Source organism: Corvus cornix, chromosome 1, assembly GCF_000738735.6.
Source record: "Corvus cornix cornix isolate S_Up_H32 chromosome 1, ASM73873v5, whole genome shotgun sequence".
Lineage (NCBI taxonomy): Eukaryota > Metazoa > Chordata > Aves > Passeriformes > Corvidae > Corvus > Corvus cornix.
In genome coordinates, this window is record NC_046332.1 from 109,902,881 (window position 1) to 109,962,218 (window position 59,338).

The 59,338-nt window shown below is 37.8% G+C and overlaps 1 protein-coding gene across 1 annotated transcript; it reads right to left on the reverse strand.

Moving 5' to 3' along the window:
* Positions 1-3,481: 3,481 nt before the first annotated feature.
* RPGR (retinitis pigmentosa GTPase regulator) lies at positions 3,482-53,951 on the reverse strand. Its single transcript, XM_039552154.1, is given in 17 exon segments — positions 3,482-4,761; positions 5,725-5,813; positions 7,088-7,127; positions 7,346-7,624; positions 22,131-22,196; positions 23,922-24,028; positions 25,337-25,502; positions 26,385-26,564; positions 27,716-27,840; positions 28,353-28,508; positions 35,329-35,487; positions 40,461-40,610; positions 42,067-42,225; positions 43,782-43,844; positions 46,386-46,478; positions 53,459-53,600; positions 53,603-53,951. Coding segments are annotated over 17 exon segments (2,250 nt in total). The 5' UTR covers positions 53,657-53,951; the 3' UTR covers positions 3,482-4,539.
* Between the last annotated feature and the right edge of the window lie 5,387 nt (positions 53,952-59,338).

Below are 59,338 nucleotides of genomic sequence, written 5' to 3' on the forward strand. Positions count from 1 at the left end.
TTCCCAGTTAGACACTGACTGATGCATCAGTATGTGGTAAAACAGCAGATACAGGGTTTTGTGTTTAATAGATGTACTGAAGACCAAAATCTCTGGGTTTTTTTTTTTTTTTTTTAGTGCTGTTAACATCCCTTAAAATTCTAACTGTTAAAATCTCTTCAGGTTTTGATGACTGTGATTGGAAACAAATGTGTTTAAACTGTTCTGACATTAAATGAGAATGGTCTCGAAAATAAAAGACTTCTTTGTGTACAAATGAAAGAACTACAGTTTAACCAGATTTAGATTTTGCAAGGCTTTTGCTGAGTCATTACAATCTGGTCCTGAAAAAGAAAGTGGTAATTACATAGCATGAATAAATTGTAATTCCAAAACAGTCTTAAAAGGCAAATAGGTGTGAACTTTGAGAGCTCATCAGTATAAGATACTGAGCAAAGTAGACTTACTACCAAAGCATTAATATCTCCAATTCTCACCACTGATGGTGGTCTCATTACACTTAATCGAAACACTATTTAGGTCCTTAAAGGAATTTAGACATAACAGGGTGTGAAAATGTTGTAAACTCCTCTAAGTAATGAGGAGTATAAATAATATAGCTCCTAAAAGCGCTGTGAGGGAATTTAGAGATAGTATATTTATATTTATATTCATATTTATATTTTAAAGAGATAAAGTAGCTGGTGTACATGAGTATGTTTTAAATAAACCTGTACTCAGTCTATCAATAGTCATGCTAGATTAGCTTCTGTATTCTTGATTATCAGGACTTACAGTGTTTTACCATCATGATATGAATTCAGTTTACTTTGACTATTCTAATGTCAACAGCATGACTTAAAGTATTCCTCAGGGACAAGGACTGGATGTATTTTGCATATTGGACAAGTAATTCCCGGAAGAAAAAGGAAAAAGTTGCATAAAATTATAATTATGATTACGATTATTAACTTTGGGCATATAAAACAGTGTCTAAACAGCGTGTTCTCTCCTTTTCTGTTTCAATCACCACAAACTTGTGTAGGACCAGCAGCTGCATAAAGGAATCCTGTACTTCTGGAAACCAGTAAACTTGCATATGTAAATATATGGATTAAATGGAAATTTCAGGAGGTCAGGCACACGTTGGATCATCCATAGGCATACACACATACACACATATATCTATATAAAAGTATGTATCTTTGTATATAAATACACACACGTGTATCAGTGTACATGCCTGTGTATCTGTGTATGCACTAATAGCACTTCAATTTAGGTGGAACATGTATATCTAGACTTACATTTATGTAACAGAATTTGACCACTGTCCATCTATGTAGACACTGAGAAATAAATGAGTAATTGTATTTTTTTATCTTTACATTTTTAGAAATACACATCGTCTAAAATTTTCAAAATACACTATATAAATATGCTGAGGTATCAGAGCACTTTAATGCCAAAAGCAATATGCCAGAAAACATAAGGTTTTCTGAAAACTTTGAAACAGAAAATTTAATACAGAATGAGTATCTTTAACTTCTTTCAGGGGCCACGAGAAGGAGAATTTCTGGCTGCAGAGGCTGGTTACACCTTCGAAGAGCACAAACTCCACCTAGTGATAGGTTCAGCAGTGAAACTAGAAAACCAACAATTCTAAAGCACAGTCTCAGTTGTATGGCAGGACTATAAAAATGAGAAATAAAGTGTTAAGTTGATACACTTAATCTTAGGGAAAGTAAGAAAAAAAACAGAGAAAGATGTACTAAAAATGCTTCTAGAACTTTTTGCTACTTATGTTTATGAAAACATTTCAGTAATAAAACATCTTCACATTTTTATCATAAGAATTGTGAACTTGTTAAAAAAACCCCATAAATTAATACACATGCACATGTAAATTGTTTTATTTGTTTAATCTCTTTTATTAAAAATGAAGACATGTAAAAAAGACATTAGAATGGATTAATATGTTTCTGCTACTTGTTGAGCAAAGTGTGTGGACAAGATAAATGTACCAGTCCCTGAAACTGCTCAGACATACAGCAGTTTACAGTCCATTACATAAATTTCTATAGCATTAGATTGGAGGTTAATTCCCATTTTAAAGGAACATTTCTCATGAAATTAGTTCACCTTAAAAAAAAGAAATTACAGGAACAATTTCTGTGACTGATCTCCCCTTAAAAAATAGTTAAAGCTTATTTAAATTAATGAGGGCACCATTTACTTTATTTCTCCTTTTCCAATTTACTCTTCTCAACAGTATCCAAGTAGAACAGAAACCACATGTGCATTCAGAAAAATAAGAAAATATGTAAATATAATGGAGAAAAAAACCTCCGCATGTCAGGTTCACTGCAGAACTCTAGAGTAGCCCAAAGAAAAATAAAAGAAATGAAAGGATCCTAATCAACTCTGGCAAAGGATAACCCAAGCATCCAGGTTTTCAGTGATGATTATGGTAGCACAGAGGAGGCCCTGTGAAACAATCTGGGCACCTGCCATACTACAAGGACAAAGCATTCAGGTGAACCAACTCCTAGGACGAAATCAACTCTGGACACTTCTGACCAATTATATAAAATTTAAGCAACTCTGAAACTAGGAAGAAGTGAAGGAAGGACTGGAAAATAACCAGCCCAGTTGTGCCAACCTTTACCAGGTCACCGGGTGGTCAGGGATCCCTTTGGGGTCATTGACCACCAGGGAACAGCAAAGAGACCTCCAGGACAGAAGAACACATGCAAAGGGGAGGGAAAATATAGTAATGATTTCCGGGAAATTATTTATCATGTGTATGTTTATTCTGGGAAAATCAATGACTCTGTGTGTAAAATACAGTATAAAAACAGGAGCTTTTTCTGCACTCAGCCTGCATGATATTTTGGAGGGGATATCCCCTCATGCATCTGGCTGAATAAAGAATTCCTACTTCTTAATGCTACAGTGGTGTTAAGCAGTTTTTATTTGTACCGATTCTTGGCTCCTCCTGCTAAGCTCTGTCTTGGGGTGACTTGATGTTGTATTCCCTATCATTGCACTATGCCCAGAAATTAGTATATATACCTTTCTGTGCTTTTAAACTGAGCCTGAGTGGAGAGAAAAAAAACAAACCTCAAGGACACAGACAGAGATAACACACTCACGTTCTTGGTGGTTTCTTTGGCTTCTGCATTCTGCTACTGGGGGAGAGGAGCAGAGAAGCACCCTGCATGCTTGTTCAGCCAGCTTTCAGGGTTTTTTCTCCTCTGGAGAGCTGGCCTTTGTTTTTTTCTGGAATTTCGGATTTTTCCCTTTCTCTGCTGGATTGTTTTCAACATCACAACACACATCGGGACTGTTCTCCATCGAGGGCCCTGGCCCCTGCAGGAGGGGGCCCACCCCGTCCCAGCTCGAAGGAGAAGGACCATAGGGAGGACTCTAACATTTTCCCAGGTTTTTTTCACCACAGTGAGAGATTGTATTATTTAGCATTATTATCCTTTTCCTGTGTGTTCTTTAAATAAATAGTTTTTATCTCTTTCACTTTCCTTCGAGGAAAAAGGTTTTTTTCCCGAACCTGGTGGGGGAGCAGTGGTTTGTAACCTGCCCTCTCTCAGAGGATATATTTCTAAATTTAGCCAAACCAGCACCGTCTCCATCTGAAGAAAAGCCAGTCTGCCTGAGAGAACATGAATATTTACCCATAATGATCAGTTTGTCGTACCAACATGTGCCACAGTAACTCTGGTTGCATTATTTTCCTGTAAGAAAAGCTTCCCTGGAGACTCATCAAGGCGTGGATGTTCAGAGAATACAGGATTAGAATCCAAGTGAAACAAAAGCGAGGGTTTCCAGTTTTCACTGGGCCTGATTCAGTGAGGAGAGAGGCCCATCGGTTTATGCCAATTTCAGCAGGAGCAAAGGTTTTCAGCACCTCTCAGAAATAAAATCTTTCTCCTTGTCCCAGTCTGGCAGGATACTTCTGTACTTACACTGCTCTTAGGCACTGTTTCCACTGGGACTGCTCCCACACATGAAATTAGGCACATACTCAAGTAACTTCTTCCATAAGGGCCTACATGTTAAATTGAAAATTTTACTGCTATTTTTTCTATGTCAAAACAGAAAGAAACATATATATTTCTAAGTAACTGAGTACCCTCAATATTCTTAACTAGGTTGTTAAACCAAATAGTATCTTACATCAAATATTATAATTTTGCAAGAGTATCATGCTGAAAGTGTTACTCTGTAGACTGAAACAGAATAAAATTATTTAGCAAAAATCCATAAAATGCCCGTGTTCAACTTTTCACATATAAACCCCCCATATTTTGCTTTAGAACACCAACAGGTAACGCCACAGAACTCCAGAAAGGTGCTGTTAAGCATATAATTTTGAGCTATTAAAATTACCAATAAATACCAAGAAAATCATCTGGCTATTTAAAATGACAGCAATCGAATCAATCAAAAAAAGCAGCCATCAACATCTTGAGTCATAATGTTTTCAAGTAAAAATTCACAATGTGCTTTAAGACTGTCACATTCTTACATCTTATAACAGTGTTAGAGCAATATACATGTATTAACTTTCATCCTTCTGTCCTGGTTAGTCACAGTTTCACTGGAATTCTCCAGTGTATGATTCTGATTTTCATCCTTACTGTCTTCAGCAGATAAATCTTCCTTTTCTTTTTCTTCACTCTGCAATGGCTTTTCAGAGCTGTCTTCCTTTCTGCTACATACATTCTTCTGGCCTGTCAGTGGCTTTCGCTTAAACAGGGAAAACTGAAGTGAAAAAACCAGGTAAATCATATGACTGAAACAGTTAGCAGTGAAATTCAAGAAAAAAAACCCACAAACCCCTTTGTATGTACCAAGGTCAATGAGGTTGGCAAATTTCTCCTTGGTGAAATAAATATTTTTTTTCTAAACAAAATGACTAAAAATATTAATGAGAAACATTTGCAATATTTGAAATGTGGAAAAATAGCACATCAGAATCAGAAATGTTGAAGTGACTGCATTTTGTCAAATTAGACACTGTACAATTTGTGCAAAATGCTACAAGTGGTGCATTTAATTTGGGTTTCTTTCAGATTAGAGCCTGAGGCAAGGTCCAAAAATAAAGCCCCAGAGCAGTAAGTGCTTACTGATAAACGTGTGTACTGCCATTAATGACAGGGCTTGTGCTCAGTGAGACTACACACGTGCTCAAAGTTAACTGGATCTTAGGTCTTTGTTCAACAGGAAACTCAGCAGCCTCTGCAGGAGCCTCTGGATCCTAAACCTGTAAGAAATTCCATATCAGGTACTCCTCAACATGCTCATACACCTATATAGAGAGATATATATGATCACAAAATCAGTGCATGTTGGAAGGAGTTGCAACATCAACCAGCTCAGCTGCTTCTTTCAGAGACAATTAAGGGGGGGGGGGGAATATTTTTAGATAATTTCCCATAGGAATCAAGTCCTAAGTTTTCACCTCACCAGTACGTGAGGTGATAAACAATCTCTCTTTCATGGACATGCCATCCTGAGGTGATAATGGGCATTATCTCATTTCTTTTATTTGGACAATTTTAAGCTATTCTTTCAAAAATAAAATCAAGTCTTAAACAGAAGGAGCAGGTTTCTCAGCAGTTTAATTATCTATGCAGATCGTGTAAGTTGAGGTATTTGCTTTGGTAACTGCCCACTGCCTTCTTGGTCACTGGAAAAGCTGGAAAGAAACATCAGGACACAAACCTTTTTTTTCCCCACAATTCCTCCAGTTTTTTGGTCATCAGTGTTCTCTGAAGAATTGCTCACAGTGTGATTGTCAGTGCTTTCCTTCTCTACAATAATATAAACGTTTATATTAACTTTCTTCTGATTCGTACAGATCGGAAAAATATCACAGAAAAACAGAAAACAATTGTTCTTCAAATTATTTTTGAAGTAGAAGTCACCAAATAAAACTGAAAAAGCAATCAGAATATTCAGTGTAACTTGATGCCCAGCCCGACAAGACTATTTTTATTTTTTAATCTCTCCATATAATGCCCTGATATTACTCTCCACATGCTCGATTTTCAAGAACAGAACACTTACAGCAGTGACAGTATATAAAATATTTTCACTTGACACTCACAGTTTCCTCTTGATGACAGAAGACAATGTCTTGCACACTTATTTGAAAGTATATTCTAATTCAGGAAAGCTGACTTTTAGGGCAGGAGTTACGGTTCAACGTGAACTTTATTCCATAGAAACAATTCTGGGAAAGGAAAAACTTTCCATCTCAGTTGATGTTCCTGTGTTTAAATTTTCCTATACTCCCTGTATGAATCATATAAATTTAGAACTTAGTATCAAAACTTCCAGATCACTGGATAATGGAAAAATATTTAAGCATCCTTCTGTACAAGCTATTTCCATTATAATATTGAAAATAAGTGGCATAGCTTCTTCATTATAAAGGCAGTGGTCTGTTTTATACCACACTTGTTATTTTCTGTCAAGAAAACAATTCTAGATTACTTCAAAATTTCTAAAATAAAAGAAGTCCTACACGCATAGGGCACCCATTTTCATCTTCCCCAGCTTTTCTACAGGAATATACAGTTCTCATAAACTGCCATCAAAACTACAAGGAGCATCTAGGTTTACACCTTCAGCATCCTGAACAGCATTCACATTATCACATTTCACCTAAAATAATCTCTTTGTGAATGGAATGAGGAAGTGTCAGCTGAAAAAAATGAGGAAGAATTCTGAGAAGCTTCTTGATTGAAGTGAGGCACAGGGTACCTAAAGAAGTTGGCTGAGAGATAATAAAATTTCCATGACTTTGGCACTGCACAACCAGAACTGCTCTTAGTAAGATGCAGTCTTGCTAAGAGAAAGTTCTTCTCATGGACTTCCTCCAATACATGACTGGGAAAAGTATTTATTTCTTTCAAATCATTAACAATTAATAATGGGGATTTGCCTCTCAAATTTCATCTACTCTAAAGAACTGCTTTGCCATCTACCAACAAGAACTGTGTTGTCCACTATTTGTATACTATTGTTTAAAAAAGTTTTATTTGTCTTCAGGATGTCCAGTTCTTAGGAACTGTATTCTTACCCTGCTGAACGATGGTCTCTTCCTGAGTAGTCTCCTCTGTCTATAGACCAAAAAAAAAAACCAAAAACCCTCTTTCAAAATTGTTTAAAAAACCAGATGTTTAACTATTAACACCTACATGTGTTTCTCCCTCTAACAAAACCACCCCAAACAACAACTTTGCATTTACAGGATAGCTACACATGTATCCAACTGAAGTTAGTTATAGAACCAAATCCTTTCAGAGAGCAGTAACTTAATAGAAGTAAATGCTTTTACCTCTCCAGTTTCCACAGTGCTACTACTGCTTTTCTCTCCCTCAGGTGTTTTACTATGCTTTTCTTTTTCTTTTTTTTCCTTTTTGTCCTCTTCTTTCTCTGTTCCTTCTCCTGCTTCATCTCCTTCTCTTTCTTCTTTTCCTTCTACTTCTTTTACTTCTTCTTCTACTTCTTCTTCTTCTTCTACTTCTTCTTCTACTTCTTCTTCTACTTCTTCTTCTTCTGTTTCTTCTTCTTCGTCATCATCATCTATTTCTTCATCTCCAGACAAGTTTTGTTCCTTGGACAAAATTGCCAAAACATGATTTTGAAACTCAAACTGTACAATGATCATGATCCTCATCCTACACCAGTTCATCACACATCAGAATTCGACTAAGATCAAGAAAACTCAAAAGAAAAGGTTCTAAGGAGTACATAGAATAAGGACAAACACAGGAGACCTCAATCGAGGTTTGCTAATTTTAATATATTTTTAAAAAACTGACCTCCAGGGAACATTAGGAGTGCAGCTGACTTATGCTTTGCCAACATGTGACTCCTTAAAGGAAAAACAATGAAAACAAACTTTTTTTTGGAAAGAAAATATTTCTTTTGCATGTTTGAAATGAGCATAATTGATGCAAGCAGTAGTAATTCCAACACTGAAAAAAAAATTCAAATCTATTTCCCAAGAAAATTAATGAAGAAATGCCTGATGCAGTGTTTTGATTCATGTGATTCAATACAGACATTATAATTTGAATTTAAGTTATTTTCAGCCTAAGATAAAACTTCAATATAGTAAAATAAAATGGCCAAGGGCATTATAAAATAAATATTTAAAGGCACAAATGTTATTTTTGTAAAATGTGTAGAAAAATGAACCAATTATATCCTTCTTACTCGCTTCAATCAGACTGTCATTATTATGCCATTATGTACTTATAACAGCATAAAATACAACAGTTAAATAAGGAACAGTGTCCTTCCCATTGCAGAAATATATAAGGGCCTAAAGCAAGGACTTCCAAGGTCAAATCAAGTGAAGTGTCATCACTGCCCAGAGGGAGAACATTTCTGTTCCACTGCAGCCAATGTCACGATGGTAACTGGTGGGAAGTATCTGCACACTCTTTTGGAAGTGTGGGAGAAGAATGAGTCTTACACTGAACTCCTTCCTACACCTGTGTCCAAACGTTGTCTTCTGTCTTTTTTTAATGTTTTCCTTACTCCCTCTTACTTCTTTGGAGTTTTGCCTGTTGGCTCCACAACTGTGCTCATGGTCATTAGAAGGTAGCTTGCTGGTCAGAAGGAGACCACCAATGAATGTTCCTAGAGTTTGGAACAGAGGGATCTTTGGTGGAACTCCTTTGCCAAGCATGACTCACATATCCCAGGAACATCCTGGGACATCCTTACAGGGGACTTATGGAGACCTGCATCATTCTGGACCCCAGCTCACAGCCTACAGCACGTAAAATCACACTAGATGAATTTATTTCAGCAACTGAGCCATGCTCCTCATCCAAAATAATAAAGCAGGAGGAGAGAGACACTCTTTTTACTCCAAGGAAGACACCAACTGTTGTTTAATGAACAGCTTCCCCGACTGACCCTGTTTCCATTTACTGCATTTGCAGCTTTTCACAGGTGTCTCTGGCTGTCACCTCATCTGTTCAACTCCTAAAATAGCACATTTTGCATCATAACTCTGACAGCACAGTTCTATTTCTGTTATTTCTGCTTGCCCACTTACAGGCATGTTTTGGAGATTTTACCAATGGTAGGGAATGATCTGAGAATGTCGTACTACAGATATGCTTTTGCTTTAAAAGATGACTCATCTGACCCTTAAAAATTATGCCTGAAGAATTTAACAATCTAAGAATTTAGGCTACTAATTAAAGCACATATATGTGTATATATATGCACTGTATATATATATATATATATATAATCTCTTCATTACTCTCTTTCATCATGCTTTAGGGGGTTTATTTTCTTATTTCACTCTAAATTCTTTTTCACAGAAAGATAATGCTGAAAGAATACCTTCAATACCTCTAAAGTTGAGGCACAGAGAAGCTGACTGGACCACGGTCACACACAGAAAGTCTAAAGTATTAGGAAGCATACAAGTGAAATATTTCAAACTGGTTTCATTTAGGCTTGAGGTACCAGTTTCTTCAAGGACAAAAAAGTGGTTGTTACTATGAAACAGCCTTAAACATTTTGTTCCTCTAGTATAATAAATCAGTGTAGCAGAACAGCATTCCAAAAAATATGACCCTCTAAATTTAACACAACACTAAAGATTTCTGTAGAGCTGTCTTCTTTGCTTAAATTTTTCATGCATTTATTCTGGCTTTCCTGTAAATCCAGATCTTCATAACTAGACATTCTTTAGCATAAATTTGATGTTTCCAAGCTTTAGGGGACAAATGACCTTACTTGCACTGGTTTTGAAAAAAATATTGCCTTAGTGGGTATAACTCAGTGGGTATAACTGTCTTTTGCTAAAATGGCTGCAACTGGCTTTTCTTTGGGCAGATTAATACAGAATAAAGACATTTCTTTTCAGAACACTCTATAAAAATGCGGTCTTATGTCTACTGGGGAGAGGGGGGAAAAATTTCATTCTGTTCTGTATTGTTGTCTCATCTGGTGTCATGCTCTGGCTAAAATCTCACTAAAGACTGAGACATATCTCATGGTAGACCTTGCTCAAACTAGGTTTCTCTATATTTCTGTAACTGTTTCATTGTGGACCCCTCCTGCTTAGTTTATGGAAACAGCTCTGGCAGATGGGCTGCTCATAATTAGCGTTTAGGAAAGGCTTATGGTATCTTTCCACATCTCCTCAAGAAGTCAAAATAATGTTAGTCACCACCATTTTATGTTTCTAGGGAAGAAAATCTCAAAGCCACTGATGAGACAAATTCAGTTGCAGATCTTTTAAAAATCTGGTGAAAACTCAGTGATGAAGAGAAAGCGGTAATCGCTATGTGTACCACTCGCAGTGGAGAGTTCTGGGAAGATCTGGTTTACAGAGATGTTTCTGTTTCCAGTTGCCTTGGAAACTGTTAAAAATCCACAGAGAAGATTATTAAAGAGAGTTGAGAATGAGGTAGGTAGCTACATGTCTGTTCCTGGGTGGTGTTCTGCCAAGCAGCCGTAAACCAGCAATTGCGTAGCAGAGATTTAAATCATTTAAGGAACAGATTTCTCCCATTACCTGCCCAGCTCATTAGCTGCACACTCTCAAAAGCATTGCCATGGCCCTCTTACATGTCTACAGGACAAATGAATGATATAAATACCAAGCAGGAGTTTCCCTATGAAGTAGAAGACTCTGAGTAGATGGCTATTAGGCGTAAGGAGGTTGGGCAATGGGCATTATGCTTCATATGGGACTGAAGAGTGCTCCCTTTGTAGAGCACTAGTAAAGACAAATAAAAAACACATTCTGCAGACTATCTTCCTGCTTTGATACAGGACTGAAGAGGAATAGGTGGAGGAATCATATCTTATGCTAGTTGTCATTCTACTCCCCAAAGACCTAGTGCACATCAATGCCACTCCTGAACTGTCCGTGCTGGGAAAATGCACTGAGTTAACATTTTACTAAAACAGCATTGAAAGTAACAATACCAACCATGATCTTACATACAGATGAGAGGAAAAAAAAAGCAAAACCAAACATCTCAGTTTACTCTTTGTGGGTTGGAGGTACATGGATGGGTAGGCATGTAACATTTTGTTGGTACTGATCATAATGTCAAGGTATCTGATGTGAAGTGACTGGAAATATTGCCTGACAAACTCTTAGCAAAGCTAAGGTTCATACCTTGTAGTTTCTTACCAAGCAGTTACAGAGACGGCTTAACACTTTAAAATCCACACAATGTTAGCCACTTGTCATCAGGTAGTTGAGCTGGCTTTCATTTTGTAGCTATTAATATAGAGAAGTTATTAGCTCATCTACTCTAAGCCTTAGAGAAATATCCTTCACCTTAACAATTATTAAAGAAAGCTGTCCAGTTTAAAGATTGACAAAATTTGAAGACATGAGTACTCAAATGAGAGATTTAGCAGCTTATCCTTCCACTTACAAGCAATAAGGCAGCCAAACTAGGCTTTCCTTATTTATTGTCATGGACACAAACAGAAAAGCTCAGCCGAATACACTTAAAAGAATTTCCTGTAAAAAGCTGAGCCTGCAACCATAACTTGTCTAAAAGGTGACATCTAGGCTACTAGGTTATATTGGTTTCCTAATTACACAATTTTATGTTAAGAGCACTTAACATGGATTACCTGATTCTTACTACAATCCCTTAACACTGCTTTTGTGTGAGTATCCTCACTAAGAAAATGCTGCACTCTTAATTTCAGGCACACTGTGCACACTGTGAAACCACTTGAAACCAGTCTTATGTCAAAAACTGAACTTTAAAGATAGTTATGCCTTCTTGTAAATATAATGGAAGAAAACTTACCTAAGTAGCAGTTGCCATGTAGTGATACACTGATTACCCTGGATGTGTGATGACTAGCACAACAGTGCCCTCCAACAGGAGGGATAAAATAGTGAATACACAGCCGAAAATGACATTGGGTAGAGACTGACTGAACAGAGTCATGTTCCACTGTTGTTTTATTAAGTGTTTTTTCTGCCCATACTTTGCCATGGAAGGTATTTTATTTACTAAAAGCCAAACACAATGACCTACGAGTCTCCACAGACCTGTGCACTTTTGTCACAGGCTGGCAGTGCACATACTTTGCCTCAAGAGGATTAATCAGATTAAATTTATTATCCAAGGCTTTAGGTGTCATCCTGAGACTGCACACTGACATTTATTACACAGAGTAGCCAGTTATTTTTGAGGGCACTCTCTTAAAGATTATTTCAGTTGGCATTGGTGTAATTATTCTGTGGTTTGCCAGCATGCTGTGGTAGGTGTACCTGGAGAAAGATATATCTCTGTATTCTTCTTTGAATAAAAACAACTACTTATCAATATATAAAATTCTGATGTAAAATTACGTTCTGAAGAGGTATCTTTTGTTTATTCCCCAAGACAAATCAACATCTGCAATAGCTCAGATGTACTACAGCTGTCATATACAAAACTGTTACCTTCTCATAGAAGTTTTCTTTCTTTGGGGAACAAATAGAAAAGATAAATTTCCGAGCAAAAAGGGGGAAAAAAAATCTACAGAACTAGAAAGAATTTTTAAGGTGTTTTGTGAAAACCATAAAACAAGTTAGAGATTGTTTACATCAAGTGTAATCTCTTATGAAGTATTTTACCCAGTAATATAAATACCCTCTAGTGTTTAGTTACTCAGAAACAGCACATCAAAAAAACTCCTGGGTACTTAAGCAAAACAGGAGAAATATAATGAGCAGCTCCAAATCAGAATATGTTGGTGTCATCTGCAAAACTTACTGTGTCTCTGGAAGATATTATGCTGCATAAAATGAATTCTTAATGCTAACAGGCACAGAGAAAAAAAAAATGACTTGGGAATATTGGCCCACACTTGGATACAGATTGTGCATATTTTCCAAATCCTTATAGAAAAAATTTTAGTGTCTGGAGTTTATCATGCACCTCCTACGTATTTGCAAATGAATGAGGACAGTCACTACTTTCTGCTTTTATTGTGCACATATCTTAGAGTACTGCATATCTCTCCCAAATCCTGTACTATTCATTAAAATCCTGCCTTAATCATGCTGGTTTTTATTCAGTGTTTTGATAAAAATACTGGTAAAGGCAAAATTTCACCAAAGCACCAGAGCAGGCAGGAAAGTTCTTTAAGATTTTCTGACTCTGTACATTCCTCAAAGGGATGCTCCACAAGTCACTGCTAAAACCTCCAGAGCCTGCAAGACTGGGTCTCAGGGGAGAGATCCCATTTCAAAATAATCTGATGTAAAAGTGGTAATTTTTACAGAACCATCACTAATCTTTAAGCCCATTCTCATTTCATAGATTTTTCAAGGCACATCCAACTTAGAAATGCAAGTGCCACCAGCTTCCCCATGGAATTGTTCTCCATGTCATGCCAGCACCTGGGGAAGTTCTTCCTCAGCCACTGCAAGGCTGGCTTTAAAGCACAGCTTGACTTCTTTCTGTACCCTTGATACAGGACACATCCAGGTTTGCTTTGTTCTTTTTCTCCTCACGGATGGTAATGAAGTGCCTAGTATAAGAGGTTAAAATTTGCAGCAGTTCTGCGGCTCTGTGTTTCTAATTATGAAAGTAGTTTTGTGCCTTGGATAGATGCTGGATAGAATGAAAGAGAAGTATTTTATACTTCCTGTAAGAAAGCCAGGCTCTGCCAGGGTGGCTCACAATCCCAAGCTCCTTTTAGGTTGGTATTTATTGTTCACTTTCCAGTCGAACAGCACAGCTCTTGTACGCAGGGTACACTGGTACGCAGGGAATTTGAAATATGACACTTCAATAATACTGTGATCTATGTCCTTACAGAAAAGGTGCAGATAAAGACTTTGTTTAATATAAAATTCTTTCTAGAGCCGCCATTGTTTCTCTCTCTCACACTCTCCATATGACAGCATGAATACTTTACATTTCACACAACTACAAACAAGACTCTGTGTGAAAGGTGTGGCAGTCATGGCAAATGATAAGGCTCTAGATCCATACCATTGAACCTGGGACACACCAGAAGACGGCCCTGCAACCCATCACCGACAGAAAGAGTCATTTCTGATTTTTAAATGCTGGAAAAATAAGAAAACCAGAATGGTACATATCTTCACACTAGACATTTCAGGGCCCTGATGAGAATTATTTTCATAACTAAGCATGGGGTTTTGAGATAACAGCATTAATATTTGTTTAAATTATTATAGCATGAGGTAGCCAAGTGAAAAAGCATTGGGCACTATCATAAATCCTTAAAAAAAGACAACGATTAAGTGTACTTGCTTCTTCTTTTGGCAATAGTGAAATAAAACCTCTGTTGCTCTCTGCAATGCAATTTTCTGATGCCAAAGCTGCCTCTCCAAAATCCTTTCAATATGCAAAAATTTAACCTCTCCTGTCTCCATTAAAACATTAATAAGTGTATAAGAATATTACAGCTCAGTGAGTGACTTCAGATCCCAAGCATACTCAGAACTTTACTGAGCACAATACTGTGGGTTTGCCATTTGTGCAAGCAAAGAATTTGCTCAGTTGTTCATAGAATGCCATGGTACAAAACACTCTCCCTTCCACAATTAGAAATTAGTTGAAAAATTACCCTTTCACAATTACTTTGCCCTTTTTGACCTTTTTACAGATCCTTAATGTTCTATGAGAGATAAGATCTAGAAAGTAGTGTCATCTTGGGAGAAAGTAAGCTAAAATTTATTATAAAAGATACCTAAAGGTAAGAAAAACTAGGAGGGAAAAAACCCCAAGAGCAATGAAAACAAAAACTGGATGTCCTTTTCTGCATGATTCTGAAAGACCCTGTTCGAAAGAATATCCATATACTGATCCAGATAAGAAACTGGAACAAAAATAATGAGTGAAATTTTATGTCATTCGGAGAAGGACATTTTTGTTATTCAGCATCAATTATGCAAAGAGATCTACTATCTGAACAAATGGTTTGATATGTTCAGCTACAATGGAGAAACTTATCTGCTGAAATTTTGCAGGCATAAGAGAAGAGCTGTGCTACAGAATATTCCAGAGTCATCCAGAACACCCTCACCTCTAACCAGAGCTGTGAGGCAGCAGCAGACCTGCACCCCACCCCTCTGAAAGTGCCAGAGCTTCTTGTATTGGATGCCTGCTGTAAAAGGCAGCAGGTGCATCTCTGTAATTCTGTGAACATGTCTGTGAGACTGGGCAGGGGGATTAAAACTTCTGAGATGAATTGCAGGGGTTGCCTAGACATTCACAGGTGTTTATTAACACTTTATGGATGTCCAGTGTTGCTGTCATCTGCTTTATTGCTGCTCTTGAATTAAACATGTAGGTGGTTAACTGTAAACATGTAAACATGATTGCTGGTTAACTGTAATTAATATATCAGTAAACCAATTATTCTTGACTTAAACTACAGAACTGAACAGTTTTTCCATGTGACAATCATTAGGGAATAAATCATGAAGAGGGAATAAATGCTCTTTTTTCTAGTACAAGAATACAAAGACGTCAAATGATGGTACTGAAAGACAGATGCAAATAAAAAGAGGAGTTACTTCTCCAAACAATGTGTAAAGAAATCTAAGAATTATTTCCCAAAGAATAATACACAAGTTAAAAATTGATTGAAAGAAATTCATGTGAAGAAAATGGATGTTAAATGTAACACATATATCTGCTGAGCTGCAACTTATTGAATATGCTGAATATATTCATTATACTGAATGGTTACAGGGGAGAAGTAACACTAAATGTTTGTGCTACTCTAATATTCTAATATTTTTCTCCCAGGCACTCACCAGTAGCCGTTGGTAGAAAAAAGATGGATAGATCTTTGGTCTGGGCTATTGTCTGTTGTTTTCTCTCTCTATTGCAGGATTTTTTTCTCTGTTAGAAACTAGTTCAGGAGTATTTCTGCCATGTTGCTTCAGTGCTGCATATAAATCTTTTTGTATGCCATAATAAATACCAAGGACATACTGAATTTCCAAAAAACCACAAGTAGCAAACTTTATAAACCAGAATGAGTCAAACTAAATAAAATTCCACTCGTTACACTAATGGAGTTCCAAAGTCCCCTCAAAGCCCAGAAACTTTGGCACAGAGCACAATTTATGTAACGAGTCTGTGGAAAACCCTCAGAAGTGCTGTAGTAAAGCTCTGCTTTTCCCCTACCACAGGAATGATCCACAAAGCTACATAAAATAAGTTCTCAAATCAATGAATTTTCATCCAGACAAAACAAAGAAGAGGAGATGCCCATAAATTGGCTTTCTTCACTCTCTTGGAAAGCTTTATGCTATCAGCATATGTTAAGAGAGAAACAACAAATGGTCCCCATTTGCCTAAGAATTTACGTTAAATGCTGCAGCTAATGTTGCAGCAGTAAAGTAAATGAAGTGCCATTCCTACATGGCATTGGAAATCACTTGCTTTAAAATGCTCTCACTTTTTTCTCTCTCTCTCTAGGAAATACTTTTTACTAGGAATAACAGGGTTCTTTCTTTTTTCACAGCACAGTTTTCTTCCAACAACGAATTCTAGAACCACAAAAAAGTAGATGTCATATCCAAGAAATCCAGTTTTAGGCCTATAAAAATAGTTTTCAATATTACTCTAGGTTTAATCACAGTAACATCCTAATCTTTCCCAATAAAGATAAAACATCATAGTTTCACTTAATTTCAGAAGGAAGTGTTTTCAGAGGAGTTCAGTGATGACACAGCACACTGGCAAAATAAACCGATGGCTCTGTTGTTAGAGCGAGCTGATTTTTTGGGAAGGGCATTTAACGGATAAAATATTCTCTAACAGAGTATGAGGATACTTACCCTGTTGCAGAGACACATGCTGATGTCAAGACAATGTGTTCCAGAGAATTCCAAAGTTTGAAACAAATTTCACAGGGACAAAATACAGTCACTGGGCTAACTTTTTGCTGTAGTTGGTCATGGCATGTGACTGAAGTGATCTTACCTTCAAATGTAATGTATATGGAAGGGGTGAGTGAGGCAGAAGGGATGGACCTGGACTAGAATTTACTGGAAAACTACTGATCTACTACAGGCTTTTTAGAAAATAAATTCTGGAGACATCGTGTCAAAGATCGTTTAATGCCAGTATCTTACAAAACAATATTAAAATGTTTCATAATCTCAACATAAGTATTGATTCCATTCACATTTTTACTGAATGACATTTACTCATTTTGATTCCTTTCTTCTTCTGTCGTCATTTTCAAGTAGGGTTTAAGTAACTATTTTTTTACAGAATGTCAATGCTGAGATCAGTTTACAAAAATTTCTCAGACCACTCATTGGCATAATATTCAAGTAACAATGCTGCATGATGAGCCCCTCTCTCTTCATTTGCCAGTTCAGTCCCTAATGGCTGAAAGAGTGATGCATTGTCTGACAGAAATAATTTGCAAAATTTGTTTGTGTATTTTAAGGAAACTTCAAAAGTATTAACTTTGTTTTTTCAAAAAAAAAAATTAAGACTTTCTTGCCACTTTCTTTGGTATTCCATCTGGCTTGTTGGTTTACCTATTTTGGACTTACAGATAGGATTTTTTAGAAGGAAAACCATAAATCTCTTCCAATGAGGAGAAGCTTTAGATCTGATCCTGAAAACATATATGTGTTTTACACAGCAACAACATTTATTCCCCTCCTTGAGTACCTCAGAGTTAGGGGATTAATGTGATGTAGTCTTTCATAGGAAGAAACAGAATATTTTGTGTATGGCACAGTATAAACAAATAAAAAATGTTTACAGGTGTATATTTCAAATTCTTAATTCTATCTAATCACCAAGTGTGATATTAAAAAATGATCCCTGAACTCTAATGTAATCTAGGCCAGATTCTGAGATCTGTGTGTGTCTTTTTGCACAGAATTGTGTGCTAACACCAAAATTAGAAGTCAGCCATAAGGCCCTTGAAAAATCCCAGGCCATCACTTACCCAGGCCTGCATCTCCACTTACCTTCCATCCACTGAGCCACGTAAATTTGGCAACTTGTTCTTTCTTTAATTTAAGTACTTGAACGTTTCACCAATGTATGAAGAGAATAAAAGTAGGGGGAATAAATTATGGAGTGATACCAAAATTTAAAAATAGGTACATCTGCTGATTTACTGAAACTCCTTTCATGTAAGGCACATGAACAAGTAAATTGTCCTGTAACTAAATTGGTGTACTGCTGATTCAAAGACAAAGATTACACTGTTACAATGTAGAACTCATTTTCAGCATGACATTGCACTTTAATTAAGAGGCAAACACAGTCTACCTCCTCAGCAATTAATATTTTTATATATCATATGTGATAAACATGATTGTGAAAATGATTGTGTCAAGAAAGTATGATTTCTCTCATAGAAGTTCTTCAGTCTTTGTCAAGAAATTGGCACTTATGCATAATAATATGCTTTGATTCCATGAAAAGTTTCTTTTAAGTAATCAAAATCAGTCTTCCATAGTTCCAAAGTTTCCTGAATAGGCTTAAAATGCATCTCCAGTAGTCTATGCTACTTTAGTGTTAAATAATGAGGTAGCACATTGTTCCAAAATTGTTCTGAATTATGTAAACCATTTGCTACATGACCTTTGGACTTCATGTTTTGTCTAGAGATGTTTGGTAAAGCAGCACTTTCTGTCTTTTCTGGCTTCCTGGGTTTGCTTTTCTTTTCTGGAAGTTTACTGCTATAATTTTTTCTTTTATCTTTTGGTTTTTCCTCTTCCTCTCCTTCTTCCTCCTCTTCCTCTCCTTCTTCCTCCTCATCCTCATCTTCTTCTCCCTCATCCTCTTCCTCCTCTCCTACATCCCCTTCCTCCTCTTCTCCTTCTTCCCCCTCTCCCTCTTCACCTTCTCTCCCCTCTTCCTCTTCCCCTTCTTCTTCTTCCTCCTCACCCTCTTCCCCTTCTTCTTCTCCCCTCTCTTCCTCTTCTTCTTCCCCCTCTCCTTCTTCTTCTTCCTCATCACCCTCTTCCCCTTTTTCTTCTTCCTTCTCTTCCTCTTCTTCTTCCTGCTCACTCTCTTGCCCTTTTTCTTCTTCCCCCTCTTCCCCTTCTCCTTCTTCTTCTCCTTCTTCCTGCCCTCCCTCTTCTCCCTCCTCTACCTCTTCTTCCTCTCCTGCTTCATCTCCCTCTTCTTCCATTCCCTCTGCTTCCACTCCTTCTCCCTCTTCATCTTCCTCTTCTTCTTCCACTCCCTCTTCTCCCTCATCTTCTCCAACACTCTCTTCTTCCTCTCCTACTCCCTCATCTTCTTCCACTCCTCCCTCTTCTTTATCTTCCCCTTCCTCTTCATTTTCCCCCTCCTCTTCTTCCCCCTCCTCTTCTTCCTTTTCATCTTCTTCCCCCTCCTGCCCTTCTGCTTCTGCCTCTGTTCCTTCCTCTTTCTCATCTTCTCTTTTCTCTTCTGCTCCATCCTCACCCACTTCCTTAGTTTTCATATTTGCATCTTCCTCATCATGTTCTTCAGATACCTCTTCTTCCCTCCCTGCCAATGATTCTTCCAACTCCTCCTCTTCACCCTCTTTGTCTTTTTCATTCTCCCTTTCTTTGTTTTCTTCATCTTCCTCTTCATCTTCTCCTTCCTCTTCTGACTCTACCTCTTTTTCTTCCTCCCCCTCTCTCTCTTCCCCTCCTTCCTCACTCTCATCTCTTCCCTCACTTTTAACCTGTTCTTCCTTTTCTTTCTCAGTGCCTTCCTCTTTCTCATATTTCTCCTCCATATCCTCCTTTTCTCCCTCACTCACCATTTCTTCTTCCTCCATCAACCTGCCTTGCTCATCTCCTTGATCTTTGCCATCTTGCTGACTGACCTCCTCAATCTCCTCTGCCCCCTCATTCTCACTGTCTCTCTCAGCCTGTGATTCCTCTCTTTCATTTTCTTCCTCGTTATCTTTTTCCTCTTCATCTTTTTCTACTGAAACTTCATCTCTATCTTTTTTAACCTCACTCTCTTCTTCCTCCCCTAGTTTACCCTCACTATCAATTGTTTCATCTAGTTTTTCGCTTTCACCCTTTTCACTGCCTTCACTCTCCTGCTCCTGATCAGATTCCTCCTCATTCTTAATTTCCAGCACCCTGTCTTCACCTTTTTCACTGCCTTCACTCTCCTCCTCCTGATCAGATTCCTCCTCCTTCTTAATTTCTAATGGCCTGTCTTCATCATTAGAACTTGTTTCTGCCTCATTCAGGCTTTTAAAATCAGTCTGTTCTACACATTCTTTCTCATTGTTTGTAGCTTGCATCTCCTCAAGCTCACTGTCTTCTTTTTCTAAGTCCAAATGTTTCACTTTTTCTACTGTTCTCTGGACAACTCTGTGTTCATAGTAGACCTCTTCCTTAAGTATATATTTTTGGAGATCATTAGTACTTTCCTCAGTTGAAGACGATGATGAAGTTACAGATGTTTGTTTCAAAAACTGATGCTTTTTTTTAAGCTCCCTCTGTTCTGCACTACTTTCTTCTCCTCTGATGTATATTCTTTCACACCTGTCAGATTTTTCAACACCATCCTTTATTTTGTTTTGACTTTCAGTTGTTTCTTGACTCCCTTGGTTTTTAGCAGGACTGTGTTCTTGTACAATTAATGAAACAGTCTGGGGCGTATCCCTGGGAGCAGAAGGAAGTACTTCTATTTTAAGGGATTGCTTAGATTTAACAGCTTTTGGCTTTTTATTGGAAGAATTTATTTTTTCAGTCAGAATTTGATTTTCAGTGGGAAGATTATAAGTTGCATCATCTCTGAAAAACTCAGGATTTTCCGCATATTCTTTTTCCCTTTTCACTAATACGCTTTTGTCCCCAGTAATTTCTTGAGCACCACTTTTCAAAGTACTATCACCTTGTGCATGCTCAGATTTACCTTTCTTTATACTTTTTTTGGCCACAGGCTTCCCTACAAAGGCACTAGTCTTTTCTAAATCTTGTCCAGGTGACTCTGAAAGTGAGGACTGCTTTAGTAAAGAGCCAGACTCCAATTTTGAGCCCTTCTTTGTGAAATCAGAATCCTTATTTTTCAGCCCACCCTTACCATCTCTTTTCAGTTTCACATTTTTATTGTTCTTCTATTCCGCATGAGAAGCAGAAAATTAAAAAGAAAGAAAAAAAGCATTAAAGACAAATGGCAGCAAAAGAAAAAGATTACAAAAGCATTTGAACAAGAAAAGAAACAATTTGTGAGAGGGGATTAAAAGACAGCATCAAAGGTAGAATATTTCACATGAAATGAATTTACATACTTTAAACGTATTGTAAACATTTCACATGAAATGAAGTGCACGTATTAGAAGAATGTAACATCCTGTTAATGATCAGTGTAGTGCTACACCTTTCTCACTATCCAAGCACATCAAGGAAATGCAGTAAGAATTGTCCAGCCAGTACCACATCCCATAAAACAGAGCAGGGGCGATGCACGAGGCTGTGCAAGCAGAAGGAAATTAGTGCAGTTCTCTTACACCTTCCTCCTTTGGAAATCTTCTGATGCACTCACTGTTATGCCCTTTCTAAGAAGTTTCAAAATCTATTGTCTTTCTGTTTTAAATTTTATACTTATATAACAAATTCTGCAGAATAACTTAAAATCTAAAACAAAATTATGAAGAAATATAACAAAATGCTGAAAAGCTGGGATCACTTTAGGAGTGAAATAGGAAGGTATTACAAAGTACTTTAATTTCATAATTAAAACTATTATTATTGCTACTTTAAATATACTTCATTGTGAATATCTGTAAATAAAATCTTTATTTACACTGTGCCCCAAAATATTTTCCTATCAACAAACCAGTAGAAATGTGTGTTATTGCCTGAAGTAACAGTATGTATATGATAGTTTGCTCCTTAAACTACGGGAATATTATACTCTCATCTGAAGCTACACTGGATATGTGGAGTTCTAGGTGCCTGCCCAAATCCTCTCTGCCTTCGTGCAGCTTCTTAGAATTTTAGGTCATGGATATTCAGAAAATTAGCAAGAGGAGGTCTATAACATTTTCCTGGCTTTTTGAGAACTCAAAGCACAATAATGAAGTACTAGGACAATACAAGAATTGCAGATTCTTTAAATATCAGTATAAGTACAGAGATATGTAATTAGTTACAGTACCTTCTGTTTTTGGAGTGGGGATAATTTTAAGGACCGGTCACCAGGACTCAACTTCATTGCATGTGTCTGCAAAAAATAAGATCTCTATTAAAAAAATAAATATATTTACTATGGAATGCACCATCAAAGCCCAGTTCTACTAAACAGAGCTATTTTATGAACATTTTAATATTACTGCACAGTCAGGTTGAGACCAGCCTGTGTGATCATTCAGCTCACCTGCTTCACTTGCACTCCTTCATTCACTGCTTCTAAAGAGAGTGGTGAACAGATGTCAACACCCAAACTGTCTCTAGAGACTGAATGCTACATTTGCACTTTCTTAGAGTCCACAGGCACTTTTGAGATCCACATTCCACTCACTGTGAAATTACAAATACAACCTTACTCCGTTATCATCACAGCCTTCAATTCAACATTTGAATTGTTTGGTACCACATCCTTGAAAGAACAACTTCAAAGAAACGTTACACAGGAGACATTTTCCTTGGAATCTAATACCTTTATGTCTTCCACATAAAGCAAAAACCAAAAGGCAACATAGAATACTACTAGGTGGGAATATATAATAAAATTTTGCTCATCCCTTCCCATATATTCCAAATGACAAGATAATATTCTCTGCTGTTGATTGTTAACTGCTCATGGTCTAACCCCCATATTCTTTTTCAACACAGTGAGCATGGACAGCTCTGGTTTCAGACTCCTAATAATTTGCATCATCAATATGACATTAAATTTTTTTCCTCCTCTTGTCACATGTGTCAATAAGATGTATGTTGCCACAGTCTAGAAAAATTGAAAAAACTATGTTGTAACAGATTGCTTTCATTCAGATCCAAGAAGAGCAATCATTTATTTTGTATTTTGACAAGTTTGCCTGATGGGCTTTTTTTCAAATTTATGTTTAAAAATTTTTTAAATGTTTTAAAGTTGATTCACAATAGGTATAAAACCAAAACAGAGAAGGAAGTCTAGCACATAAAGTGAGCAATATGTAAATAACGCTTCAGTAAATTAATGAAGGACATGCTGAACGTTGGATCTGATAACATTTTTTTCTTGTAAATCAAAAATAGAGTCTTATAATGTTAAATAAATGGCATGCACAAACAGATTGTTCAGTTACTAAATACTTTTAAATGCAAACAAAAAGTAATTCCTGTAAAATGTGCAATCCTTCCAGGCTAACTGTGGCTGCATTAAGGCCAGGACATGTCCTGTCTGCCGAGAGAACAAAATGTTTTAGAAAGTTGTACAAGTGATAAGGTGAACATGTGTTTTAAATAAAAGAAATATGTAGGAACAAGCTGGGGGATCACCAAATAATCGAATTGTCTGCATTTTGGCTTTCCCTTTGATATGATCCACCTGTACTAAAAAACCTCTTCTCAAAACAGGAAAAGATGCTCTTCTGCTTAATTTCCTGCAATTCTCTGTTGGAAGTCATCAAGAAAAGCAAGGTCAGAGATAGAGATCCCCTTGTGGCCTCCAGCATCCTTTTCTTTTTCTTTCTGATTTCCAGAGCTAAGGCATGGGGTGGCACTGCACTACTTGGACTGCTTCAATCTCATACCACAATATTACTTGGAAAATTAAAACATATTTTAGCACTGGAAAATGATGATATAAAATGCATGCTCATTTAACACTGTGTCAGTACTTGTTGTCACATATGATGTTCTGGGCTAGTCGGGAATTCTGTATTAGAACCTGAAACACAATTTAGCTTCTTTGTCTAGCCCTGCATAAAAATTACTGAATTACAGATTCATTATTGGAATATATTACCATATTCAGGATGTCAGTTGTATCTCCAAGGTTTCTGTCAATATTTTCATTATCTGAATCTTGTTCTGCAGAGACTTTACCAGGTTTATCTTTTTGATGATTATTTTCTACAAAGTAAAAGAGGGGGAAATAAAAAAATGTCATAGGAACAAGCACTGTATAGCAAACACAACAGTCCACTCTTATAAAATAGAGATTATTTCTGTTTTACTGACATAGAAGTGAAGTCCTCAGATTCTTCATCCCCTCGGCCTAAAACACAGCAGAAACACTTCCATCTCCTTTCATCAGTATTAACAACAGAGGTAGCTCAGCAATCTGGTCTCAGTGCACTGTAGATCTCTGACCATTTTTGCAGGCTTTCACAGCCTAAATATTACATGGGACAAAGATTCTTTTGGATAATCTCTTTAAAAATAGTGCAACAATTAGACCAAATCAGCTGCAGTCATGTTATCTCCATTGCACATTATGTAATGGATGGAGAGATAGTGAGTTTAATGCAGCATCGTAAAAATGTCCCTACATCATTAAGCTCATAAGGTCTATGACCATTTAACACAGCACAAAAACTGAGCTTTTAGGCCTAAGAAGACTCTAAAGGAAATTCAAATTTCACTGCATTGCTTTCCTGGAACCAGAAATGCTAATGGACCTGCTGGCAGATTTAAGAATAATCGTCTTCATTCTATGAATTACTTATTTTCAAATTAGATTTGTCTGTCCGGTAAATCTGAGCTAACTCTTACACAGAAGCACTGCATCCTGCACTCTGCAGCATTGTTCTTCCCAGGAAATCACACATGCCCAGGAACCCAGAGAAGTCCAGAACTGCTCTAGAGAATCTGTGCAAAGGTCCAGTGCTGTGTTACCATTATCCAGACTTCTCCATTAGCTTGATTATTATAAATCCTTATCATCTTACATAAAGAGCAAGGAGCACTTTTGCATTTCCAAGTGAAGAAGAAAGGTCCTCTAAGAATTAGTAGACCTCTTTTCTTATCTTTTCTTATCCAAGTTCCTTGTAGGCCTACCTATGTCTTTAAGACTGTTCCTAACTCTTTTTTTCTGTAATTCCTTTTTGTTCCTTGAAAATGAAGTAAGCAGTTAATGTTCTTACAACATTTTTGTGAATCTTATTTCTAAAAGCTTAAGGAGCCACTGGTACAGTTTATAAGTTGTATTTCTTTCACTCAAGCCTCCTCTAAATCTTTAAACTTGTTTTGCAAACATGAACAGTGTGAGGCAATTTTTGTCTGCATTTCTCAGCTTTCATGTCTGTGTGCTGCCAGGCCCACCTGAGGTGAGACTGAACCTGAACCTTCTTTCATGTTCAAACTGAACATTTGTTTATGAATGATGAGAGTCAAACCATTCTTATCAGAAAACAGCAGCAAGATGCGGGGACACTTCACCTTTTTCATGGTCTCCATCCCTCAAAGATTCAGATTTAGGATGACTTGTTGCAAAAAACCAGAATGGGCTGGTGTTGCTTGTCACAGGCAATGAAGATTTTAAGAAGCTTTCCCCCATTGGAGGCAGAGTTTGTGCCATTCGAACAAACTGCTCTGGTGACCTTTCCTTTAGAAGATTAAAAAACAATAGGTTGAGAAAAAGGGTAGAAGAACAAAACACAAGCAATATCTCATACTCAGCAGTGGAACTTGCATTTAGCTGATGATAGTGTTGCAACTTAATAAGCAGGAACAAATATCCTTAATATTTTAATTATTTGTAGTCCTAAAAAGTGGGCAGGTACATAGTGGGATTTTTAAAATCATTTCTATGCAATGATTTCAAGCAAGCCTAAAATATAAACGAAGGAGAAAAAGACCTTTTTTTTTTTAATTTATTTAAAATTAAAAACTAGTCCCTCAAATAACATCAACGTATTTAATCCACAACGTCAATACATTTTTACAGAATAAATTCAGGTTTTGGTAGAGTTAGTTCTCAGACAGGTAAGTGAAATTTTCCAACTCATTGTGATGTTTAAGGAAATCACATAGAATGTGTAGCGGAGATAAAAGAGCAAAAAGTAATATTTTAAGTAACTACATCTAATATTCTTCTTTGATATTTTAGATGCTATGAAATTGTTTAATATATTCAAGGACTCGGAAGAGCAAAAGAGCCAGGTTCTTACTATTCTTTTAAAAGTATTTCTAAGATAGTTTACAAAATGAAAATGAACAGGTTCTACATTTTAGAACAAAAAAAATTACAAACTCAATTTGAATCTCTCTCACAGAAATAGGCAAGCAAAATCTGACCGATAGCTGTTGTTTTTCTCCTGCGTCAGTTTTTGGGATCAGGGTAAATACATATTTTTTACATCATACATTAAAATTATACAGTTCAAGAAGATATATTTAATTGCTTGGTATATGCTGTGATTTTTGCTTTAAAAGTGATTTTGTTTCCTGAAAGAAGTATGGCAAATCTAACCAGCTCTGAACTCACCCTCTCTCGACGTCTTATTCGTGCTGCTGATAATTGCAAAGTGTTTGCTAGTACAAAGTCCCCGCTTGTTTTAGGGATAGTAGCAGTCAAATGAGGCTCATATAAATCTTCCAAGATTACTTCAGATCCTTTAGGTCTTGGAGCAGCAAAAACCAGCATGTGACAACCACCACAAGCAACCTACAGCTCAAAAAAAGGTCTGATTACTTCATTTGCATATATCAAGGATGCACTTTTCTTACAATCATCTCTATGGGCTTAGATTATAAGAAAAAATGTAATAAAAGTAAGACATACCAAATGGCTGCAAATTTACTTCCTAATTACACCAGCAAGATAAAAGTACTTAACTATGTTTAATAATGACTAATGATCTATGTTCACTTCTTCTTTGTTAAATACAATATATTTGTATTGAACAGAACAAAAGACAGGTCTATCAAATTTTTTATACGGGAGATAGCAAAGATATTTCCACTGACTTTCAAGAGATTTTAGCTAATTATTTTGATACAAGTCAAATGAGAGCAATTCTGATAGTTTCAGGGACTCAAACCTAAATGTTTTATCACAAAATCCACAAAATGTAAAGCAAATCTTACACACTCCAATAGACACAATATTATTACATAAAGATCAGAGGTTTCATGTTTTAGAAGGTTTAAAACACTCACTGCTTCCAATGAAACTACTTTCACTTCTAATTCCAGTAAACAAACAGAAGTGATCAACAGATTTTGTCCCAAATTTTATTCAATCCTGAGTCACATAGGATTTTTGATGCTGACAATTCTGTGACATTTATTTCTTCTACACCTCAAGAAGCAGATGAAAAAACTTCCCTACACAATTCTCAAAAGAAAAGACTACTCCTGCTTTCTTGTGAGGTTTAAGTTAAAAACCCCCAACACCTCAAATTTTCTTAAGGTTTAGAAATATCCCCGTGTACAAAAATTGTCAAAATTGAAAAGATGACTCTCTGTTGTTTGCAGAAAAGATATAAATTTCCCCATACTTCCAACCATCTAAGAGCAGTAAGTAATTCAGTTTGTAAACTACCACATCTCTAAAGACCAAAACACCATAGCACAAGAGTACTGAATAAAACCCTAAAAAGCAATCTGTATGTGTAGCCCAAGTCAAACACATTCTAAACTAAATGAACACTGATAAGCCAATGTAATTCCCTCTTTCCTTCAGTTTGTGTTGTCCACTAATTAAATGTTATAGAAAGAAAGAATTCTATAATGAGATTTCAGCTCTCATTAATAATCTATTTCATTAAGAGATAAAATATCTTGGTGTCTGAGAAGAATGAACCAAAGTTTTACCGAAAGGACCGTGAACTTCAAGAAATTGTAACACAAAGTGGGATCAAACAGATTTGTAAAACTCTCTTCTCCAAAGCCTAACTTGCCATGTCGTCCATCTCCAAAAGTAAACATGAGGCCATTCTCTGCATGTGGGAATAAAAAGGATGTTAAAACAAAGATTCAATAAAAAACCAGGACAGAACCATTACAAAGTAACAGGCCATGAAAGTAATGAATATTTCTCTTCCAAAAGCAAAACCTGAACAATTATTTTTAGATCTTCAACAGGTGAATATAATTAAAATATATGTATGTTTTCAGACAAAGTACTGTCTGACATGTTGGTCTAGACAATTCATAAAAAAACACCTCAACAAAATAATAATATTTAAACTGTACAGAAAAACAAAGGCTTCTAAACAAGAATATTTGTTAGCAAGGCATGATTATGAGGTTATAATTCCCCAGGAGATAGAGAGTTATGCATGGCATGGCTGTGAATCAGAAATTCCTATCAAATCCAGCTTTTTCACTGGATCATTTCACCTTTAGAACCAGTAATGGATATGTCTGCTACTGCTCATTGTACAAGGAAAGCTTTTGCAGTATAACAGAGAGTTGCCAGAAGTGCTTCCAGAATTTTGCACTCCCATACCTGCTATCACAGCAGTGTGATTTTCCCCACATGCAATGTTACATATTTTATGCCTCTTCAGGTGTTTCACAGACTTCGGTACTGAACTTTCAAACACAAAAGTTCCATGTCCCAGCTGCCCATATTGTCCAAGTCCAAAAGTATAAACATCTGTCTCTGAAATCATACAGGCAAAATTAACAACAAATATGTTGATATGTATAGATTTGTTTATTTATTTATATAATAACCTATGTTCTATTAGCCAAATGGAAGGCCACTGACATAAACAACATAAAAAACAATGTTTAATCAATTAAAAAATGTACCAACTAATCAATTACATTTATCAATTAATAACATACAACAAAATAAAAAAACCAGGAATTGAAGCACTGAAGTATATATAGAAAAGAATTTTAAATGGTTCAACATGCTATATATTTTCTAACATAAATACAAAATAGTCCACTGATCATATGTACACTAAGCAAAGTTTAAAAAATGTATGGGAATTTACATACTACAATCAATTCAAGACCACAGTGTTTATACATATATATGCATTTTCACAATAGCCTCATCTTAATTTCTCATTACTTCCATGTTCACTGTATGACTGTAAAGTTAATAGACAAGACCTCTTTAAACCACTACTAATTTGTATGTAAGAGACTGGAACAGTAACAGAATAGGTTTCAGTATTCTGTTCAGCTACTAAATCAGCCCTGCAATAGATACAGGCAACACTATAATTCTGTTATCTTGTGACAGAATAATCATCTTTCCACATTTATATTTTATCTGTTTAATGGACTGTCTGTGCCAGGAAAAATAAGAGCTTCTCCAAAGCATTAAAGATTCTTGGTGTGTCCATCCCTGGCAGTCCATCACAGCAGGGGAAGATTGTGAAGCTTGGAAATCTTGATGAGGTTATGCTTGAACAGAGAAGTTTTTTGGGAAAAAAGAAGTTTTCCTAGAATTTTACTTCCTGCCCCTTTTTTTTTTGCATGTAGGCAACAAAGGAAAAGTGAGAGTAATTCTACTTAAAGTACTTGAAAAATTATTATTAAAAAATTGGAAAGATCATGAAAAACAAAAAATATTCCATTTTAAGTAAAAAGAACTTTCCTATTTCAAAGGAAGTGTGATGAAATAGTAACACTACATACGGAAATGTTCTTTCTAGGAAGGTCTTTGCCCTTTCTGTTCCTTTTAAATTGTTCCATACTAAGATGTCATGAATTCACAGCATAAAAGAAAAAAAAAAAAAAAGCCCAATGGTCTCACATTTTTTTAAATTGTGGATGAAAAATATTGAGTAAATCTGGTTTTTTTACTAAATGTAATAGTAAAGCTCCCTCTGCTGGAAATTTTAGTGCAAGAAAGCAACATCTTCTCCAGAACTCAATAAAGCAAAAGAAGTCAGAACTTTCCTGTAGTATTTAGACTTCCTGCATAAGAATCAAGAAACTACACCTGAAAGACAGGAGTTTTCTTTAAGAAAAAAAAGTATCATCTTTGTTTTGGCAAGTTGCTTTCTCAGGATGCTGATTCCATAAATTCTGGTTAGAAGTACTGCATTTGTTTTAACAATTCTTTGGAAACTGACAGATCTTGTAACTATATGGCTTTATCTGATTAACATAATTACTTTGAGCAAACTTCGAGTTTTTTTTCTTTAATGCTAGTATGAAACATGCAGTGTCCTCTGCATTTGTGTTGAGAGGAAGATTTCCTCAAATGTTAACTTTAAAAGTGCAGAGCATTTTTTATTTCCTCTGTTTCTACTGAAGATGAGGAAAAAGGCCAATAATTCTGAACACAGCAGCAGCCCATGAGAGGGCCCGTGGAGGATGGGGAGAAATGGTTTCAGGGCTTACACAGAAGACAGTGGGTCTGCTGTTCCAAGTGACCTCCAACACCTGAGTGCTAGAAGAGTTGCTTCTTTACTTCCTACACTTCCCTTTTTGGAAGAACAGGGATATTTCCCTGTATCTGTGTTATCTTCCACCTTTGCAGGCATCTTTGTAATCTCTGTGACCCTTTGCACTATCAATAAAATAGTCCTAGGCAAAAATCCACATAGGCAAAAATCCTAGGCAAAAATCACTCTCACAATAGCTTTCATATTTTTTTTAAACATGCCATTTGCTGAAAGATTGTGGGAGCTCAAAGAATTTTTTTCAGAATCATGTATTCCCTGCTACGTATCTAAGGCTACAGATGAAGTTAAAAAATCCATTTTCCTAAAAATGAAACAGACAGTTATGCTTGTATCACAGAAACACAGAATCATAGAATGGTTTGGGTTGGAAGAGGCCTTAAAGGTCATCTGGTTCCAACCCCTTGCTTTGGGCAGGGACACCTTTCACTAGACCAGGCTGCTCAGAGCCCCATCCAGCCTGGCTTTGAACACTCCCAGGCATGCAGCAACCACAACTTCTCCAGGCAATCTGTGCCAGGGCCTCACCACCCTAACAGTAAAGAATTTTTTCCTGATATCCAATCTAAAGCTACTCTCTTTCAGTCTGAAGTCATTCCCTGTTGTCCTGTCATGCCAAGCCCTAGTAAATAGTCTCTCTTCATCTTCCTTGTAGGCTCCCTTCAGGTACTGGAGACTGCAATTAGATCAGCTCAGAACCTTCTCTTTTCCAGGCTGAACAACCCCAATTCTCTCAGCCTTTCCTCATAGGGGAGGTGCTGGATCCCTCTAATCATCTTGGTGGCCTGTCCACATAAATTCATTTCCCCTGAACATTATTATTACTATTATTATTACTACTTCTACTATAACTATTATGCCAATGAACTATTCACTCACAATAGATTTCTTTTTAAACAGCTTATGAATAAAACTATTACTGCAAAAAATCTGCTGTCAACACAATGTTCAGTATTACCAGAGTTAGTAACTGGATTTGGGGATTTCAGTATAAATAGTATACAGACTTAAGAATGGTTTGAAAAATCTTATAATCCTACATGGTCTGAATCGTGAGTTCTGTCAGGAAAAGGTAGAGCTTTGACATCCTTTTTGTCCTCTTTCAAAAGGGTGTCTTGGCTTTGTTTTCTTTTTAAAAGACCTTGAGACAGAAGATGAAAAATCCAACATTTTACATACTAATGCACTAATGTTCTTATGTCAAATGTTCTATTCTCAAAGGTCTGCTTCACTTTTTCCTCTGAAGAGTTATCTTTGCTTTCCTTCCTTTCAGAGAATGAAAGGAAGTAATATATCCTTTTATAGAAAAAAATATTCCCAGAGGATCTGTCACCATCTGAAAAAAACTGCAAGATATTAAGGCCACTCCAAATCATCTCTTTCTTCTTCTCCAGTTTCTAGATTCACATTTATTGTTTTTCTACCTTTTAAAACACCTTACTGAAAAAAGCACACAAATTGTGATTGCTGCTCTCCCATATTTCATTTGAAAGTGATGACAAGAGCTTTCATTTGCAGCAGGAAGTATCTGCAAGCGTTGGGGGTAGTCAGTGCGTTTTTTTCAGTCTCTGAGAGAACGAATCTGGGATGAGGATAGGATCTTCTTGGACTGGCTGACTGACTGCTATGAAATGAATTGCTTTGTGCTATCCAGATTTTGCATGACAGAATTTTTAAATGCAATTCTGTTTATTGTCTAGAACAATTGCAAATATTAAAGGCAGAAGTAGCAATAAGGCTTGCAAAGAAGATGGTTTCCAATACCATACTCAACATTTCTAAAACCAGTGTTTAAAAACTGGGTTTTTCTAAATTACTGCTCTCAACAATTTAATTCTTTTTCTCTGGGAAAAATAACTGAGTTTCCCATTTTGGAATTTCAGAGCAAAAAACCCCAAAGAATTATTTTAATATATACTTTCTACCTTTTACTCTGATACTTGTAGAGATTCCGAACAGTACCTTGATTTAATAACCCAGATTACAGTGGTTCTTACCACACAAAATTGCCAATAGAATAGATAACAGTCATAAAAAAGGAATCAAATGAAGTGCTTTGGAATAGACTAATTACACATGAGAGTCAGGAAGAAATTTGCTTTGTACTCTGTAAGATAACTGAATTATGCTTTCTTCTAATTTGATAAACCCTGAGTAGAAATGATGTCAAGAAATGAGCCAAGATGTGAAACAGTTTTTCCATATGACATTTTCTCCTGTGCTATTGCTATGTTAAATGAGATAGATGAAGGAGGGGAATATTCAATAGTCACACACTCAGTTCTTGTTTCCCAAGACTGAAATGTCACATCCTTAAAAACTGGAAAGACTCTGAAAGGATGAAATGCACATCAGTATATATTGTGTTACTAAGGGCAAGCAGCACACATTTTCACGGAGGATGACACATGAAATTCAGAATTTCTTCAGAATTGTATTACTTTCCTAATTTTTTTGAAAATGAGCTCAAAAGAGGTGCAAATGTTTCTGCTCCTCTTTAAAGATATATCATCAGAATTCTCAGTTTCTGGTCACACCACTTGACCTCAAGATGCAATTCAGGACTGATTTCAAGTAAAGTTTCCAGTGCAAAGCCAATAATGTATGTATATCACACTCACTTAAAATTATTAGTATCCATAGTGATCTCTTTTCACAACTTTTTTCCAAAAATTTTTCTTTGAGTCAGAAAAATTTCTCTATGCCAATACTTCTGACTAAGTATCTTTCATTTAAGACAGTATTTCCACTATCATCTACTCTTTCACTTGAAGTGTTTTGGTCAGAAGTCCACAGCTGTAACCTATTTAATAACAGCTGAATCACATTAAAAAAACATCTATCTGACTTTTCACTCTTATCACAGCTATTAAACTTTAGGAAATGTATTTTGTTGGAGGATACAGTTTTCCTCTTTTTGTGACTCAACTAGATCATCTGGCACTCAACACTTTGATCATCAACTGCTAGCTCAGCCAGCACCAAATTTCTTCTTTACCTTCTACTAAATAATTTATTTCCGTAAGCAAGTAAATCTTACATACATACATACTTACTATGGTATTTTCTTCACTGCATTTTTTCTATGGCATTTGTATTTCCCTCTTTGTTCTAGTTCTTGTACAGATTTCACTATAATGATGATGGCATCCAGGTCTTTATCTTTCTTCTAAATCTCTCTAAGTCATGGTTATAATGATTTTTTATCACATGAAGTGCCATTAAGTCAAAATATCTGTTGCTTGAATTCAGATTTATGGTTAAAAAATGATCAATAATGATAATCAAATTCTTTCTACAAAACTTCCCTTTGTAACTCATAAAATAATGCTATGATTTATACATGTTGGCCCCATATTTGTGGCAGTTTTTTCACTAATAATGATAATCTGATTTCTCATAAAGAAATTTATTTTGTGACATAGAATACTGCCAGGATAAGACTGTATGTTGGTGGAAAAAGGGAGATAAAGGCATTGAAATGTAGACAAATGTTTGCATTTCCTGGATTGGCTCCTGCTATTTCCTCTTCATAGTTTTCCCAAAGGAATTTTAACCTACCCAGAATCTTGCAGCTTGACTCATTACACATAATCCTTCCCAGCATTTCGCTTCCACCTTTACTCCTTCCAGTGGCTTGCAGTACAACACCACATCATATTATTCACCATCTTCCTCAGTTACATTTTCAGTTTATATTTTAGGAAGTTTGGCTACATAACCTTGAAGGCACATCACAAGATTGACAAGAGACAACTACAGAGAACCTTCAGAATACAGATTTAAGGACTGATATCTATACATCCAACTTGGTTTTATAGCTTTTGCATTTTGGCAGGAAAATAATTACAGGCTATACAGTTTTACACATATTTTATTCATTACAAGCTAAAGTTGATATCTTTTTAACTATCTTCAGGCAAAGTCAAACTTACCTTTCCTGCTTCTAAACCACTCTAGGTCAGGATAGAACTTTTGGGAAGAAATGGCTGGCAGTGCTTTGCACGTATGCTTTGGAAAAGCTAAGTCACCACTGGCAGACAACTATTTAGGAGTTCAGTAATACACATCATTTTCCAAGTACTATACTTGTGGCCCTGTGAACCAGTATGTAACAGTTGTATTTGGTGATTTTCATAACCTGTACAATATGTCAAATGTATATGCCTGCACTAGTTTCATATTTATGCTAAAGATTCTCCTCAAAGACACAAGCGAATGCTATATCACAATAAGAGATATTTAATCCATTTGGGCATCCAGTAGATAGTGAAGCTACTTGAAAAGTGACTTCCTACATACTTTCCTAAATATTCAAGAGCATTTAAATTCACTACAGAATGGAAGCTTTCCTCTAGAATTTCCCCTCTCACTGCAATAACAATTTCAAGCTACTTAGAGGAAAGAAATATCAATCATGTGTGTTGCACCAGGCAGTGCTGGCTTATTACAATTCCAGCAAGAAAGGCACCCAGCCTTTTTTATGTAAAGTTCTCTTAAAATGCTATTTATTTGAGCTAAGACTATAAAGAAAAACAAGATGGTATCAATAATTTTCTGTCCCATCAGAGGCTGGGAATCCCGAGCTGTGTGGAATAGAAGAGGACTCCAGTATGCTGTGCAGATCCCATCCATGGAAGGCTACCCCAGTTTGAGCCCTTACAGGATTTTCTTACAATCAAAACAACTCTATACATCATTTACACTGATAAATTCAGCATTTTATAATGAATAAAAATAACATTCACATGGGAACTTGCTGCTGAAGTTTCAGATAAAGGCAAGGACAGGCAAGTGGTGAAACCAGTGGTATCAACCAGGAGCTGCCTGGAAGCCCCTCTGTTAAAATCACCTGGCCAAGTTCATCCTGCAGCCAAGGGACATGGGCAGTGCAGCACAGGCCTGCCTTAACTGGGTGGTACATGGATTTCTACCTCCTTGATGTATGATGATGCTCCAGTTAGGATCACTACAGCATCCAGCATTTCAGTGGAATGTAAATTCTTGAGTTTCAGTTATAGGGCTATAAGAAAAGCCAGTTAAATTGCATACCTGTCAGCACCACTGTGTGTTCTCCACCACAAGCAACCTTATTAACTTTTTCTATAATTCCCAGTACAGGCTGTGGGACTCTGTTGTTCTTCAGCTGTTCAGGCAATAATCCCAGTTTCCCATTCGCAGGTTCTCCAAAAGTATAGAGTTCACCATCTCCTGTGAAAATACAGAAGAGCACATGGTTTCCAGCACAGACTCAGGAGCAAGGATGGGTTGTAAAGACTGCTGCAGACACAAATTATAAAGACAGAAAAGTGTATGAACATTACAGGATAGCTTAACATATTTGTATAATGCCCAAAGAGCTGTGAAAAGCACTCTGCTTTGATGGGACACAAAGGTGCTAGATTTTAGTCCCCTCCAAGCTCAGAATCACAATATTTAGCCTGCAAGGAATGTAGCCAAGGGAAACAAAAGCTTATACACCCTGCTTCTGAGAGGTGGTAATTTCCTCTGTAATCAGTATTTAAGTCAACTGAGGTGGCCTGTAAGGATATGAATTGAAACAGAAATTAATTTTGCATGGAAATTCGATGGAAAATCAACCTGCACAGAGTCATCCCAGAGCACATGGCACAGGATTGTGTCCATCAGGTTCTGGAATATCTCCAGTGAGGGAGACTCCACACCCTCTCTGGACAATCTGTCCCAGGGCTTGGTCACTGCACAGGAAGGAAATTCTTCCTCATGTCCAGGTGGAACTTCCTGGCCATCAGTTTCTGTCCGTTCCTCCTGTCCCATTGCTGGGCCCCACCAAAGAGAGCCTGGTCCATCCTCTGCCCCCTCCCTGCAGACACTGACAGAGGGGGATGAGGTGCCCTCTCAGCTGCCTCTTCTTGAGGCTTACATTCTCCTACACTTATTTTCTAACGGTTTTTCAACCTGTCTGTGCTTTTTAAGAACCAGCAAATTACCTCAGCTGCAAAAAAGTGTATTCAATTTAATTTCAAATCTATGGACCATGTTTAGGCTTCTCTGTTCAGTTTGGTTTCCTGGTTTAATTCTGATTTTTTTCTTATATCTATGTGCAGAAATACCCTGAACAGGCTGATACTTTGCTGTTATTTGCACCAGCATCAATTTTCTGTTCTAAAACAGTAGCCCAATTAAAAAGATAAAAATCAACTGTAATGTGAGGTTTTCCGTAACCAAAATATTCTGCTGACAAAAAGAGATTTTATTAGGCATTCTATGTGAAAAGAAAGAAAGAAAAAAAAAAAAACAACAACAAAAAGAACCCTGCATTTTTTGGAAGGTAAGTATTTTTTCAATACTCTTAGATCAGCCATATATTTCTAGAAACAAGTTGAAAAACCCCCAAAAGCACTTGGGAGATAACTACTTATGCAGTTCTCTTTGAAGAGACCAGCAGTTCTTTTAAACACTATTGCACTGAAAAAATTAATCCAATCACTATCTAATTAAGAGGATTAGAGATTCAAATGGCGAAGCCTACCAAACTAATCAAGTTTATTACATTTTTTCAACTTAATAATCCAGCTAACAAAGATAAAACCGTTTACCAAAGCAATTTTTGAATATATTACACATCCCTTTTAGGCAAATAGTGGTCTAAAACTATGAAAAATAGCAGTCAAGCATAAAAAGAACCCAGTCAAACTCAGATAAATTTTGAGTGCAGTATGTGTGCAGTACATTTGCATGCTGAGGACATGATGTACTGTGTGCAGTACACCTGCATTTTAAGGACACTGTTCAAAACAGAACCTGGTTATTTAATTTTCTGCTCTCATATGAGACACACTCTCACATGTTGAACTTTCCCTAATGTGGCACATTTTCTGTATCACTGAACTCTAAATCACGGGAGCATGTAAAGGCAATGGACAAGTGAATGGAAAACGTCCCTCAAAGGAAAATGTGCCTTTGAGAGTAGATAAGAGACCTAGCTGGTGGCAAATGAGGGACAAAAATGAGTGGGCAAAAGAACTGGATAACTCTATGATTCCTTGAATAAATGAAGAAGAAAAAGAAAATAAATATTTATTCAAGAGCAAATTGGTTAAAACTGTCTCAAACACTGAAATTCAGGGCATGTGTGGTGAATGATTCTTAAACCAGTCCTTAAATATAATGACAAAATACATTAAAAAAAGGAATTCAAGGAACCTGTGAAGCTCTCTATGAAAAGACATCAATAAGAATCTATCTTGACCTTGATTACAGTTACAGTTCAGGCAGGGGAAACACTAGAAGAGGTCTAATATATTCAATTCTTTTCTGGCTCCACAAATCTACTTCTCCTGTAGAATCCAGAGCAGTGGTGAGATACATCAGCTTTTCCTGCTCTCCATCTCCTGCAGTGGACAAATGAGCTGTACATGCTTGCCAAGCTTAATGCTTCCTGGAAAATTGTCCCCTCCTGAGTGTGTGGTCAAAGGCAAGTCAAGTAAAGATCTGTATAAGGGCTCAAAATTGTTGCTACACTCTCCCAGCAGTTTGTTTCTCTGTTGCTTTACTTGAGACATAGCCCTAATACTGGGACCCAACATGCCAAGCTTGTAAAAAGGAAGGAAACACACTGAAAAAGTCCTAAAGAGAACTGGAAGCTACAGACTAAAAGCTTCTTTTCAGTGGAACTCTTTGAAGAATGCAAAGAAGGGGGAAAGGGAGCAAACAATCATCTTTCAAACACAAACTGAGTAATCAGACTAGTTCCAAATCTGCATATGGAACTGAGTTAGTCATTGCCTGTGCATGTGCCTAGTCTAGATTTCAGAAATGTTTTTTTTAGTTTTATTGAGAATATTCAGGATTTATTCTGTCCTTCTGTTCTACAACTACTTTGGCATCAATGGGGTCCACATGTAGAATGGGGTCCACATGTAGAATACAGGTGGCTGACATGTTCAGCAGTTAAATTACTGTCTGCAAAGAAAGCCTTCTAGAAAGCAGAAGGAAGAATGGTGAAATCATCTTTTTGGAGCCGTAAGAAGCATTGCTCTTGGCTTTATAGCCATTAAACACTTTAAAGATAAAAGTTTACTAAAAAAAAAATCTTTTAAAACTCAGCAATGTCAAAGAAATAAGAACTTCAGTTAAAAAATTAAAAAGAAGCTGGAATTCATACTTCACCACTGTTTTATTCAATCCCTTATTAATGAACATCCTGCCCTGGAGAGGGCACTCTGTGTCCACACTATGTTTTCTAGTGTCCTCATGAGCCACTGTTTAGTTTCAACCCAGATATCCCTGTGATCCCATCAGGTTTTTCAGTCAGTGAACAACTTATGTCAAATATAAACATATTAAGAAAGGGAACCATATGGTGCCATGCTCATCAGTTCAGCCTGACAGCATTTACCAAGTCTTAGATCCTGCATCTATGTTACATTATTAAAGATTGTGTACTGTTCGATGTCTGAAAATCAAAATGTAGTAATTCTATAGTATTCGAATAACTGATAAGTAACACATCCTGTGACTGTGGTATGCTCAGAATAAATGCATAAAGTTAATTTTTAAACACTGTGTGGATACACACTGACAGTAGTGCAACAGAAAATCAATTCTGCGAAAGTACTTAGATGTCCAATACTAAATTTTTGTGGTAGCTGAAGTATCAGTCAAATAAAACTGTCAGCAAGGGGCCAAAGGAAAGTAGTAAAACAATTTATGCTTTCACCACAAAGAAGGTCATGTGTGTGTCAGTAGCTTCAGTGACATAGACTGAACCCAATACGTGCAGGACTTGCAAATATTAAGGCTGAAAATTAAGATTTTCCATCTCATACTTGGGCCTGTTTAAGCAGTAACAGGTTCAGCAGCTCCTCATTTTCACAGGTGATAACCAGTACATCTTTCTATTAATATTTTGAGAAGCTCCATTTTTCTTAACCAGGTGCAACCCTAAGCCTTTTTTTCTTATCCCCTTCCATTAAAAGTTTCCACTTCCTTAGGGTAATTGGCACACACTGTTCTCTCCTTACTCTTAGATGCTTGTCCTCGACCCTTCTACTAATGAGAGCTTTTGTGGCATCCAGCTGCAGTCCTGGATCTTCAGCTCTTGGCTCTAAGGCAGAGATACACACATTTCTACTACATCCTTGAAGTAAGCATGTTTTTTTCCCCCATTTATTCTGAGTTCAGGAGGCTGTATTTTTCCTTACAGTTGCTGAGCTCCTGATCAGTCCCAGCCACTTAATTAATTTACTGTAATAAAGCATCCATAATAAAAGTTGCCCACTACCAGCATAACACCTAATTAATATTTGTCCACCATAGCAAGCTCTCATTCTGTTAACAGCATGTTCTCAGAGAGCAGTACAGGTATTGTATGTGGAAAATTAACACTTATCAAGTAATCTGGGAAAGGTATCTGATAGAATAACTCCTGGGTACCCATTAAAAGCTTTACAATCAAAACTATTGATCCTTTGAAATCTTTAATTACTCTGAGGGGACCAAATGGTGAAGTTTAATAATGTAAATCTATATGGCTGAGAGGAAGTCATACCTGCTCATACATAATGCCATCAGTACTGGCTGATAATTCATCCATACTGGCATTATTAAAAAATTAGTGGAATCTTCACTTTGGAAACCAGTGGAGAGTGGGGAAGAGAGAGGTGGAAAGCAATAGGAAGGTCGTTTAGTCTGGAGATCAGACAACAGCCCACTGTAGCATTGCTTCTCCTCATACCACATACTGCCTGTTTAACTGACTTCAAAACCTAATTTTTAAGATAGAACAGCAAACTTGGACAACATGCTTGCACTTCTAGCAAATGAGATTAATTTTTCCTCATAACATAGCAATATTTAATATTTATATTTCTAGAGAAGATGAAGATGATTATTTGATCATCACAAAAAAAGAGTAATCTCAAGAAATGGTGGATTTTTGAAACCATAATATTATTCCACAATATACATCATAACCTTTATGAAAACAAAATGTGATATTTCATTATTTCTAATATACTTTTGCACAACAATGTGCAAATGCAGAAAATTAACTGCAGGTTTCTTCTTCCAATGTAATACCAAACTACATAGACAGCTTTCTGTCACATGGCAGTTCTTAACAACAATGGTGTATCAAGTTTGGAACAACTATCTGAAAACCACTGTCTTGTCTCCACTAACCTCTATTCCCATTCTCTTACCTGTTATCAAGGCAGAGTGATAATATCCACAGGATACAGAGGAAACAGGTTTTCCAATATCCACTTTACAGGGGACGCTGACGAAGGCTTCATTGGCCAGGCCTATCTGACCTTCTGAATTATCACCCCACACAAAGAGCTGCCCATCCTCTAAAATGAAGGCACATATAGTTAATAGATTTGAAACAAAAACTAATAAAAAGTTTGTCTATTTATTGAAGAGTATTTCAGAAACTCTGTGTACGATACCACCGAACGCCATGATCTCAGGGATATAAAATGATCATTTAACACAATGCAAAAAAGGAGTGAGAAGTAAGAGGGTATCCCTTAAGCTTTTCAAAAGTGACACAGAACATTTATGCATCAACTGATGCTAGACCATAAAGAGAAACAGAAAAAGTACTATGTAAAAAACATTCCTTCAGAAAGAGGAAGACTGAATGTGTGAGACAATTCAGTTGCCAGAGGTTAGTATGAAAATATTACAGTGAATTTAAGGCATCTCATTTCTAGGTGCAAATCACCCCTTTCTCGTTCTTCCAAACTAATTCTCTGTTCTGACTTTGGCAGACACCCCACTTACTCCTGCCTTATCTTTCAGTTCTCCTCACGATGGTTATATTGACCAGCTTCATTTGGCTTTCATTAAACTACAACAGTAGATATTCCAGCTTGATTAAGACCAGCTTCTATTGAAACAAAGACCAATGGCAACAGTAAAAAAAAAACCAACAAAACAAACAAACAAACAAAAAAAGCCAGTGAACAACATGAAAAGTCTCTAAGTTCTTCTAGAACTCTATGCATATTTCTTATTGGTGGGAAGTAAGTCGCGAATAGAAAAGTACCACCCACAGTGCTACTGAGACGGTGCTAGGAGTTAAAATAATTCAAAATCATCCTAAAAATCTTAAGAGAATGTCAGCAATTGGCATAAAAAACCTCAAAAACCAAACAAGCAGGCTAGCATCTCTCTCAAGTTCTGAAATTAACAGCCTCAATAACTTACCCTAAACAGGTACAGAAAAGCTGCTGTACAGCAAGACAATGAGAAATTGCATTACAGGGTAATAAAGGACCACCTATCCAGTGACTGGAAGTATTGTAATTATGTGGATTTCAGCATGTTGTGATGGTATCATTTTGCCACCTGAGAAATAGATGAGAGGCTCAGCCTCTCTCAGAATTAGTAAGGAATGAATGACACAGCTGTGCAGCCTGTACCTATGGACCACAATAGTTCCAGTAAGAAGTGGAATTTGACATGCTTAGTTTTCATAGGATTCATGTTTTGTGGCTGCTTTCCCTGGAAATAAACTGAAGAATTTTTTCCCTTTTGAGGGTATTCATACTGTTTCTCCTTTGTAAGGATTTCTACTAAACTTTCACAAAAACTCTTAAGAAGTTCATGAGACTCACACCCCTTGCCAGACTGTGTTAAAATAGGCAACTGCCTGCCAGAAAATGACTGTGGCTGCCAAGGAAAGAAGAGAGTGAAGATAGAAAATGCACCCACATATGCAGACAGGATGCTGGAATAAATGTCTTTCTGGAACACCAGGATGGACATGCATGAATAGATTTTATTAGCAGTTGCTCATACCAGTTACTGCTGCTGAGGTGTACGACCCAGCTGATAGTTGCTTGATCTTGTGCCGGTTGGTAAAAAAACGAATTAAATGAAACGTGGTCCTTTCCTCTGTGTCACCTAATCCCAACTGGCCTTCACTGTTACCTCCAGCAGCATAGACATTTCCTTTTTCTGCATACAGAAAAGCACAGGTAAAACACAAAATGAAGAAACCAGAGCAATTCAATTTTCAATGGAAAAAACATCACAAAAACATTAGGGTCTATTGCCCTGAAATACCCTCCAGCTGAAATTAGCAGTTTCTGTTCTAGCTAGCAAGGTTTTCCTGCACACAGTTGGATCAGAACTTCCTGAAGGCCTTACATGCATTTAGACTGCATTCCCCAGTATTCTGGAGACTGATCTAAAAAATAAATATGATTGGAAGTTCTACAAGAGCTCTGACAAAATGACTACCAGAGGCCCTGGCAGCAAGAGGCAGCTCCTTCCACAAATAATGTACATTTCAAGATAAACTGGGAGAAAAAGGGTTAATGATGTTACTCACAAGTAAAACTGAAGCTGTATTAGTACATAACTTAAAGAAATTAATAACTTGATAGCTTTGAGTACTGTGAATGAAATATATTTTTACTTAGGTTTTATTAGAAATATTTCACTTATTTTAATATTTAAATAACTTCCAATTTAATTAACAAGGTATTTTCATTGAGAATCTTGAAGTTAGCGCTGATGACAGATATCTTCAACTTTAGAGAACTTTAAGATTTATATTTTTAATTTTAGTATGTTTCACATCTAAAGTGCTCATCTATGATGAAACAGATATGGTGTATTATTACCGCAAACCCAGACAGAAATGTGTTAATAAACTGACATATGATTTATAAATGGTCCTTGCTATATAAATGGCCAGAAATTATCTAGCCAGTGCGTACACCAAAGGTGACTAATATTTACCCTGTGCAGTCTTGCACACTTAATTGTTATTAAAATGTACTGGTTTATTCTAATAATCTTATTTACAGTGCTCAGGGTCTCCACATATATAAACCTCCTAATAATCAAACAATCCTCTTCATAACATTACTGAAAGCTAAAGGATTGCAATCACAAAGATGGCTATTCCATTGCATAAATTATAGAAGCGTGACAAGAACCTTCATAAATTCTCTGTATACTGTGTCTCTACAAATTTATTTTTAAGTTTAAATTTACTGCTTATTTATTTATAGCTTAATAAAGCAACTTGTCTTTGAAATACCAGACTATGTTGTACAACCAAAAATGCAACAGAATTGGAAGACTTGAAAACATTCAGTTCTACTGTATTTATTCAGATACATAACTCCACACTAACAAAGATTATTTTTCTAAGGTAAATTTGAGTCCAGATGCATATAAAAATAACAACATCTTTTCACAAGGCTTAAAGGAAATATTCATAATTGTTAACCACACCTCAATTGCCAGCAAGAAATTTTTCCATATGTCTGTTACGAGGAAACTACTATCTAATATTAGTTTATAAATGCATTGGCTCAGAATAATCAAACAATTCTAAAAAATCCCAAATTCTAAGAAATGGATGTCAAACTCCTAAGTTTTAGCAGTCCCATTTTCATTTATTTTTCTTTCCTCAACACTTCTAGGGTTCCCAGTGTAATTTTGCATGAAAGCAAAGGAAGAAACATATCTTGAATATGTATGAAATAGAGGTTACGTACCTGTGTAAACTAAAGTGTGGTTTCTTCCACAAACAGCAAGTTTTGGTTTTTCTGGTTTTAAAGCTAAGAATTCAAACCAAAGAGGAGGGAAAGTTACAAATGAGCTGATAGCTGGTTCAACAACAAAATGCTCTATGCTCTAGAGGGAGCTCTGATTTCTTCTTTTCACATTTTTACCAACAGAATTATTACAAGAGTCATTGCCAATTTGAATCTAGCACATGACTTATCAAATCAGTATTCCCCCAAGGTAAGAAAATAGGTCAGACCTTAAAAACTTAAAACATTCAAGTTAACTTGATGATGGTTACTTCATCCCAATGCCACAGTCCCTGGAACTTACCATTTATGAGATATGCCTAAAAGAATATATTAAGTTGCAGGATAAAATTAATGATTTAAGCTGTCTGAAGTTTTCATTAACAGTACTATTGTTACTTCCCTCTTAGACTTTTCCCACTGTTGTAAATCTCTGAAATCATACTGTTCCTTTGTCTTACCATCCCTACCTCCCTTCATTGTGCTCATATCCCTTTTCTGCTGTGTTCTGACCTCTTCCTGATCACTGAACTCAATTGCAAAGGGCAGCCCTACCTGGACTAGTGCCCACACTTTTTGCATGTATCATGTTGTCTCAATTTCAGCTGAGTTACCACCAATGAGAGTGCCATTGCATGCACTTCTCTGCAGTCTGGTCACTTTGAAAGACTGGGAATACATATGGGAGGGCTCAGGACTTATTTTGGTGGGAAAGAGAGAATACAGAGGCTCCTCTTCTCCTATGACAAGTGCACTTCATTTCAGAAAAAGAGAGTAAAAATGTCTCCCTGACTTTTCCATCCCTGCTCCAATTACTGTTCATTGTCAACAAATTATCTTCTCTCAGTCATGTCCATGTACCTTATACAATGCTCTAAACCAGGATTATTTTTACATAATAAATCTTTAATTGCTTTTCCACTGCACTACTCCATAACAAAGCCAACAACAATCATCCCTTTCACAAACCCTTTTTCAGTCCTTCCAGATCAAGTTTCTTCAGCTCTTGAACATTCAGATTGAAGTTCCTTCTACCAAGTTACCAAATAAATCTATCTACTCAAGCATGAACTGCCTCTGGTCTATCACACAAATTTAAATTGTCCAAACACAAGTTTCCGCCTCTCCTATCCAGCACCTACCACTACCATCAGGCTGGAATCATAATAGTTCCAATGGTGACTTCTTCCTACAATCTTTATATCCCAAAACTCTGTCTCCAACTTCAGAGATGAGCTCTTCAGAAGCCTGTGCTCCCTACCTTCCTCTCACTTAGGCTAATCAATTGTATTTTATGAGACATGCTATATTTACAGTGGTGCAGGTGATTTTTCATAACCAATTTCATTAGTCTCTAATCACGTCCCAGAAAATATTTTCTCAGAAAACATGCAAACACAACCATTTGGCTCCAAGCAGAAACTGTGTCCTTGCAACCCCATTCCCAAAGCCAAGTGATGACAAAACGAAAAGCTAGTGAGTAAAGCTCCAGGAATTCCTCCTGCTGCCTACTGCCAAGAGAAAAAAGATACCCCCCTTGTGACTTTTTCCAATGGATGCCAGGTCTGGTTTGAATTGCTGTCATCTTCTCTTTGTCTTTTATTCTCCATTGCAATTTGACAGTAAACCCAAAACTTGAAACCCAATCCACTAAAGCCAAGGTAAGAATCAGCCTCTCACATGGCTGACAGAAGATGTGTACCTGAGAGTAGCTGCATTCTCCCGCTGAAGTGAAATAGAGACAGGAGCAAATAAAGGACAGTAGAATAAACTAAATCGGGAAGAACAGTTTGAGCAAGCAGGATAATTTGTTTTTAACAATAAGCTAACAGATCGATCTGCTGGCAGAAAGAGTGAAGATAAACATTTAATAGTGAAAAGAAATGTGTTAATGGGATAGATCTGACTTGACATAAATAAGGGGATAGGGAAAAGTATTGACTCAGCTTTGTTTGACAATATAAAAACAGCTAGGAAAGATCAAGAAGATCACAGTGCAATAAAAACATATTTTTCAATGCCTAGGAATTTATTTTACTGTCTTACAAAAACGTATTAACATTTATGCCCCCTTGGGCATTTTTTACACTTGTTAAAAATGTAATAGTACTTGTGAAAAGTTTCTGATAGATTTTTTTCATTTACAAAGCTGCTAAGACAATAGTGACACAGAGATTACACCATGCTGTTGGAACACTGGTTTCTAACAGATGGACGATGCAGAGATCAACCATCTGATTATTGTCTGCAGTAAAAAAAGAAGATGTGGTTTGTCACAAAAGGCAAATACTACATAAAATCAGAGCCCTCAAAAATGACAGGATTCTATGTATCTGACATAATCTTCAGATGCAAAAGGACTCAGAATCTGAAGTAATGGAAAATCAGTCAGGGATTCCTTTGAGCTACCTTCATGATCTTGTGCAGTAATGTGTACATGTGATGAATAAAGAATCAGTTATTTTGGAATCTCTTCCTATGAAGTAGCTTTTCATAAGGGTCTCCGTTCAAAAAGACAAAAAAAAAAAACCAAACAAAGAAGAAAAAGAGAAAAATCACACAAACCTTTAACACATGTTGGTTTGCTGACAGTGTTCTTTGATCCTAGTCCTAACTGGCCCCAGTCGTTACTGCCGAACATGTATAGTTTACCTTTCCCTGAAAAAAAACCACAGACAGAATCCATACAAGTGTTTGAATACCTCATTCAAGACAAGATGGTCATTCACTCACAATGTAAGGCTCAAGTTTAGGCAATTCAATATGTAAGTGTAAACAATAATTAATATCCCTGTGATTTTTCAGTTCAAAAATAGTAATTGCATTGTTTAAGTAAGAAATCCCCAGCCAGAGGAAGAAACATCCTCATCTTTAACTTCAGCACAGATGAAGTGCTCTTCAGAAAACAAGATGTTGTACTCTTGGGCAGACCCTGCAGTTCAGAAACCACAGTATTTATAGGCCCCTTATAAAATAACAGCATATCTAACTGAACACCCACATCTTCTACCTCAAAAACATGAATGAATAATGCAGCTATTTGATAAATACAAGTAAAAATTTGTAACATTTGGCTTATTTGATTGTTTGGAGATTGTTTACTGCTAAGTGTCTTCTCTTAAAATGATTTACAAATACTCATTTCTATCAAATGTAGTTTCTGATAAATTTTCATAAATGTATTAATTTGTTACTCTGCATATAAATATGGAATGCATAAATCCACCACGCAGTCAGAGATTTTGTAATCCTAAATGCAAACATTAGGTTACAAACCTTCAACAGGAGCAATGCTAGAATCACCTTTCAGAAATTCATATGATGTGTCATTGGCCTTGCATGTTTGACCATTACAAACAATGACTTGTTGTAATTCTGAAAAAATAGTACTTTCTCTGAGGATGGTATATGAACAGTTGAAAACTTTGTCATCTGGGATGAAAATTAGATATCCAAAACTGACTACTGACAATACCTCAAAATGAACTCATTTGATGTCATTTTTTTAAAACTATGGCATGTTGCAAAGCTGTAAGGTTCCCACTGGAAAATAAGACCCTTGTTCCAACAGAAATCCTTGCAAAACAATAGAAACTGATTTGGCAAAAAAAAAAAACCACAAAAAAACCCCAAACCAACAAACAAAAAAACCTCGGCCCCTCCCAAACCCCACCCTTTTACAACTGTTAAAAGGACTTTGTTTACTTTTGATGAAGGTCTGCAGAGCTTTGTGCATTAGACTCCATCATAATGCTGTCACCCTAAACAGAAACTTGGTCATAGAATTTGTCACCCTCATCATCTACAATTACCACGACCACAGTCCACAATTGTAATCCCATATAATAATGCCAAAATAATATGACTGTTTGTAACTTCAGTGCTGTAGGTTCCCAGTGAGGGTTCTGAATGTGATTTACAGAGCCTTTGAAATACGATCTTGCAATGTTTTAAATATAACAAAAAAACTCCTATTCCAATAAAAATATCAATTTATTTTCTTGAATATAACAAAATAGTTTAAAACAAAACAAACAAAAAAAAAACCAAATAAAATGAACCGATGTTTAACAATAACTGGTATCTAAAATCCCAATCAAATAGGTAGATTTTACATTTCTTGGCACATGGGGCTACGTGTCAATATTATGTCTTTCCAGGAAAGCTGGAAGGGAAGAAAGACTGAGGCCAAGTCCACGCTCACAGTGTTCTACTAACAGCATTTATATCTCCATCCTAATTTTGATAATGAAATCATGTTCAACACATGCAGACCTGTCCCTGACAGGAAACACAGCTTAACAGAAAGGTTTTTTATCAGCAAATGATATCTATCCTATATTGGTATGGCTTCCTTGTATCCTTGCTTTACACTTTCTAACTGCTTTCCTAAGACAGCAGTACTTCTGTGGGAGTATGATGCCGAGCTGCCCTAATTCAATTTAAGCACATTCTCTTTTATCCATGCAAAATTCAAACAAGGTTATGCTTTTCATCCTATAATCTGCTGGGTTTTATATCAGTCTTTAAACTCTCAGGCATTGCTTTGTAAGTCAAGGAGCTTAATAGATGAGAGGAATTTTTTCACATTCTTTTACAACTGAGTGACAGTCTTTTATAATTTCAGGTTTCCTAGGAGAATAACAGAAAATAAAAAATCTGGGAAGCAGTTAATTCAGACAGAGAATGAGAATTAACAGGCACTACAGAGGAACCTAAATAAATGCTTGTAATGAAGCAACGTTTCTTGGTCTGTACAGCAAATCAAGTTTAGAAAGAGGCACAATTCAATCTAAGTAGCCAAGAAATCTGATATAATTTTGCATGCAAAAGGCACTATTTTCATAACTGCATACTGAGATATCCCAGCCATCACAAAAATGCACTGAATCCAACAGCAGACAAATAGGCAAGGATCAAATTTCAAAATTTCTTAAACTCAAATTGCTCTTGGTTTTTTTGCTTCCACTTTGGTGCTGTCATCCAGATGTGGCCATCTGCCAGGTGGAATAGCTGGCACAGGACAGGTCCAGCAGGGTAAGGCTATGACTCTGGGCAGAAGGGAAACAACAGGATATAATGAAAAGGTCTACTCAGACCGTTTTGGTGATGAAAACATACTTCCAACAGCAGTCTCCACCCTTATCCTGATGCAAAACTGGAGTTATTTCTCCCAGATATGTGTTCACTGGCAGGTACACCAGCAGATATTTCAACAACAGCAATTCAGGGCTACCAGGGAAGCCAGAAGACATTTCCACGTTTAGCAACACAGGTTTTGTGGGACACCTCAGTAAGACAGAGTCTCCTACCTCATTTCTCATGAATAGTTGCTATCACAACTGTGATTCCTGGGGACCCCGTCAGTCACGTGAACCTCTGGTTCATGAAGTGCTTTTAAAGGCATTCATTGGGCAGCTGGGAAATACCAGCTGAAATCTCATGTGCTTTGTCATAACAGGCAGCCAAGTACTCTAATCACCTAAGTTTAAAGGTATGGTTTATGTATTCCCCCCCTTGCTTTCTAAATTACAGTAGTGTGGGAGAGAAATAAGATGGGGAGACAATGTCCAAACTTTGAGCACTTACTACAAGATCCTACTGAGAAACTGTATCTGAACAAAACATAAAAGGCAGTATATTGTACAGAGTTTCATATGCCAGGCACCATGATTGTTTTTAATTATTATTTTTATTTGAGTTATTTCATGAATAAACTATGTTAACAGTTGATTTAAAGCTCATATACAAGTCAAATAGATCCCAGGAAAATAGGAGTGACATCAGTTTTGTTAGGCAAGTCATGATATTCTCAAAAACTTTATTGAGCACCAAGAATGGTCATGCTTAGGACATTTGGCATCACACAAACAAAACCAGCACAGTATGCTGCTTGCTCATACACATCAACACAAATGTGTATTAGTCTTTCTCATCCTCCCCTTGCAGCTGATGCAAAAGATACTATGCCATGTTCTGATGACCTGCTGGTAAGCAGAAAGAATAGAAGGCAAAACACCTAGAGATTCCAAGGTCTCTTTGTTGAATGTTCAGTGCCTTACAAAACCTGAAATTATGAGTCTACTATCTTCTTGTGGTTCCATATGCACCTCCTTTCACTCCCGCTTTTACAATTGATACTTCTGTCTTTCCTTCTGCCTTCTTATGCTGGGGGCTTCAATTTTCTCCAGAGCACTGAGTTCAGAAAAGGTGTCTTCATTCATCAGCACTTTCCCCCTTGTGAACAGGATCAGTCTCTTTGATTAAATGTGGTTAAGCTGCCTAGGATACTCTAATCAAGGCAAATAAACAATAAGACAGCTGTTTACTTAAAGAGCTTTGTAGGAAAGAAAATGTAATAGACAGGCATTGGGAGGCGATTCTTAAATGTAGGCATATTCATACTTCTTCACACCATCTCCCATGAGGATGAATTAATTGCTTTCCAAAATCTGCAGTTATAGAAGATGCAGGGAATGGACTGTCAGTATTCTTGGGCCAAAAAATACAGAAATGAGGCAAGAAACATAATTAAATGTGTTACAAGTGGTACTGGAATATATACTGCTCATGACTGCATTGAAGACCTAAAGGAGACCACTGCTTAAAAAAATTCCTGCTTGGACATTTTAATTAAGGTTATGCCAATGGTAGACAGAAAAAGAATAAAGAAACACAAATTTCAATCCCAAACTTCCTTCCTGGAGTAGGAAACATTTCTTCAACTAGCTCAGCAAGCCAACTCGAAGTCAGCAAGCAACTATCACTGGTCCCTTCTGTTCCAACATACAGACACAGCATGTAAATAAAATTTTGGACTCTTAACTCCTGACCTAGAAAGGCAAAGGACGGAGTGCTTTATATTTACTTTACACTTGTCTTTATAAAAGTCATAGAGGGATACTGATGCTGGATTAGATAAAAGAAGTATTTGAAAGGTTCTGAATATTTTGTTTGAATGCCAAATACTAGGTTTTGTATGTTTTCTTCATTAGTATTCAGTCAAGATTCAGTGCTAGATGTAGCTGTCTCTCCTGCCCAAATCCAGCATTAAGGAATGATTTGTATCAGTTCCTGTGATTGTTTTACTTATCATTGTTGAGCCATGTTAAGTACAAAATTGATATATTTCTATATTTTAATCTACCTCTATTCTAAGCTACCTCATATTCCCACTGTTCCCTACAAACATAGGTCCCACATCCTCTTTCAGAGTGTGGGGAAAAAAAAGGGGGGGAGAATTTTGACCTGTAAATAAAGACTGAAAGTAGAATGAAGCATGCATTCACACACACCTGCTTGAGATACTTTTCCTTCCTCAGTGCTGTTTGTCTTTTATCTCTTCCAGATCAGGTTCAGCTGAAGAAGCTCCTGGTTTCCCACAAAGTTTGTACCCTTCTCAGTAAACTCATTATCAGCAGGTGCTTCTGGAGCATTTATTCCAGGTGTTACTGCAGTTCAGGATCATTCACCAAGGGCTTAATTCCACTGTATCATCCATCTCCATCTAACTGCAGCAACGTGAGGTGCACATGGGCATGCACAGGTGTGAAGAACAAATGAGGGACAAAGGCTTTTTCTTTCCCTTTGTCACATTGTTTTGTATGACTCTTGGAGTTTTTCTACCTTTGCTTGTTGTTGATCCATACTTTACCCTCACTTTTGCCTTTACAACGACCCAGAAAACCTTTTGCTACCAAAGACATCTTTTTCTCATGCTTCTACAGTTCCTTCTCTGCTAAAGCTTTTAGGAAATAAAGATCTGATCACCTAGAAGCTTCCCTGGTGATGTACCTGCCCACTACACCAGATAAGGCAAGCTACAGAGACATTTTTGAAACAAGCTGCACATACTAAAATAATGGAGAAAGGGGAAATAGCAGAGAAATGGTGCTGCATGAAAACCTACTCAAGCTGGCTTCTTCAAAAGCTTTATCTAAGTGGTTACTATTGCAGTGACGTGTGAATTAGGGGATTGTTGCTGACTGGGGTTAACAGTGCTGGCCCAGGCACATGCTGGGAGGCAATTTAAATTGACTGGTTTAAACAGAGAACTATACCTGTGTTATTTCCAACTGGGTATGGGCATATAAAAGTATATGTAGAAAGAAAATTCCAAAGGAAAATGTCAGAGTGCCCCAGGTTACATCCGAATTAATTTTATGCAACAGGTAATTTAATATTACTGGTTCAATCCAAGAAAAAGGGTCAAGCTTTGTTCAAAACAAACTATTAATGTATAATTCATCTTCTGTGAAGTTAGGCTTGAAAAATTCATGGTATAATTTCACCTCAGGGTGTTCTGCAGTCCATGAAATCAATAGTCTTTTTTATCATGCCTGGAATAGTTCTTTCTGAAAATCCAGCACCTTCAATGTTGCTTGTGAACATTGCAAGAAGCCTCAGGAAATTATTTAATAAGCAACGACCAACTGGATATTGATGAGGAATAACTACAGTCCAATTTAAAAGTCCTGAAAATACACATATAAATTTTTTCAACAACAAAGTCTAATTATCTGTCAGCAGTTGATTGTCAATACAATCATCGCACATGCTCATCCACAGAAGAGTAGTCCCTTCCATGTAAAATAAAATGAATAAATTCTTTAATGAGTATTGTTTCCATCATTTCAAAGAAAAGAAAAAAAAAAAAAACATTAATAATGCTCCCTCTATTACACTGGAGTTTTCTTTGAACACTTTTTCCATTTATTTCTGATTTTTGTAGGATATTCTGAAGTTTATTGAGTTGCTCTTGCAAGGGCTTTTTTCATCTGACAGTCAACAGTAGTTCCAATCTTCATTTAAGAGATACAATTGTATTTATTGTTTCCAGCAGATTTCTAGTGAACTTGTGGTGTTCAGCAGATACTGTTACTTCCATGATACAATATATCTAACATACTAAACATTGTCAGATTCAAGAGAAACATTCAGCCTGAACAAAGTTACGCTTACTTTAAATCTTGCGATACACTCAGTTATTACAAACTTCCTCCAGGCAGTTCTTGGGCGCATCTTGTGAAAACCTTGAGTGACCTCACACTAACTCCAAAGGCATCCAACAGTTCCCACAGAACAGTCCTCTCTCCTCTCCCCAACCTCAATTAATGTTTTACCTCAGTATGCAAATAAGATTTCTAACTTTCAAAGGTGTCCAAATATATCACCTTTTATCATATAGATCAGCTTCACTACAAGAAAGACATTGAAGTGCTGGAATGTGACTACAGAAGGGTCTGAAGCAGAAGTCCTATGAGGGAAGTTGTGGGAGGAAAGGAGGCCCAGAGAAGATCTTATCACTCTACAACTTCCTGAAAGGAGGTCATAGCCAGGTGGGGGGCTGCCTTTTCTCCCAGCTAACAAGCAAGAGGATGAAAGGAAACAGCCTCAAGCTGTGCCAGGGAAGGTTTAGACTGGAGATTGGGAAAAATTTCTTCATGGAACAGGATGCCCAGGGAAGTGGCTGAATCACCATCCCTGGAGGTGTTTAAAAGATGTATAGAAGTGGCCCCTGGGGACATGGTTTGGTGGTGGACTTGGCAGTGCTGGGTTAATGGTTGGACCTGATGATCTTAAAGGTCTCTTCCAACCTAAACAATTCTGATTCTATATCCTTCATTTCCAATACTGACCTGTAATAACAGCAGTATGTTCATCTCCACATGATATAAGTACAGGCTTGTCATTTTTGAACCAGAACTTGCTAGGAATATCTTCTGCAAACTTGCTTTTCCCGAATGTGAAAACAGCACCTGATTCTAAAACACAAAAAAGATGATGTCAACTTTTAGCAAAAGCAAAATTTGCCTCACATATTTTGAAATAGCCATGTTCTATCAATTCAAAGGCACATTTTATTTTCTTATCTTTCTCTTCTTTCTTCTCTCAGCCTTCAAAACGTGGGTTGGCAAAACTCTCATTTTGCCTGAACAAGAGGAAGACCTTCTCTCCTGTGCCAGTGGCAGAGCACTGGAACAGGCTGCCCAGAGAAGCTGTGGAGTCTCCATCTCTGGAGATGTTCAAAACCCGCCTGGAGGTGATCCTGTGCAACCTCCTCTGGGTGAACCTGCTTTAGCAAGCGGCTTGAATTAGATGGTTCCAGAGGTTCCTTCCAACCCCAACCATTCTGTGATTCAGTGATAAGACCATGATCTGAAAAATCCAAACAAACCCACCCCAAAATAAAGTCCAAGCAGCTCTTCAGCATTTGTTGCCTGCCTGGTTTTCTCAATTCTTCACACTTTTAAAAGTGTTAGCAACATTGTTTCAAAACACAGAATGTTAACTATTCATTCATCTTTTGCTTAGGCATGTGGCTTGACACAGAAAATACTAATTCTACAGAAAAATAAATGAACTTACAAGTTAAATAATTTGTCAAAATCCTTGCAGACAATGTGGCAAGCACAACTAGGCCTCCTATTTCAAAATGTCAAAGCCTGTGCTACTAGCATAGAATTTTTTTAAACAAAACCAAGAATAAACCAAATCTTTTCCTTCAAAATTTTTTTAACACATAACAAGTGTTAAGAAATACACACAATAACAGTGGACTGCTTCTGAAAATTATTTTGAGACATCCTAGTGCATTTATTTTCAATGAAAACCATCTCATCAACAATATGCACCCCAGCTCCAAAACCCAAAAATTCTTTCTTAAACTGTATATTTTACTTCATTTAAAATAATTATTTAATGCAAAAGCTTTCCCTCTTTCAAAAGACATTATTTTATGTATCAGATGGAGCAGAGATGTATAAATTATTACCTCACTAGATGTGCTTTTCACTTTCACTTGCTCAACAAGCTTTGTGCAGACAAACTCAAGCCTTCTAAAGAAAGAGTTGAGCTTTTCCTTATTTTACCTAGACACACCTACAACTACAGGCAAGCTAAACAGCATCTGAAAACTCTGATTTAAATTTTCATCTCCAGCCAGACAGCCGTGCACTTCTGAACTTGCTTAGTGATCTGTTTGGCACTTGTGCCCTAGAGGTCTCTGGTTCCTTTATTTTCCCTTCAGAAGGGTTAACATGAAAACACATGTATGTTCTTTATTCAGAGTATACAAAAAGCTGCTACATTTCCCAATGTGCTTTGTATCTCATTCATTTGACTAAGCCATAACATTGCTCAACTGGACACAACTACTGTGCCTGGTTCTGGGCTCCTCAGTATAAGTGAGACATGGAGCTCATGAAGTGGGGTCCAGGGGAGGGCAGCAAGGATGATTGGGGGACTGGGGCATCTCTGTTATGAGGAAAGGCTGAGGGATTTGGGCCTGTTTAGCATCGAGAAGAGATGGCTGATAAGGGACCTTATTAATGTGTATAAATATCTAAACGGGGGGGGGTGCCGAGAAGATGTAGCCAGGCTCTGCTCGGTGGTGCTGAGCAATAGGACAGGAGGCAATGGACAATGGACAGAAACTGATGCTCGGGAAGTTCCACCTGAACAAGAGGAAGAAATTCTTTCCTGTGCTTGGTGTGGCATTTTCCTCACTAGACGTATCCCAGAACCGGCTGGACACAATCCTGTGCCATGTGCTCTGGGATGACCCTGCTTGAGCAGGGAGGTGGGACCAGATAACCCATGGAGGTACCTTCCAGCCTGGACCCATCCTGTGATTCAACGCTGCCATCAGCTTGGAAACTGAATCCCACCAACTCGGTAAATTAAATCCCCCAGGACATACACGAGGCGTTTGTTGTCGCAGCAACGAGCAAACGTTAGACCATTACCTTGGGTCAAAACGCGACACAAACTAACTATTAATGCTCAGAATTAACCGCGCCCCCCCCGCCCCGAGCGCCCGGCGCTGCCCCCTGCCCCGCTCTGACGGCAGCGGACGCGTCTCTCCCCAGACGCCGCAAGGCAGCGGCCCGGCCCGGGGCCCGCAGCCGGGGGAGCCCCGCGGCGGTGAAGCGGGCAGGGGCCGGCACAGGCAGACGCGTTGCCCCGCGGGTCCCTGGAGGAGCGGCCGCACTCACCGGGCACGGGCAGCTCGGTCCCCGCGGCGGGCGCGGCCATGGCGGCCGGGAGGAGGCCGCGCCGGGCCGGGCCGGGCCGGGCCGCGGGCAGCGCCGCCTGGCGGCCGGCGGGGGGCGGCGCCGGGCCCGGCCGGGCCGTGAGGGCGGGGGCGCGCGGGGGAAAGGCCTTGTACGGGGGGTAGGAACGGGATCACGGGATCACGGGATCGGCGGCGCTGGGAAGGACCCCTGGATCACCGCGTCCAACCCACGTTCCAGCGCCACCGTGGCACCGGGTGCCACATCCAGTCTTTCCTTATACACCTCCAGGGACGGTGACTCCACCACCTCCCTGGGCGGCCGACGGCGGGGCTGAGGCCGGACCCGGCTGCGCCCTGAGCCCGGACCCGGCGCTGCACCCTGAGCTCCCGAGGAAAGCTTATCTATAAAAAGGGACGCCCACAGTGTCCAGGTGGTGCCCCTGTGGACCGCGGATCTCTTGTTGTCCAGATCGATACTAGTCCCAGGACCGATGACCTCCTTTTCTCTCTCTCTGTCTCTCTCTTCCCACTTCATTTTTTCTTTATTGTTCTTTTATTTCTCTTGCTACTAGAAGATGAGTTAACTTATACCAGTTTACATGCCACATGTATAATTTACTAATAAAACTTCTAAAGTATTTTTTGGATCCTCTGTTGGTGGTTCCTTTTCAACTGCAGGTATCTGTAAATCTTGGGTGCTCCCTTCCTCGTAGGTGACACTTGCTCACTGGACCTTACTGAAATTGGTCCATGTGGGAATTGGGATCAGGCAGCCCCTGTACAGGGGTGTGGTGGATTGACCTTCACTGGACACCAGTTGCCCACCAAGCTGCTTCATCACTACCCCTTCTCAGCTGGACAGAGGAGAGAAAATAAGACAGGAAGCATAGGTAGAGAGAAGGCAGATTACTAAAGCAAAATTGAAAGGTTGTGTGCACAAAGGCAAAGCAAAAAAACAAAGATTTTTTTTCTCTCTACTTCCCGTCAGCAAGTGATGTCCTGCCAATTACCAGGAAGCAGGACTTAAGCACCTCATCTTTGCTCCAGAAGGCAAATACTGTAAAATAATGAATGCTCCCCCTTCATCCTCCTTTCCTTAGCTTTTATATCTGAGCTGACATCACATGATATAAAATATCATTTGGTTAATTTGGGTCAGCTGTCCTAGTTGTGTCCCCTCCCAGGACCTTGTCCACCCCCAACCTACTGATGGGGGAGTGGGAAGATGGAGAGACAGCGTTGATGCTGTGCCAGCACTGCTCAGCAGTAGCCAAAACCCTTGGTGTGTTATCAACACCTTTCCAGCTACCAATGCAGAGCCCAGCACCGTAAGGGCTGCTAATGGAAAATTAACTCCAGCTCAGCCAGACCCAGTACAAGGTGTGGCCTGACAAAGGGGCATTGGAACTGTCCCCTCCCTGTGAGGTTGCAGGATGAGACTGGAGGCCTTGGAACCTCAACCACATTTGCTTTCTCCTGAGTGTCACTAATGACACAAGCTCAGCCCCCAGGGGCTGGGCTCGAAGGTCATGAGAGTCATTTGCCAGAAGACAACCATGAGGCCAAGAGGGAAACCATGGCCTGGCTTTCTTCTCTTTCTTCTCTTTCTTCTCTTTCTTCCTTTTTTTCTCTTTCTTCCCTTTCTTCTCTTTCTTCTATTTTCTTTCTTCTCTTCCATTCCCTTACTATTAATTTCCCTTGGATTTTGCTTCTGTTTGACAATTCCCCTGGAGATTGCTGAGTTTCCCAAGTGTCTCGGGGTTGGTTCAGCATGAAGGGTCCTGAACAAATCCCACCAGGAGCTGTCACCCTGCATGACGTTTTCACAGCTGTCTGTATTTCCCAGAAAGTCAAACTTTTCTTTTGTATGTTTTAATTATAAGTTCTTTGCATTGTAATTTCAACTCTCTGACAGATATGCCATCACCTTGATTTACACTAGTGCGTCTCTCCTTATGGGGAGGAGGAAATGAGAAAGTAATTGTCATATTTCAAAACCACCTACAGTGCAGGTGGCATAAAATCTTATCTGACAATTATATTTGAGGGTAGAAACTTAAATGGAATCACTTCAGTATTTAGCAATTGACCTACTTCAGATTATACGCAAGCAGTTTAGCTTAAGGAGGTAGGCAGGCTGCAATATTTCGCTTTCTGGGCCCCACACTGTTTAACACTACCATAGCATAATTGAAAACTTGGTCCAAAAAACCCCAGGAAAATGTGCATTTTAAAATGTAGACTACTTCATTCTCATCAGGGCCCTAAGAGCATGAATAAGTGTTTATGCCCTGCCCAGTTCCATACCCATGGGCCCAGAACCCTCATTTTGGCTCAGCCCAGAGCCAACAGTCCCTGTCTGGGCTGTGCTAGAGCCCCCACGGCCACAGTCCCATTGGTAGGGCAGCCACCCTGCTCATGCTGATCCTGCAAGTCTTCTTTTGCCTTATTCTACCATCACGTGCTCCTGTACAAATATTTAACACAAAATAGCTGCAAAATGGTATTGACACAGGTATGATATGACATGATGAGCCCATACAGAAAAGCACAAACTGCAAGTGGTGCAATGGGCCCTTAGAGAAATCTTTGTATCTGTAGGGTTTGACCAAAGGAAAGGTTCAGGGTCAGCCCCAGCCTGGCCCAGCCCTGACTGGGACAGCCAGAGCAAGAACCTTGGTTCTTGGTTTTCCCTCGTTTGCACAGCAGCACAGCTCGCTCTCTGGTTCATACACCTTCCTCTCTTGTTACTTTATTCGTGGGATGAGAGAAGTCTTAATGCAAACAGAAAATGCTGTTAAATGTGAGGAATTTTGTCAGTATTGCAAAACTAGCAGGGACCAGCAAGAAGCTGCTGCAACAATTTTGGTAAGCTTATCCTTTAATTTTATCTGGTGTTCTGTGGTGTTTGGTCAGAAACCTGGAGCCAAAAGCAGCAGAATCCTGTGAAGGAGTGAATGTTTTAGAGAAAGGCTCTTGGGGTTTTTTCCCTGCATTTTTAGTGTTCTTTTGCCTCACAAGGCAGCAAGCTCTGTGACTTCAGGAGACTGGAGGATTATCCCTTTTAATGTTTGTGGAATACTATTAATTTTTTCTGTGGGATTTAGCTGCAAAGACAGGAAGGAATGTTTATTCTTGAGGTCGGTGTGTGCTGCAGGTACTGTAACCAGTAAATAACTATCTGAATAAAGTACAGGTAATGTTTCTGCATTTAGATATATATCGTGGCCAGTATGGGTGGGGAATTCTCTCCTTGAAGCTGCAAGGTGAATCTCTACCTCTTTTCTTTGTGTCTCTGTACTCTGGAGGTGTGCAGGAAAAGCATGGTGTGATGGGAGATTCAAAGTTAAACAGGCAGACCTGCCTCTGTGATCTGGCTTTGGCTTCTTTCTGCACCCACATAGCTGTGCCTGTCCCCCCCAGTTTCAGGAAAGTACCTGTATGACAGCGTTTCACTAAGCTGCTTCTCATGTTTGCCACATCTCCAAAATCAGGTTAAAAT